This window comes from Nycticebus coucang, chromosome 18 (assembly GCF_027406575.1).
Source record: "Nycticebus coucang isolate mNycCou1 chromosome 18, mNycCou1.pri, whole genome shotgun sequence".
In the NCBI taxonomy this organism is placed as follows: Eukaryota; Metazoa; Chordata; class Mammalia; order Primates; family Lorisidae; genus Nycticebus; species Nycticebus coucang.
In genome coordinates this window covers 56173444-56244996 of record NC_069797.1, presented here as the reverse complement: position 1 = coordinate 56244996, position 71553 = coordinate 56173444, and the positions used below count along the sequence as shown (strand labels likewise).

Below are 71553 nucleotides of genomic sequence, written 5' to 3'. Positions count from 1 at the left end.
TATTAATAAAATTCACCAAGGATGGAAGAAGATGTTGTCATGAGCCGGGGGCTGACTTAGAAAGAGGAATCAAAAGGAAAGAATAAATACAGCAGATAGATATGATCCATCCTTCTGCACACTGAACATGCCAAGGACATCCCAGAGGGGACTCCAGTCTCATATCAAGTTCCTGACAGTCAACCAACAAGAAGACACCATAGTAAGACCTCCCAGGCAATGTAGCCAGCAACAAGTTCAGGAGACCCGGATTGTGCCAAGAACAAAAGAAGATGGACCCTGAGCCCTCAGTTAGGAACCAGAGAAAGATCTGAAATCCATGACCTTTCTTGGAAACTCTCCCAAGGATCCTCTCTGGTCAAAGAGACCCAGACTGGCCAGTGACCCCCTCCCTCCCTGTGCCCACCTTGCACAAAGACACAAGGGTCACACTGTTTCAGGGGTATAGTCTGGAGCTGAGAAGAGCGGGAAAAGAGGAAATAGAAGACCTAAAAAAATTAGAAACAAATATTGCAAGGACAGAGGCTGAGCTGGGATATGAACAAAGGCCCTACCCTTTTACCTGGGTAAGGCTGGAGGGATTGGAGGAACTCATTTGCCACAGCCCAGGACAATAACTATTGGGGTCACCCTTCCAAATGGCAAAGGCTTTGTTTTCTTTTAATAACCATAGTGGAAAGCACTACTTTCTAAGTGACTCTTGTTCCTCTTGGTAAATGGGAAGAATGTTCTTAGGTTTGAGGAATTTGAGGGGTAGGGAAGGGTCTCCTAAAGAAAGGGGCAGCCTCAAGGAGGTAGCGAGCTCCCTGCCCCAGAGGGATGGCCCTGTTACAGAGATAGAGTCCTCAAGAATCTAGACAAATGTGGAGTAGAAGCTTGACTACAGCTATGCTTTCCAGTGTTGAGTTCTAGGAGTTCAAGTTCACAAATAATTAACCCTTGGAGATATTTTTTTTTTTGTAGTCTCACTTTATCACCCTCGGTAGAGTGCCGTGGCATCACACAGCTCACAGCAACCTCCAACTCCTGGGCTTAGGCGATTCTCTTGCCTCAGCCTCCCAAGTAGCTGGGACTACAGGTGCCCGCCACAATGCCCAGCTATTTTTTTGGCAGTTGCAGTTTGGCTGGGGCCAAGTTTGAACCCGCCACCCTTGGTATATGGGGCCGGCGCCCTGCCCACTGAGCCACAGGCGCCGCCCACACTTGGAGATTATTAATGGCTATTTAGGATGTTTACTATGAAGGGGAACAACTGGGTATGCTCCCTGAAACCTGGGTCTGCATGGGGCACAGGGTGAGCCCAGAAGCCTGGCTTATGCTGTTGTGTTGGTGTGGCCTTGTGTCACATAGAAAAGCTTACCTAGAAAGAGCTCAGCTGTCAGCCCGCCTGGCCTCCCCCTGGTTGGCTTCCCCACTCATCACCAACTTATCCCTATTTCATGTCTAAGCTTAGAGTAGAACCTACCAGATAGGGAGAGAGGTCCTTACTTACTCTCATGGGGACACAGGTACTCAAGAGTAAATCCATACCTGCCCACTCACACACAGGCCAGAACTCAAGAATCACAAATGTATACAAACTAATCACAGGTCCAGACACACACATTCATCCTCACTTGCACACCCACATGCAGTTGGACACTCTGACCCTGCCTTGGTCAGAGACAAACTGGAACAGGGCATGCTGACTTCACCAGCTTCCCTGCACCATGGTCTATTGACTTTCTGTTTAATCTGTAACTTTTCTTTGCCCAGCCAACTGGCAGTAATGGGGCACTGGGCTTTGGGGGGTAAGGGTTGTGGCATTGGGTCTCTTGAAAATGTTAAACTTCCCATTACCAAAACTGGCTAAATACTTGCTACTTCCCTGCTCACACAGCAGTTCCAGTCACCTGGTGCTATTCATCCTAGAAGTGACCTCTGGAAAATCCCAATGCTTGTAGGTTCCCCACTGAACAGGAGCTGGCGTCATATTTACCCCCTATAACGTCTGACCTCCAAAAAGCTTGTTTGGGAGATGGGACTTCCAAGGTAGGCTAGGTCTCCTCCTCCATCCCCCTACTTGGAGCCAGACCAACTGACATCCAGCCACAGGGGAAACTTTGGTCTCTGCTCCAACAGCAGAGGAAGGGAAGGAGCCCAGAGAAAGAAGAGGTTGTACAGCTTTGGCACCAGCAGCTGCAGAGTTGATGGTGAAAGCTGGAGGATTTCCTCTTTTCCGCTGCCTGATTTCACCCCTATGATTTCTCTTCAACTCCAGTCCCCAATCCCTGCAAAACACCCAAGCTGTGAGCTAAGTGGGCCCAGCCATCCAGACACAGAAATTTTACCCATGATCTGGGGGGGGGGGGATCACTCACCTGCCCTGTCAGAAAGGTCTGTTCCTTCTTTCCCTGAACTCTGGCTAGAGAAGCTAAGACAACTGGTACTGGGTACCAGGCCCTTTCTCTGAGGTCTGTTTCATGGGGTGTCCTCCATGCTGCCAGTCTCAGACTAAAAGGTCAGATAAAGCAAGTTGACCAATCCTTCCCATGTTTACAACAGTAAAAGGCACCAAAGTCTGCCCTAGCTTTCTCATCCTCTCTGAGTGCCCCCAACTTTGTTCCCTTGTCCTACTATCCCTGAGAGTCCCAGCATCAGCTTCCTCTTCATCACCATCCCCATTACTGCTCTGAATTATTGACTACCTACTCCATGGCAGGCACCCTGCCCCAGAGAGAAAGGGCCTGTTGCCCTCCCATTTTACAGAGGAGGAATGTGAAGTAGATTGGGAGAAGGAGAGTGGGGGAGACCTATCTGTGCAGCACTCTGTCTCTAAGTGGAAAGGCTCCTGATACCCAAGGCACCAATAATTCTGGCTTTGCCAATGCTAAAGAAAAAATGGTAAGGAGCCATGCTCCTCCCTCCCCTCTCCCCCAAGGCACAGAATTTCTCGGAAGGCCCTTGTTCCCATGACATGACTGTATTCCCAGTACTGAAGTAGGGGGGACAATATTTGCTGCATTGACTAAAAATTAACTCAGGCTGCCTGTTCCCTAACCCTGTCCCCAAAAGACCCAGAGCCCTATTTAGGAACTCCTGTCCAAACACTGATCTCCTCACTGTCCACTCCCCCAGATTCCATGAGTCGAGGGCCAGTACCACGATGTAGGATTGTGGCCTTCTGATGCACACACTCCACCCCCACCTCTGGTGGCCTCAGTGGTATTAATCCACAACCTGGCCATCTGTCCTAGAAAGCTGAGACAAAAGGACAGGGTCACTAGACATGAAAGGGAGAAACCATCCCCTGGCAAACAGAAGGAGCTGGTCCATAGCCGGCCAAGAGAGGTCAGGTACCAAGAGACCAGCCTCCCCCAACCACCTGCTGAAGCTCAGCCCCAAAAGGAAAGGGAGAAAGTGGAGTCTGACACCCAATACCGAGTTATTCCCAGGCCGAAGGCCCAAGCCCTGAGACAGGGCCTGCTGATGGTGTAAGGCTAAGGAGGACAGTGAGGGCAGGCACTAAGTCTTGGTCATCTTATCTCACCACAGACCTGTGGGGCTGCCACACAACTCTAGGGGTGCCTTTTACACTGTGCAATGTGACCTGAGCCACGGAGGGGAGTTCTTCTGTGATGACTGAGAAGTGAGAAGACATGAGCACAGGTTGCCTAGTTTTCCTGGCATCCTCCAGGCTTCCCCTTCTCCCTCTCCATATATCTGCATCCACTGCATGGGTGGAAGAGGACGCAAGGAGGAAGGAGAGGCATCAGAGACCTGGGCTTTGTCATCCAAAGTGGATCCAAAGCCAACAAATTCCTAGATGCCTTTTAAGGCCAGTTTCCATTACGGCCACAGGACAATTATGTGCTGTTCATGCTACGCCCTCCCCAAACCCCTAAGGGATCAGATTTTCCCCAACGACAGGATGGAAACAGAGGAAAAGATTCCCTGAGGGCTCTTCTGTCTTGTGTTCAAGTTGGTGAGAGAGCAGGAGGCTACCGACCATTCTTAGGTGGTGCCAGATACCCTCTGGCCAGTGGAGGATGGAGAGTCAAAGGGAAAGTGGCCCTCTCAGTACCTCTCCTCTCCCACAGCCACTGGCACTTCTGCCCCATGATCAGCCACTTACTCCCCCAATACCCCCCCTCCCCAGACGTGCTGGGTGCCAGGCTGGCATTTCTCCTAGAATGTTTTCTGCTGACCCATCTCTCCCTGCCCAGGGGCAGGAAGGGCAGTGAGGCCTGAGGCCCAGACCCCTGGGGTCCACCTCCTTCCTGTTTTCCCTGCATCCTGCTCTCCTCCACTGACAAGCTGCAGAGGATTGAGGAAGTACAGGGTCTGGGACTCAGGGCAGGAAGCTTGGGGCTGGAGTCCCAGCATCCGGACTGCAACAATGGAAGCTTCAAGCACCAGGAAAAGAGACAGACACAGACAGTGGCACAGGGAGAGCAAAACAGAGTGAGAGAGGGAACAAGAAATAGAGACAGAGACAGGGATTCCAAAAGTGACCAGAGCAAGACAGAAATAAACAGTGACAGAGATGCAGAGAAAGAGCAACAGAAAGAGAGCGAGAGGAAAGTGAAAGAGGCAGGGTGGCAGAAACAGAAAAACAGAATAAGGTAGAGAAAAAAAAGAAACCGATCATGGGCAGAAGACATTGAGGAAAAGAACTCAAGAACGCTATTAGTGAAAGGAGAGGTTGAGAGACAAAGCAAGAAAGAACAAAAGAACAAGAGAAAGAAGGAAAAAGCTGAAAAAGAGTCTAAGGAGAAACAGAAATGGAAAAACAGATGTATAAGAACAAGGGCAGGGCAAAGGACTTCTAAGAATCTTTCTCTGTGTCTGTCCCCCTCATTTTCTCTATTCCTTATCCCACAATCATGAGGTTTCTGCAGCTCTGGACTGGGAGCCAAGACTTCTGCCAATTCAAATGGTACCTGCCAGGAGAAAGAAGCAGGGTGCCTGTATAGCAGGCCCGGCAGAGGTGCCCAGGCCTGGCATAGAGACCCGTCTTCCTACTTCCTCTCAAACGCAAGGTGAGCTAGCTCAGGGATTTAGGAAGGGAGCGCTAACACCTCTCACCACCAAAGTCTCCCTAAGGCATATGCCCCACTCCAACACTGGTCGATGGCCTCTCAGATCCCTGCGGTTTCGCCTGTGGCCATGGTGAGGGCAGGTCCTGGATGGCGAACAGAAAGCTGCCCCCAACACACAAACCCAACCCCACCCCCCATCCTCCAGTCTTCTAGTCCTAGACAGCCCACTGAACTGGACCAGGTCACTTAATTTGCCACTCTCGCACCAGCAGCCAGAACCGCTTCCCAGATAGGCAGCCCTGGTAGGTCTAAGGTGGAGGGATGGGAAAGAGACCCTCACGAAAGTGGCAACAGGCTAAGGACTCAGTAGCAGTTTCCTTGACTGAGCCCGTCCCATCCAGCCCGGCCCTGCCTTCTCCTCAACTCATAAGGGATTTGCAAGGGCCCTCCAGGGCAGCGGCAGTGGGGAAGAAGCCGCTGGTAGGGAAGCGCACTTGAAAGGGCATGGGCGGCCCAGGGTACCTTACCAGAAGGCTGCAGGCTGTCCTGGATGGCCTCGATCTCCGCCAGCTCCATGCACACGCCTTGCCCGTGCATGAGCGTGTGCAGGGGCTTCTCCACCCCCCGGGGCGGGTAGCAGCGCAGGCCCGAGCCGCAACGGGGGGTATACACCCCGCAAGGCATCCCTAAGCCCAGGGCGCAAGTGGCGCAACAGCCGCAGCCCGGCTCCCGCACCAGCTCCTCGCAGCCCACGGGGGGGCGGCAGCGCGCCAGCTTCTCCTCGGAGCAGGGCGGGCAGTGGATGGCTTCGTCGCCCAGGCTCGGCCGGGGCCCGGCGGCCAGCAGCAGAGCGGCCACGAGGCAGAGGGGCAGCATGACCGCGCGAGGATGGGGCGCGAGCGCGGGACGCAGGGCGCGGGCGGGCAGCTCTGGCGCGCTCGCGGGCAACAGAGGACACAGGCCGGCAGCGCCCGCCGCGCCTAGAGGACCCGACCCGGAGGGCGCGGGGAGACTAGCGGCCCCGCTGGCGGACAGGGACAGAACCGGGGAAGTTAGCAAGCGGGCTGGAGGGAAGCGAGCCTGGCCGCCGAGGCGCTGCGCCGCATCCTCGGCACGGCCCAGGCAAGCGGAGGGCGGCGGGGGGCTGAGCGGCTGCCCAGGACCGGCTCCCCCGGACTTTATACCGGCCCCTGGCCACACCCCCAGCGCCTTCCCAGAGGTGGGGGAGCCGGGGCGCCGAAGGGGAGAGGGAGAGGCGGCCGGTAGGGGGAGGGGGCTCTGTCCTGAGCTGCCGCCGCCGCTACATCTGAAAGTCCTTTTCTGCCGAAAAAGGAAGCGGCGCAGTTTGGAAGCGGTGGCAGGGGCCCAAAGCGCCTCTGAACCCGAGCCCGGGAGAGGGGAAGCGAAGGGGCTGCTGCTTGGCCCCTCCCCCGACCTTGCAGGATTCCTCCACAGGCCCTCGGTGGTGGCCCTCGATGCCCCACTGAGGACCCGTCTTCCTAGCCCGCACTCCCGGCTCCACGGATTCAGTCTCCCTAGTCAGAGCCCTTTCCACTTCACCCCGGTGCTCCTAGTCTCAACCGCTGGACACCAAACTGTATGAAGTGAGGCAAGAGCTGTAGGCGCTCAACCAGGAGCACGGAAAGGCCTGGTGGCCCTAAGACGTTAACAAGCCTCCTGGCAACCTCCCTCCACCTTGCAATGTGCCCAGGGCTCATGCAGAGCCTGCCTTCCCCAGCAGGTGCCGAGCCTCTTCCTCCTTCCTGGACGTTTGCTTCCGCTGTCCAGACCCACTCCTGGAATGAGACTGGCCTGGGAAATTGCTACATTCAATGTGCACGATGTGGGCTGAACAACTCCAGGGGGCACCATGCCATATAGTCATTGTAAATTTGTATGTGGCTGTTGTGACAGTTTCCCAGCAGGTGGCAGCCGAGGATTTTGAGGAAGGGGTGCTTTTCTAATTCTCCTGTGTTGCTATTTGGGCTAAGGTTGATCCTATTGGTTCTGGCATCCCCCACCCTTGCCCAAATCCTTGCTGTGACTGAGAGGAACCCTAGAGTAGTATCTTTGGGAGCAAAGCCCCATCTCCTAGGTTCTTTCTCAGATCCCCCTAATACTCATCCTCCCCTACAAAGGCTCTGCTATATTGAAGCTGGTTTCAGAGTAGGGTGCCTGCACAGGCATAGTTTGCAGTCAGTAACCAACTGATTTTCTCTCTCTCTCTCTCTCTCTCTCTCTCTCTCTAGAAAGCTGCAGGACAGCTAAACTGAAGTGCAGTTCAGCAATACCCTTTCTGCCTCTTCTCCCAGGAAAGGGGTCTTTCAGCATCACAGGGTTGGGCCACCTCCTACTTTCTGCAAGTGTAGACTGCAGACTGCTGGGGCTGCTGGAGTGATTGGAGGAAGCCGGACCTGTAGGACAGACAGAAAAGTTGCAAACTGACGGCATCTACTGGCAGCCACCAAGACTGCAGGAGGGCTGGAGGGTAATGGCCAGCCAAGGACAAGAATCTGGGGTCCTCTCATCACATCTCACAGGAAAAATGGGGACCCTTCTGCCCCCATCTGCCTTGGAGAAGAGCAAGCAGAGCCAAGTTCCTCAAGCCCCTGCAGGAAGCCCACCCTGTGCCTGACTCAGAAAACTGCCTCCAGCCTCCCCTCCACCCCCCGCCCCGAATCATCACTAGACCCAGTGTTGCCATTAATCTTTGTGAACTTGGAGCTTGACTGTCCCTAACTGGAAAATGGAGATAGATTATCTCCACCCATCCTACCTCTTAAAGCTCTTATGAGAATAAGATGGAACCAAGAAGGATAGTTCTGAGCACAATGCCACACTTGTGCCCTAGGCAGCAAACCGAGGAGGGGGAAAGGTGCTGGGACACAGAGGCAGAAGTGTAGGAGAGGCTGGACAAAGCCCAGAGATGGACAAAGCCCTGGGATGACACATGAATGCAGGTAAGTGTGGAAAATCTGGAGAAGTTGGCAGGTGAGACGGATGCCCCCACCTCAACCTCAGCCTCCCAGTCATCTTCTGGAGTCCTCCCCACCTCTCATCACCATCTGGGATAATTCCAAGGAGGCAGGAAACTGGAGGAAGGAGGAGCCCTTCCAAGCACTTCCCACCATCCATGAAATACACATTTACCGAACACCTAATTATACACAGGCGTTATGCTACGTACCAGGGATATGCAGATGCCAAGATCACTCTCTGCCCTCAAAAAACTCACTGCCTAGCAAGGGAGATGGTATATGAATAAGTAAATCTAAGAAGTGTACAAGTGGCCTGAGAGATGTCTATATGGGGCACTATGGAGACCCAGAGGCACAAGAAGTCAATTATACATCCAGGGCATGAAAAACCTTCATTAAAGAGGTGACCTTTGAGCCAACAGTCATCCATGCTGGAGGAAAAAATACAGGTGTTAGCATCAAGCTGACCTGGATTCTAGTCCCAGCTTTGTCACTGGACTCACTAGGGAACCTGAAAATGAGACTTTGTGGTAAGAGAAACAGAGAGAGAGACAGGGAGATAACTATGCAAAGTGCCTGGGACATAGTAGGCACCAAGTATTTGCTCCTCCTACTACTCTCCTGCTTGGAACGATAACTTTTCCATGTGGCTAGTAATCCCCTGGTGGCAGAATCTGTTTCCTCTGCAAACTCGAGGCTTTCAGAAGACTGGGTTTAGTGTTCCCCTCAGACTGTAAGTATCTGAGAGAGGATATATACAAAGGGTATGGGATTTGGAATTGGACCTGAGCTGAAGTAATAGCACAGCCACTTAAAAGCTATGTTACCTTGGAATGCCATTCAACATCTTGGAGGATCATTTTCAGCCTCTGTTTAAAAAACACATATATGGGCGGTGCCTGTGGCTCAGTCGGTAAGGCGCTGGCCCCATATACCAAGGGTGGCGGGTTCAAACCCGGCCCCGGCCAAACTGCAACCAAAAAATAGCCGGGTGTTGTGGTGGGCGCCTGTAGTCCCAGCTACTTGGGAGGCTGAGGCAACGGAATCGCTTAAGCCCAGGAGTTGGAGGTTGCTGTGAGCTGTGTGAGGCCACGGCACTCTACCGAGGGCCATAGAGTGAGACTCTGTCTCTACAAAGAAAAAAAAAACAAAAAAAAAAACATATATATATTTGAAATAATTGGGCTAACCCCCACAGAATGGTCAGAAGAAAAAATGAGATAATGAGGTTGGGCACGGGGGCTCACACCTGAATCCCAGTACTTGGGAGGCCGAGGCAGGTAGATTATCTGAGCTCACAGGTTTGAAACCAGCCTAAGCCACAGCAAGACCTTGTCTCTAAAACTAGCCAGGTGTTGTGGTGGGCGCCTGTAGTCCCAGCTACTTGGGAGGCTAAGGCAAGAGAATCACTTAAGACCAGGAGTTCGAGGTTGCTGTGAGCTACAATGCGACAGCACTCTACTGAGGGTGACAAAGTGAGACTCTGTCTCAAGAAAAAAAAAGAAAAAAATTGAGATAATGAATAGGAAAGGACTGTGGAACCCAAGGAGTGAGTGCAGGTGCTGGTTATTGATTCTCTCCTCCCAACTGCTGCCTCCCTGCAGACTGAAAGTTCCAGCAAAGAACTTCCCAAAGGCAGAAACCCAGCCCTCCTGCCCCACTGTCTTTCCCAGAAAATGAAACCTTCGTTTCCACAGCATCCTTGTCTGTCTCTGCCTCCCAGGCACCTGAGGCCTAGGAAGATGCTCCTCCTGATGGATGGGTGAAGAAAATCCCCATTCCCTCCCAGACACTTCCACACACACCCTCAATGACCTGTTGCTCCAAAAGTCTCACCAGCTCTCTTGTGGTACAATTTCATACCTCTCCTGGGCTCAGGCGAGGCCTCTTAAAGAATAGATAGGGCAAAAGCAAGCTTGATTCCCAGGGGAAAGACAAAGCCTTGCCCTCAAAGAACCCCCAATTTGATGGGCTTGTCCTTGGGATCATTTTGTCCAACAGAGTAGACAAAATATACACGATAATAAAAGTTAACACAAATATCACAGACCATATGTTGGGCAAGGTTCTAAGCACTTCATTCACAACACCTCATGAAGTAGGTGCTTTTTTCATCCCCGTTTTAAGACAGGGAAACTGAGGCACAGAGAGGCATGTAACTCACTCAAAGTCACACAGCAAGTACATGAAAGAATAAGGATGTGAACCCCAGCAGTCCAACTCCAGAATCTGTACAATTAACCCCTATGCTTTCCTGCCTTCCAAACAGCTGTCAGAAACCTTCTAAACAAATCCCAACATGGGCAAAAGACAAAGTTACCGAGTGCACACTGGGTGTGGGGGCCAGAGCAGAGGAGGCATTGGTAGAGGCTGGGCCCAGTCCCTCTCCTGCTGACCCTGAAACATCCACTGTGCCCACATCAAGCAGGGGAGCTCCTCCCCTCCATGTTGGCTGATATGTAGGCCTCAGGTAGAGCATTCTGCACAGTCTCCTCAGGCCTGGGCCGAGCAACGGTTTAGTACAGCTGCCTTCCTGCTAGCAGGGCACCATACTTGGAGAGACCAGATTAGGAGAGCCAGACTCTCCAGAGAGACCCCACAGTTCAGAGGGAAGTCTGGTCCTACCCAGCTCCAGAGTGTGGAACCTAGATCTTTCCTTCAGGACACACGGCTCCAGAGGTGAACACCCAGGCAGGAGAGGGGGAGGGCAGAGGAGAGCCATCCGCAGTTGGGCTGGCCAGGATCCGGTTTCATATCTCCAGACCAGCCAGCTTTGTGACGACTTCCCCTTCCTCAGCTTCAGTTTTAACATCTGTAAAATGGAGGAAGGGCTTCACTGACGTGTGAAGCCACTTTCAGCTTGGGCAACCTAGGAATCTAGGACCTCTGGAGTCTTTTTGTGTGGTCCAAGGCCCCATACAGTCATGGCTCCCAAACCTCCAGAGTCTGTAATGCTTCCAGGCTGATTGGCATCAATGAGATCACTTTTGCATTGGCCAAAGCCTGCACAGCAGACAAGCCAAGTGAATGATGTTGGGCCCTGTAAAGCTCAGTCACCCACAGAGAGGTGATGAGGCTCACCAAAGGGCACACAGCTAGCAAGTAATCTAGCGAAGACTATGCCAAATATGCCTGTGCCAAGCTGACTCAGGCATCTATGCCATGCTGACTCTGCTGCCAGAGGTATCGCCAGCACACAGTGGCTTTGAGACTCAAGAAAGGTGGGTGTGAGGGGAGAAGAAAAAAGTGAAGCCTAAAGAGAATTTCACAGGGGACACTTGCAAGAGCGGAGACACACAAGGAATTCTAGGCAGAACCAGAGGTTGGAATAGGAAATCCTTTTCCTTGCCTCCCCTGACACTTGTGGAGTCAAAGATCAGGTGGCCTCTTGGCCTGCCAGATCAGAAGCCCAAATCAAAGCACAGCCCTGTCCTTTCCCCCACCCTCCCTGGAGGGACTCCATGCCCTGCCTTCTGCTTCCCCAGCCATGGGGAACAAAGTGCCACCTACCTCTTAAGAAACCCCAAAGACGGCTCAGCACCATAGCCCAGTGGTTAGGGCCCTGACCACATACACTGGGGCTGGCGGGTTTGAGCCCAGCCTGGGTCAGCTAAACAACAATGACAACTACCACAAAAAAATAGCCGGGCGTTGTGGCCAGCACCTGTAGTCCCAGCTACTCGGGAGGCTGAGGCAAGAGAATCACTTAAGCCCCTGGAAAAGTGAGAGGATTTCAAGACAGGGGGGAAAAAGGGAGTAACTATGTGCCTCCATTTCCTCATCTTTAAGATTCGTAACACAGGAGCGTAGGTAGAAATTGCACAGAGTGGGTGTTAAGAGGGCTTACTTCCAGTTTTGCCTTATTTAATAAATACATATGAAAAAACCAGTATCTACCACCAGCAGATATCCACCAGATTGGTAGCTGACAATGCCAGGATGTGGAGTAAGGGGCTTTCATACAATGCCCGTAAGAAAACAAATTTGTACAACCACTTGGAAATAATCAATGATTCCATCCCTAGATATATACCCAACAGAAATGTGTGCGTGTGTATCCCAAAACATGTGCAGCACACTCTTCATTGATTCCAAAAATGGAATCAATAGAATAGTTAAGTCTCTATTTGAATAAGCTGATCTACATCCAACAATATAGATGTTAAGTGTCACTATATGACCCTCTTTATATAAAATTCAAAAATAGGAATGAACAGGCAGGGCATGATGAGCCACCATGCTTGTATCCTAGCACTCTGGGGGGCTGAGGCAAGAGGATCCCTTGAGCTCCGGCGTTCGAGACCAGCCTGAGCAAGAGCAAGATCCTGTCTTTACAAAAAATAGAAAAACTAGCTGGGCATCGTGGCAGACACCTATAGTCCTGGATACTCTGGAGGCTGAGGCAAGATTAGGGCTTGAACCCGAGATTTGGAGGTTGCTGTGAGCTATGGTGCCACAGCTCTCTACCCAGACTGACGAAGGGAGACTCTGTCTCAAATTAAAAAAAAAGAAAGAAAGAAAATGGGAATAAATAGTGTTCGTGGCGCCTATAGCTCAAGCGGTTAAGGTGCCACCCACATACACCAGGGCTGATGGGTTCGAATCTGGCCCGGGCCTGCCAAACAATGACAACTACACCCAAAAAATAGCCGGGCGTTGTGGCGGGCGCCTGTGGTTCCCACTACTTGGGAGGCTGAGGCAGGAGAATAGCTTAAGCCTAGGAGTTTGAGGTTGCTGTGAGCTGTGATGCAAAGCACTCTAGTGAGACTCTGTCTCAAAAAATAAAAATAAAAAGAGGTGGGACCTTTAAAAAATGATTAGATCATAAGGGCTCTGCTGTCATGAATGGATTAACCCTGTCATAGTGGAAGTGTGTTCCCGATAAAGGGATAAAGTTTGTCCCCTTCCATTTCCATCTTGAGAGCTCACATCCACCCTTCTGCCATGGCATGACCCTTGGCAGATGAAAGCACCATGCTCTTGGATTTTGCAGACTCCAAAAACATGTGCCAAATAAACTTTTAGTGTTTACAAATTATCCAGTTTGTGGTACTCTATTACATCAGTAGAAAGTGGACTAAGACAAGTAATATGTTTTGAAAAATCAGGATAAATGTTATCCTTGGGGAGTAAAGTGGAGGTGGTCCTTGTGGGTATGGGTAATATTAATTATTTAGTTACATGGCATATTCACTATATGAACATCTATTGAACTAACCATTTGTTATTTCTGCACTTTTTGTATGTATATTACACTGCAATCTTTTAAAGAATAAAACTTTCTTTTTTTTTTTTTTTTGCTTATTTTTTGAAAGAGTGCTGGCTCTTCAATCAGCCTGCCTGGGCTGTATTCCTAGCAGTAGATTCAGGATAAGTTAACCTGTGCTTCAATGTCCTCATCTATCGTAGTAAGAGAATGTTATATAGTGTGGCTATGACAGTTAAATGAATGAGGGCAGCACCTGTGGCTCAAAGGAGCAGGGCACCGGCCCCATATGCCGGAGGTGGTGGGTTCAAACCCAGCCCCAGCCAAAAACTTCAAAAAATTTTTAAAAATTAAAAAAAAAAAAAACAGACAGTTAAATGAATGAATCCATGTAAAACACTTAAAATGCTGCCTGCCACATATTAAGTGCCCAGTGAGTGTTAGTTATTAGCCATGACCAGGCAAGTAAGTGAGATTAAGAGCCTAGAGCCAAAACGCCTGCAATGAATCCTGGATTTGCCATTTACTAGCTCAATGACTTTGGCAAAGTAATACTCTCCCTCTTATCCTCAAATGCCCTTAGTCATAAAAGAGGAATAATGTCAGCCCAGCCTGAGAGGGCTATGCTAAAACCTGTTAAGTTAATGTGTGTAAATCACTTAACACAGTGCCTGGCATGGAGTAAATCTCAATACATGTTAGCCGTAATGACCACTGATCACCATGGTAACCCTATAAACCCATTTTATAGATGGGGCTCCAAGTAGCAAAAAGACTGGCTTTTACTGATCACACGCAACTAAATGTGATTTAAACCCATTAATGGGAAAGCAGAGCCTGTGCACCATTCACGCCCATCCTCCAACAGGCACCCCTACCCCACTTCCCTAGACAATACAGCCTGAGAAAGTTTTCCCCAAACCCAGACAGCACTTTTCCTCCTGCCAGGCAGTCCTACTACCACTGAAGCTCCAGTTGTCAGGTTCTGTGTGCCCAGAGGTGGTTGTGTCTTCCCTGCTCTAGTGTCAACCTGACAGTTCTGGTAACTTTAGTCAGGGTGTTGGGGATGCAGCCTGGACCCCAAATATCTAACCTCAGCTATGGGAAGAAAGGGTCTCAGAGAGAAGCCACAGTGTCCACCAGGCTTTCCACCTCTTCTGCTGTAGTCTCCTGTTGTCCTTGGTCTGAGAAAGGTAGGAGTCGTCCTAAAGATGGCTGGAAGTTGAGGGCAGAAGAACAGGAATAAGGCCCATCTTGCCTGGAGCTCTTAATCCGCAAAGCCCCCCGGGTGGCGCCTGTGGCTCAGTGAGCAGGGCGCCAGCCCCATATATGGAGGGTGGCGGGTTCAAACCCAGCCCCAGCCAAACTGCAACAAAAAATAGCCGGGCATTGTGGTGGGTGCCTGTAGTCCCAGCTACTTGGGAGGCTGAGGCAAGAGAATCACCTAAGCCCAAGAGCTGGAGGTTACTGTGAGCTGTGACGGCACTGCACTCTACAGAGGACAACAAAGTGAAACTCTGTCTCAAAAATAAAAAATAAAAAAATCCACACAGGAGCAGCACCTGTGGCTCAAGATGTAGGGCGCTGGCCCAATATACCAGAGGTGGAGGGTTCAAACCCAGCCCCGGCCAAAAAATAATAATAATAATAATAATCCACACAGCCCCCATCTTCTCTTTGAAGTCTGGATTCACTCTCTCAACCCTCAACATTTCCAGAGACTTGATGTTTGGAGCCAGCAATCCTCAAGATCTGTGCAGCCTGTTCCTTACCCCCACCCAGTCATGATGATCTAAAGAGTAGCACAAGTTGGGCCCCGAGCCAAGGGAAAGCCAGACAGTCTGAAATGGAGAGGAGCTTTTCTCCTGGGTTGAGATGCAGAAGCTGTAGGGCAGAGAGCACTGACTGATCTTGCAGTTAGAGGCATGGGTTCAAATCTAGCTCTGCCATTAATAGCCTTGCATTGTGCACTTGGCTCTTCACCTTCATAGACTTCAGTTTTCTCATCTGTAAAATGGGGATGCCTCTTGCTTCACTGCAGAGAGGTGTTAAGGGAAATCAATGAGGCTATTTTTTGTTTTGTTTTGTGTTTTTTAATGAGGCTGTTTATAACCCAGAAAGCAGATTATAAATTGGTGGCATCGTTCTTATGACCTGTTTAAGTCTCCTTTGATTCTCATATCCTATGACTCATTTAGGGCAGAAGGATAGAGAGAAGGGGAGGGAGGACTAGCACGGAGAAGGCCAAGAGAGGGAGGGACAGAAACATGCAATAGGACAGAGAGATGGAAAAGCAGAGAAGGATGAATAGATATGATTACATGAAAAATTTGGAGAGATGGGAGAGATTTTGAGACAGATACGAAACCAAAGATCCCAGTCTAGACTCCCCCTCTGTGTTCACTCATTCATTCATTCCTCAGAGGAAGGAATGAGGTGGTTTCAGTCAAGCCGAGCCAAGTCTCAGAGCCCACATCTACCCTCCAGGTCTGCTCCTAGCAACACCCAAGAACCCTCTGAGGGCGATGGACTGGAGGGTGGGTCTCTGCAGTTCTACCCTGTTTCCTCGAAAATAAGACATCTCCTGAAAATAAGACTTAGTACATCTTTGGGAGCACACCTTAAAATAAGACACTGTCTTATTTTCGGGGAAACAGGGTAGGTATCCTCTTCCTCAAATCAGACCCCTGGGTTTAGATTCCAAAGCCGGAGATGGAGACACAGCTACCCAGAATGCTGGTCCCCTGCCCCTACTCCCACATGGCTCCACTTACTAAATGGGAGTTGTCCCCTATGCTTTTAGGGCCACACTGATGTTCACCTCTCAGTAGCTGGCCCTTACCTGGGCAAATAAGGAAACAATCCAGAACAGGGGAGGGAGAGAAGGGTCTAGAGCCCGAAAAGATGAGATGGCCAGGGAAACAGAAGGATGCTAGGTAGAGATACATAGCATCCCACCCTGTCCTACCCCTCTCTTCCTACCCTAATGCCTCCCAAGGACCTCATCAGGGGCTTCTACCAATTTCAGAGCTGGGGAGAAAGTAACAGGTCCAGGTGGCCCCATCCCCCACTGTATTAAGAGGTATAACTGGCTTTCTCATCCCATCCTCCAGGCCAGCTTGCTGCCCCATTGCAGTCACCTACAGTTACTCTGGCCTCTGGGCCTTGATTTCCCCATTTGTACGATGAGGAGGTGGGACTAAGTGACCTAAGAGCCAGGCTAGTTCTCACCTCTTCTCTCTTTCATGTGTATCCAACCCTGCTCCCAACCTATCTTCTGGGTGTGTCTGCCCTGCTGGGCCTCCTGAGTGTCAGGCAAGTGCCAGCCTGGGTGAGAACTTTATCTAGAAACTTTGGGACCCGCTGGATGAGTTGAGGAAACAAAAGAAATGGAGAAAATGGAGTGAGACAGAAAACCCACTCATTCCCACTTCTATGTCTACTACTACTTCCAACAGGCAGAGCAAGGGAGAATATGCCTCAGGACAGAATGGGCCCCTGGCTTTCTTGATAAAAAAAGAAAAAAAGGGTTTGGAGAGCCCAGGACCCCCTTGTCCTCAGGGACACACACACACCCCACCCCACCATCCCTGGCCTTCCAGCACACCCTGTGCCTCGAATTAACACTACCTTTAGAGGGAGCAGTTAGGCCAGAGGTGAGGAGGAGGGTATGCAATGGGTGGGAGGTAGGTGGTGAGTAGATGGTGGGTGAATAAATGGGTGAGTGAGGGTGAAGGCTAAATGGTGGGTGGGAGTGAATGGATGGTTGGTGGGTAATGGGTAGGTGGAGGGTGGATGACAGGTACTGGCAATCTTTGGATGGAAGGGTGGTTGAGGGTCCTCTGAATGAAGGTCTCAAGTAAACATGGCATAGAAGTCTCAAACTAAGAACCCAGAACCCAGATTCCCCCTGAGAATTCTCTGTTTATATACCAAGTACTGGGATAGGTCCTGGAACCCAGTAGACAATACCTGATTCTATGAGTGATTCAATTAATCACCCACCCACAGGACCATCTTAGATTTCCCTAAGTGGTCTCAAGGCCATGGACACATTCTCATGTACACTTTCTACTTCCAAAAAAGCTCCTGGACTTGGACTCATTGCCTTCCCTATAAGAGGCTCCCACCTTCAAATATACATCCCCACCTCTGTGGTTCACCTCCAGCCCTCCTGCCTCTCCTTCCAGGAACAAGGTAGAACTGGGTCCCTGATCTCCTGGCTTCCCGGGATCTCTAGGACCCTCTGGACCTCAGATCTATTCCCAAAGAGGTCCCAGGACCAACCCCAATACCCAGGAGTTTATGAGTTCTCAGGAACCCTGGGGACACTAGGCCTTGCTGGACACCCGAGCTACTCTGAGCCCCTGGAATTGCTGGGCCCAGAAAAGCTCCCAAGAATCCATGGAGCTCTGGGACTAGTGAGACCCCTGGGCCAGAGTCTCTTCCAGGACAAGCAGTACAGCTGGGTCTACAGGTGAGAAGTAGCCACCTACACTACCAGCCCACTCCTCTGGGCCAGCCCTTACTTCTCTATCTCAAGCCCTCCTGAAAACTTCCCAAAATTCTCCTTGTCCCTTCTCTCCAGGGACTGCTCACTTATCTGACATTTGTAGCCTTTTCTCCAGTTGTCCTGCTGCTACAACTAGAATACCAGTTACTGGGCATCAACAACAGCGCCTTTCTTTCCTCCCCTTCCCTTTATTTCTTCAGTCTCTTTCTTCCTCCCCTTCTTTGGCACCCACTCCCCCATCCTTCCCTACATCTTTCCTACAGCAGATGCTGCTCACATTTAAGATGCCATGTTGTCAGAAACCAACCCATAATAGACGCTCAGTAAAGCCTGTTGGCTCACTAGCCCTATACCCCATCTCCCTGGGATATCCCCTTGGGGGTTCTCCCAGGCTGGAGAGCTCATTTCATCCTGTGTCCTACCCGCTTCCCAATACAGGGCCAAAAGGGAAAGTGAGGGTCCTGGGGTATCCCAGACTTGCATGTTGGGAGAGGCTTGGAGGGATCTCCTGGAGCCCCCAGTCTATCTGGAAAAGTAATCTATGCTCAGGTGGTTCTCCCTGAGAGAATAGAAGAGGCCCATGTCCTCAGGCCACAGCCTGCTTCCTTTATGGATCCCCTCCCCTCCTTCCCTCTCTACCTCCGTTTCCCTGAAGCAACATCCTCAGATATGCCTCTCTGATCGGACCCTCTCCACCATTAAAGATTAATTCTTGTGGCTTTGAGGAGGCCGTTGTACAGTAGGATTTCCAACAGACCAGGAATTGTGATCTTGGACACGTCACTACTTGAATATCAGTGAAGCCTATGAAAATGCCTATCTTTTCTCTTATATATAATTCCAGATGCCTCCCCAGCCCTCCCTTCTCTCATCTGTTTGCTTAAAATATAGGCCACTGGCAATACCCAGCCATTCCCTTCATTCCTCATCTGCTCCCCTCCTTTCAGAGTGCTCTAGCCTAAGTGTCAGACTCCATCTTCCCTACTTCCTCCAGGTCCACCATCACCACCCTTACACATTCTGCCTCAGGTAGCCCCAGGGAACAGAGAGACATCTTGTGATTGCTCTGTGACTGCCCTGTCTCTACTCCCAGAGGACAGACATCACCTGGTTCCCATCTCTCTGCAGAGCCCACCTCACTTCATCCTTTTTAAGTGATCTGGGAAGAGCAGAAAATCTAAGAGGAAAGTAGGAGGAAAAGAGCTTGTTGACTGGTCACATCTGTGATCTTAGCACTCGGAGGAGGCCAAGGCAGTGGATGGCTTGAGCTCAGGAGTTTGAGACCCCCTCTCTAGTAAAAATAGAAAAACTAGCCGGGTGCTGTAGTGGGCTCCTGTAGTCCCAGCTACTTGGGAGGCTGAGGCAAGAGGATCACTTGAGCCCAGGAGTTTGCTATGAGCTATGACATCAGGGCAGTCTATCCAGGGCGACAGAGTGAGACATTGTCTCAAAACAGAAAGAAAAAAAGGGGGGTGGGGACCTGCTAATGAGATTGCTTGAGCTGCTGATGCTTTATTGGCTTCCCAGTTAGGATCAGGTTAATTTGCCCTAGTGGAGAATTCTTCTCTTTCACCTTATGGGATGCAGCCTTACTTAGGAGAAGCCTCCCTGGGACCCCTTGCAGATGACCCCTTTTGTCTCTTCCTAGTTTTCCTTCCTGTAGTCCCTCACTGGTGTCTTAGTCTGTTTCATGCTTCCATAACAAAATATCTGATACTAGATAATTCATAAAGAAGAAAGATTTATTTCTTAAAAGTTCTGGAGGCTATAAAATCCAAGATAGAGAAGCCAGCATCTAATTAGGGTCTTAATGCTGTGTCATCTCATAGCAGAAGGGCAAATGAAGGACACAGAACAAGAGACCAAGTGATCAAACTTATAGCCTCAAGTCCTTTTATAATTGGCATTATTCTATTCATGAGTGTGGAGCCTCCATAATCTAAACATCTCACCTCTGGACACTGTTGCACTTGGGATTAAGTTTCCAACACATGTGTTTTGGGGAACACATTCAAACCAGAGCACTGAATCTTTGAATCCAAGGTGCTTGGGAATAGCCCGTGTCCCTGAGGACTGCCCAGCCATGTCAGTGATGGGTACTGTGCCTTCCACTGAACCCCAGGGGATGCACCAAACTGCTGGTATGGTGTGGTCCCCAGCTTCCACAGGGGTGTGAGCAGAGGCACATGTGGACCTTTCCCTACACATAGGGGCTTTACTTTGCCCAGCCACTCTGCCAGAGTCCAGGCACTCCTGCACAAGGACTCTGTAGCTGGGTAGGTTGCCCCCAGGTGGACAATAATAGTACTAATAATTCCATTCACAGAAGGCCTCCAGCAGGGTGGGCACTGTACTAGGTGCTGAGGATACACAACAAAGAAGCAGGCAAATTCCCACCTCCAAAAGAGCTTGTGGTCTGAAAGGGGAGACCTGCAGGTAAACACACACCATGAGCAATGCTGTGTAATAGAAATGTATGAGATGCCAAGAAAACAGAAAGAAGCTCAGGGTGGTTAGGGCGAGCTTCAAAGGGAAGTGACATTGAGCCTAGTGCAGTGGTGGACACCTGTAATCTCACCATTTGGGAACCTGAGGTGAAAAGATCCTTGAGCCTAGGAGTTCAAGACCAGCTTGAGCAACATAGGAGACCCCATCTCATAAAATAAAAAATTAAATTAAAAAATTTTTAAAGGGAGGTCACATTGGATCTGAGTCTTGAAAGATAAGTAGAAATTCACAATCTTGGGGACATTCCTAACCCCTCCAAGGCTCATTTGCCTCAGTTTTAAGGGTTATTGTAAAGATTGGGGGAAAATTATGTGAAGTACTTGTAATTGGCACTTGACAAACTATAATTAACAAAATTATTGTTGGAAATAGAGGGTGTATTAGTCAGGGTTCTAAGAAAAACAGAACATAGGCTCAGCGCCTGTAGTACAGTGGTTATGGCACCAGCCACATACACTGAGGCTGCCAGGTTCAAACCCGGCCCAGGGCAGCTAAGCAACAATGACAACTGCTACAAGAAAATAGCTGGGGGTGGTGCCTGTGGCTGAAGGAGTAGGGCACCGGCCCCATATGCCGGGGGTGGTAGGTTCAAACCCAGCCCCGGCCAAAAAAAAAAAAAGAAAATAGGTGGGTATTGTGGCGGGTGCCTGTAGTCCCAGCTACTTGGGAGGCTGGTATGGTATGGTCCCCAGCTTCCACAGGAGGTGAGCAGAGGCACATGTGGACCTTTCCCTACACATAGGGGCTTTACTTTGCCCAGCCACTCTGCCAGAGTCCAGGCACTCCTGCACAAGGACTCTGTAGCTGGATAGGTTGGGCTTAAATCACTTAAGCCCAAGAGTTTGAGGTTGCTGTGAGCTGTTATACTACAGCACTCTATGGAGGGCAACATAGTGAGACTCTCAAAAAAAGAAAAACAGAACTATATATGATATATATAACATATATATAATAGACTTATATAAAACACACACAGAGAAGGGTGCCAAAAATTTATACACATTTTAAGATATGTTATCTATATATTAATTTACAAAGTTGAATTGAAGATGGTATTCACCATTACTGGTCAAGGGTACTCAGACATGTTATGGACTCTTAGGCTCAATTCATATACTTTTTGGGAACGATGAATCTCACTTTTTTTTTTTTTGCGGTTTTTGGCTGGGGCTGGGTTTGAACCTGCCACCTCCAGCATATGGGGCCAGTGCCCTACCCCTTTGAGCCACAGGCACCGCCCTGAATCTCACTTCTAACAAAATCTCTTAAAATGTGTACACACTTTTGTTTTTGAGACGGAGTCTCACTATCTCATCCTCAGTAGAGCGCTGTGATATCACAGCTCACAGCAACCTCAAACTCTTGGATTCAAGTGATTGTCTTGCCTCAGCCTCCACAATGCCCGGCTATTTTGTTGTTATTATTGTTGTTGTTGTTGCAGTTGTCATTGTTGTTTAGCTGGCCTGGGCAGGTTTGAATCCACCAGCCTCGGTGCATGTGGCGGGCGCTGTAACCACTGTACTACAGGCGCTGAGCCCATGTACACACTTTTTCAGTTTAAGGAATTGGCTCACATGATTGTAGGGGTTAACAAGCCCAAAATCTGCAGAGCAGAGCAGCAGGCTAGGAACTTGATGCAGAATTCCTTTTGTTTTTTTCTGAGAAACCTTGGGATTTCTTTGCTTTTATGGTCTTCAAGTGATTGAATGAGTCCCACTTTCATTACCGAGGATAATCTCCTTTATTTAAACTCAGGAGTTTGAGACCAGCCTGAGCAAAAGGGAGACCCCACCTCTACTAAAAATAGAAAAACTGAGGCAAGAGGATCACTTGAGCCCAAGTTGGAGGTTGCTATGAGCTAGACACCAGGGCACGCCCACCCTAATGCCCGGCTATTTTTTTTTTTTTTTTGGTTGTAGTTGTCATTGTTGTTTGGCAGGCCCCCGGCCTAGATTCCAACCTACCAGCTCCAGTGTATGTGGCTGGCGCCCCAGCCACTGAGCTACAGGTGCCAAGCCTTGAGTATGCTTTTTGAAAAATCACTGTTAAGCTAGTAAAACGTAAGTGTTAAACAGAACTGTGTTTGAATACAATAAACAAGTTATAGCAAGAGTTATAGAAATATAAACTCCTAGGTGAAATCACTGGAACATCAAAAAGTCAGAGAAGACCTCGTAGTTCTTTGAGTCCAATCTTCACCCTGGAGAGATACTTCTTGCAAGACGTGGAAAATGGTCATCTAGACTCTTCTTGAACATTCCAGTATTGGGAGAAGTCCCTGTCCCTTAAGAATGTTCACTCTTCTTGGTCAGCTCTATTTGGAAACTTTCTTTCTATGGTACTTACATTAGCACCTCTCTCATTAATTATTTATTTTTATCGATGAAAGACTAATCTTATCCTAGTTTTATCCCCAACTTTGAATGGAATATTTCCTTAAACTTGCCCTAAATCCTAATCTGTTGGGTCAAAATTCCTTTCTTGGATATCCACAGGGCTTTCAGACTGCTTGATTTCTTTTTTTTTTTTTTTTTTTGCAGTTTTTTTTTTTGGCCGGGGCTGGGTTTGAACCCACCACCTCCGGCGTATGGGGCTGGCGCCCTACTCCTTTGAGCCGCAGGTGCCGCCCAGACTTCCTGATTTCAAAAACCCATGCTGCTCGGTGCCCATAGCTCAGTGAGTAGGGCACTGGCCACATACACTGAGGCTGGTGGGTTCGAGCCTGGCCCACACCTGCTAAACAACAATGACAACTGCAACCAAAAATAGCTGGGCATTGTGGCGGGTGCCTGTAGTCTCAGCTACTAGGGAGGATGAGGCAAGAGAATCACTTAAGTCCAAGAGTTTGAGGTTGCTGTGAGCTGTGATGCCATGCACTCTACCCACAGTGACACAGTGACACTCTGTCTCAAAAAAAAAAACTCTCTATTCCTACTTCAGCTCTGTGCCCGTAGCACAGTGGTTAGGGCGCCGGCCACATGCACTGAGGCTGGTGGGTTTGAACCCAGCCCAGGCCAGCTAAACAACAATGACAACTGCAACAAAAAAATAGCCAGGCGTTGTGGCAGGCGCTTGTAGTCCCAGCTGCTTGGGAGGTTGATGCAAGAGAATTGCTTAAGCTCAAGAGTCTGAAGTTGCTACAAGCTGTGACACCATGGCACTCACCCAAGGGCAACATAGTGAGGCTGTCTAAAAACAAAAAAAAAAAGAAAGAAGGAAAAAGAGAGAAACAGTTAAACAACATTTCACTAAAGGCCTTAGTAAAAACTGAACACTTTTTAAAAGTCCATTCATTACCAGCCAATCCCTTGAGCTCAGGAATTCAAGGCCACTCAAGACCAGCCTGAGCCAGAATGAGACCTGTCTCTACTAAAAATAGAAAAATTAGCTGGGCATTGTGGTGGGCACCTGTAGTTGTCCCAGCTACTTGAGAGACCGAGGCAGGAGGATCACTTGAGCCTAGGAATTTGAGGCTGCAATGAACAATGATCACACCAGTACCCTCATGGCCACACAGCAAAGCAAGACCCTGTTTCCAGAAAAAAAGAGAAGGTATTCAATCCAGCTGGGTATATGTCACATGCTTGTAGTCCCAGCTACTCAGCCCAAACCCTTGAGGCCAGGAGATCCAATCTAGCCTGGGCAACATAGCAAAAACCTGTCTCTAAATAAATAAATAGATACTCAATCCAGTTCTGCCTCCTCTCCTTGGTATGAGAAGCTGAAAGAGCAGAGAGGCCTCTGCTGTAAGACGGGAGAGCCGTAGCCTCTCTGTCTTATTCCTTTTTACCACTTAGACTGGGGGGGGACGTATAAAGCAAGGATGTAGGGACCTTGAGAGTATAGGGGTGAGAGAACAGTGAGGACCTCATTGTTATATTGGCCCAGATCAATAGGAAAAACTGAACAAATTTTAAAAGTCTGACCAAGCCTCTAGCCTCTAATTTCTAGTCATGGAAATTAAAGCCCACCTCCAGTTCCAGCACCTGCCATTAGCAGCCACTGGTGCTAGAGAGAGGCATTAGGGAGCTTGGGAACCTGGCCAAGACCTGAAGACAGATCAGTCACACTGCTAGGCCAGGAGGTGAGGGGTCGGGTGTCATATAAGGAGCAAAAAGACTGAGAGGCCATAGTGCACCTCCCTACACACCATGGGAGTCCTAGGCTGGGCTCCATGGGGAAAGGAAAGACAAATGTAGGGTATACCCTGATTTAGACCAACTCAGAGCACAAAAAATCATATTTGGAATTACAGTGTTAACAATCATTTGTCCACAGGGAGAGCCCTTAGCAATCATTTGTCCATGGGATTTTTTTTTTTTTTTTTTTTTTGTAGAGACAGAGTCTCACTGTACCGCCCTCGGGTTGAGTGCCGTGGCGTCACACGGCTCACAGCAACCTCTAACTCTTGGGCTTACGCGATTCTCTTGCCTCAGCCTCCCGAGCAGCTGGGACTACAGGCGCCCGCCACAACGCCCGGCTATTTTTTTGTTGCAGTTTGGCAGGGGCTGGGTTTGAACCTGCCACCCTTGGCATATGGGGCTGGCGCCCTACTCACTGAGCCACAGGCGCCGCCCCTGTCCATGGGATTTTTAAAGCGCTATGCAGTTTGCCTGTTTTCAATGAAGTCTTACACAAAACCCAAGCCGTGAAAGGATGAAAGCAGGAGCTGCTCTGAAATGGACAACCTGGGCCTCCCTTCCTTGAACTGCTCCCTCCATCACCTCTCCAAGACTCCCTGGAAGGCATTTTGCAACCCACTCTTCTAGTTGGGCTACCTAGATTTCAGTTCACACAGGGGGAAACTGAGAACTAGAGAGAGGAGGGGATTTACCCAAGTTCATGCAACCAATGGCAGCAGAGAGAGGCTAGGACTTCTCACCACAACATACTGTCTCTCATCGTGGTCCAGAGATTTAGTTTTTTAGAGTTCTGACCACTGAGTTCCCTAAATCTATTGAGAATCTCTATCTACAAAAATTACATTCTCATACAAACTTGTAAAGACAAGTATGACTGCCTTCAGTGAGGTGGGGACTAAGTGACAGGGTGAGGAGGGTGCAGGACGTGGATAAAAATGAACAATTAGAAAGTCTCGTGTTAAAAAAAAAAAAGAAAGGGCGGCACCTGTGGCTCAAGGAGTAGGGTGCCGGTCCCATATGCTGGAGGTGGCGGGTTCAAACCCAGCCCCGGCCAAAAAAAAAAAAAAAAAAGAAAGTCTCGTGTTGACAGTAGGTAATGAACACAGTGAACTAACAAGGTCCATAATTAGGTTTTTTTTTTTTTTTTTTTGCAGTTTTTGGCTGGGGCTGGGTTTGAACCTGCCACCTCTGGTATATGGGGCCGGTACCCTACTCCTTCAGCCACAGGCCCATAACTACTGAGAAAACTCTTTTAAATTGTTTAAGCTAATTTTTTACTTTACAAAAATAATACATGTCCATAGTTTTAAGCTTTTCAAATGGAAGGAAAAATATAAAATGTGTCCCTCCCCTACCACTTATTTACAATCCTTTCAGATACTTTCGATGTATATATAAACATATATATAATTTTATTTATTCAAATGGAACTATGCTTTACATAGTATTCTTCACCTCACCTTTTTTTTAACTTAACAATGTATCATAGTGATACTTCCATATCAGTACACCTTCCTTGCCTTAATAGCTATATACCATTCAATTCCATTAGATTGCAGCCAGGTGTTTTTCCATTAAAAATAATAATATTGGGCGGCGCCTGTGGCTCAGTGGTAAGGCACCGGCCCCATATACCGAGGGTGGCGGGTTCAAACCCGGCCCCGGCCGAACTGCAACCAAAAAATAGCCGGGCGTTGTGGCGGGTGCCTGTAGTCCCAGCTACTCGGGAGGCTGAGGCAAGAGAATCGCTTAAGCCCAGGAGTTGGAGGTTGCTGTGAGCTGTGTGAGGCCACGGCACTCTACCGAGGGCCATAAAGTGAGACTCTGTCTCTACAAAAAAAAAAAATAATAATAATAATATTGTTCTTCCCCTAAGATACCTTTGGTGATCTGTGAAAATATTCTCTATTCACTTGACCTAAAAAACACCACAAAGGGGTGGCGCCTGTGGCTCAAGGAGTAGGGCGCTGGTCCCATATGCCAGAGGTGGTGGGTTCAAACCCAGCCCCGGCCAAAAAAAAAAAAAAAAAAAACACCACAAAGTCATGCAAGTTAAGAGGTTCAAATCTTCGTGTTCACTTTAAGAACACATGTGAAACTGCCCAGGCCATCAAGTGTACGCATATATGAAAAGCTACCAAGTACCTGAAGGATATCACTTTAAAGAAGCAGTGTGGGCTCAGCGCCTGTAGCTCAAGCACCTAAGGCACCAGCTACATACACCAGAGCTGGCAGGTTCAAATCCAGCCCAGGCCTGCCAAACAACAATGACAACTACAACCAAAAAATAGCCGGGTGTTGTGGCAGGTGCCTGTATTCCCAGCTACCTGGGAGGCTAAGACAAGAGAATTGCTTAAGCCCAGGAGTTGGAGGTTGCTGTGAGCACTCTACCCTCTACGAGGGCAACAGCTTGAGGTTCTGTCTCAAAAAAAAAAAAAAAAAAAAGGGGGCGGCACCTATGGCCCAGTCAGTAAGTTGCCAGCCCCATATACCGAGGGTGGTGGGTTCAAACCCAGCCCCGGCCAAACTACAAGAAAAAAATAGCTGGGTATTGTGGCAGGTGCCTGTAGTCCCAGCTACTTGGGAGGCTGAGGCTAGAGAATCACCTAAGCCCAGAAGTTGGAGGTTGCTGTGAGCTGTGGGATGCCACGGCACTCTACCGAGGGCCATAAAGTAAGACTCTGTCTCTAAAAAAAAAAAAAAAAAAAAAATTAGCAGTATGTAGGGTAGTGCCCATAGCTCAGTGGGTAGGGCGCTGGCCACATACACCGAGGCTGGCGGGTTCAAACCTGGCCTGGGCCAGCTAAAACAACAATGACAATTGCAACAACAACAACAAAATAGCCGGGCTTTGTGGTGGGTGCCTGTAGTTCCAGCTACTTGGGAGGCTGAAGCAAAAAAATCGCTTAAGCCCAAGAGTTTGAGGTTGCTGTGAGCTGTGCACAGCACTCTACTAAGGGCAACATAGTGACTCTGTCTCAAAAAAAGAAAAAGAAGCAGTGTGTGGAGTTGGTAGGTATGCCCAGGCCAAACAATGGGGCTGGACACAGGGTCGGTGGCCCAAAAAGAATGCTGAATTTTTGCTGCACATGCTTAAAAATGCAGAGTAATGCTGAACTTCAGGGTTTAGCTGTAGATTCTCTGGTTAGTGAGCATATCCAAGTGACAAAGCATCCAAGATGAGCTCATGGTCACATTAACCCATACATGAACTCCCCCTGCCACATCAAGAGGATCCTTACCGAAAAGGAACAAATTGTTCCCAAACCAGAAGAGGAGGTAACACAGAAGAAAAAGATATCCCAGAAGAAACAGAAGAAACAAAAACTTATGGCACGGGAATAGATGCAACTAACAGTAAAAGGAAAAAAAACAAAACACAATAATATACAAAATTGCAATAAATGACCCTGTACACTTATCTTTGCACAATTGTGGGGTTGAATTCAATATTCCTAGAAGTTAAATTTCGGGGTTAAAATGTGTGTACATTTTCAAAATTTAGATGGATACAGAACTACTAGATTGCTGTAGGAAATTTCTGAGTAGACTTGGGCATTAATTTCTGGTCCTGAGCTGCACTCCTCTGGAACTTCCCTTGCTCTCCTCCCACTTCTGGTTGGTGGCCCTCCACTTTTGTCAGGGGCTACCTAGAGGTTCTGATCTATGGGACATTTGGGGTTTTTCTGTCCTCCTCCAACCCAAAACTGGTATCCCTGGTAAAAAGGATTGGCCAGACCCTGCCAGTGGTAAACCTCAAAGGAAACAGAGCCTCTTAGCCCAGGCTTAACCACCTAAGAAGTTTGGCACTGGCCCAGCTTCATCCAGGAATTCCCAGTGGGCTCCAGCCTAGCCAATTCCAACCCCCAAATCCAGAGCCACACTTTCAGTCCAGCCCCCTTCAGCTAGGTCAGCCACAAGAGAGAAGAGACACTGCACTTTCTCTGAAGCTCCCCATAAAGGAAGAGACATTGTGCCTTCCAGGCCTCTCCCACGCTTAGCCCAAAGAACGGAAATAGTCTCACACACCCCCAAAAAACTACCAAAGAATACTTATAAAAGGAGCTCATACGCATATGCAAATATATTCTAAAAGACTTGTAGGAAGTTCCATGGAAAAAGAAACTGTCGGAGAAGACTCCCTGGAGAGGGGAATTTTAAACTAGTTTTGGAAGAAAAGATTTATGAGACTGACAGGGAAGGAATGTCCTAGAAAGGAGCAGAGGTAATAATCGCTAACACGTTCTGAGCTCTGGTTAGTTTTGCCAGGCAATGTACTAAGCATTTTATCTGTGTTATATCATCCTATGAGGAGGGAGTACTCTCATTATCTCCATTTTAGATTGTTAAAGAAAAATTATGAAAGTCCATTGCTGGGCGGCGCCTGTGGCTCAGTCGGTAAGGCGCCGGCCCCACATATCGAGGGTGGCGGGTTCAAACCCGGCCCCGGCTGAACTGCAAACCAAAAAAAAAAAATAGCCGGGCGTTGTGGCAGGCGCCTGTAGTCCCAGCTACTCAGGAGGCTGAGGCAAGAGCATCGCTTCAGCCCAGGAGTTGGAGGTTGCTGTGAGCTGTGTGATGCCATGGCACTCTACCGAGGGCGATAAAGTGAGACTCTGTCTCTACAAAAAAAAAAAAAAAAGAAAGTCCATTGCTAGGGACTGAGCTCCTGCACTAGGCCCCACCAGATCAGACCAAACCAAAATGGAGTCACTCATGCTAAATGCCACATATCAAACTGAAACTTGAAGAAAATACATAGATCCTGAAACAGATCACTTTTTCCTGAAAACAGGAGGTTCCAGTCTACTTGAGTCAGCATAAGAAGGAAGTGATGTTAGCAATCGGATTGGGTTTTGGTTTTTTTCCTGTTGTTCTATTTTCTTGTTCCCACCTTACAAAGCCCACTGTTCTGCTATTGCCCAGTGGTGAACTCGCATTCTATGTTGTAGAATGGAGACTGCTTGTAATTTTGTATTTTGACAAGAAAAAAATGGGACACAGGGATACTGAGCTGACTTGCCCAAAGTCATATGCCCAGCAGGTATCCTAGTCAGAGGTCCCACTCAAGTACTCAAGTACAGCTGCTAATAGGGATAGGAGTAAGGTGCAGCTTGCTAGTTCAGGCCTCTGCAGAGTGGGGGCATGGGAATAATGAAGATGATTTCCCCTTCCCCCACTACCGCCCCCTGGAACTAACTCCCAGCCCCTTTTTGCCTCCCAGGACTAGAATCTGGCTGGCACCTAGAATTCCCTCTTTGTGTACAATGCCTCCCAGGCCCACTCATCCCAGACCCCTACCTACTTCTTCCTTCAATGGTCCTCACAAGTCATGCTGGCCACCCTGTGATAGACTCTGAAAAGAGGAAAGGGCTGGTAGAGAAACAGCTTGTGCCCAGAAAAGAAGATAGGTGGGCCAGAGCTAGACCATCCTGCCCTACAGAGCTTGAGCTGGAGGATTATCCCAGGAGCTTCCATATCTCATTTAGCCCTCTGTACCTTTACTAAAGGATAAAGACATAGGGAAAGAAACTCAGGCTCAGGTAAAATTCTAACTCAGGTGTGTGTGACCCCAAAGTCCTTTTGACTCCTCAGTTCCTGCTTCTGGGTTTTCAGAACAAAGACTCAACACAATCAAGATCAGACTGAACTGCAGGGAAGATCTGAAGCTGGGTCCCAGGGCCCAGGACAGTGGCTCACGCCTGTAATCCTAGCACTCTGGGAAACTGAGGTGGAAGGATCCCTCGAGCTCAGGAATTTGCACCAGCCTGAGCAAGAGTGAGACCCTATCTCTACTAAAAATAGAAAAACTTGCCAGGGGCGGCGCCTGTAGCTCAGTTAGTAAGGCACCGGCCCCATATACCGAGGGTGGTGGGTTCAAGCCCGGCCCCGGCTGAACTGCAACCAAAAAATAGCCGGGCGTTGTGGCAGGCACCTGTAGTCCCAGCTGCTTGGGAGGCTGAGGCAAGAGAATCGCTTAAGCCCAGGAGTTGGAGGTTGCTGTGAGCTGTGTGAGGCCACGGCACTCTACCGAGGGTGATAAAGTGAGACTCTGTCTCTACAAAAAAAAAAAAAAAAAAGAAAAACTTGCCAGGCATGGTGGTAGGCATCTATAGTCCCAGCTACTTGGGAGGCGGAGACAGGAAGATACCTTGAGCCCAGGAGTTTGAGGTTGCTGTGAGCTGGGCTGAGGCCATGGCACTCTAGCCCCACTGACAGAGTGAGACTCTGTCTCAAAATAAATAAATAAATAAATAAATAAAGCTGGGTCCCAGGAAGTAGGGCTGGAGCTGCTGGTTAATATTTTGTTGCCTCAAGCCTGGCACGGTGGCTCATACCTGTAATCCTAGCACTCTGGGAGGCTGAGGCAAGTAGATTGCCTGAATGCATGAGTTTGAGACCACCCTGAGCAAGAGAGAGAACCCCGTCTCTAAAAATAGCTGGGCGATGTGGCGGGTACCTGCAGTTCCAGCTACTCGGGATACTGAAGCAAAAGAATTGCTTGAGCCCAAGAGTTTGAAGTTGGTGTGAGCTATGACACCATGGCAATCTTCCGAGGGCAACAAATTGAGACTCTGTCTCAAAGAAAAAAAAAAAAAAAAGAAAAATTCTGTTGCCTCATCTCCGGGTGGGTCTTGCAAGGTACCACAGGCTGGGATGAGCTACAGGGTGGAGAACAGGAGTTGCCAAAGCTGGACTGTGGACCTTGGGGAAGCCTGGCCACCACTTCTACCTGGGGGGCTCTGTGTTTCAGGAGGTAGAAGGCAGCAAGGCTGGTTTCTGACTGGATGGGACATCTTGTGTCCTGGGGAAACACACAGAGAGTGACATGCTGGCCCTGTATGTAGCCCAGGGCCTGGTCAGGCTTCTGCCTGGATAGAAGCTATTGGACAGGGTTCCCCACAGCTGTTCTGGGGGTCCTGTGCATTGAGGCTGCCTTCCTTAACCAACACATGCAGTGAACAGAGTGGAGCTGAGAACACTTAAGGACTGCTGGTGGCCGGGGACCAGAACAATGAATGCCAAAGCTCCAGGCTTTCCTGAGCTAGTTCCATCCTTGGCTTTCTGTCACATCACACCCCCTCCTCATTGGCCCTCCCTGGGACATGCTGGGTTTATGTAGCAACGGTTGACCTCTTCTTTTAGAAGAAAAAGAAAATTAACCTGCAAATTGACATAACACCTGAAGGAAAATTCCAGCTATCTATCTGATCCTGATATTGTAACATAGCCTACAAGTCTAAACACCTTATGCTTGTCTTCATGCAATCCTCACCATCTCTGAGATAATAGCATTATAATTCCCTGTTTTTAGCAGAGGAAATCCAAGCATTGAGAAAGCTTCCCCATCAACGTCACAAGAATGGCCAGTTGCACAGCTGGGATTAAAACCCAGGCAAACTCAGGGAGCCATTGCAGAGGTATTGCAGACGGAGGAGCAGTCATTCCTATTGTGTGGCTATTTTCTTCTAGCGTCTTGCATGGACAATTAACTTTCTGTTTGTTTAACCCATTCAAAAATTTATATGTCAGAGTAAAAGAAAAAAAACTCTCTGGCCTTTGGCATTTCCTTGTCACGTGAACCACTGTTCGGAACTGCAGAGTAGGGCAGCTCAGTACCTGGGCAAAGGGAGGCTGTAACCCACCTCCGGCTCTGGAGCCCATAACCATAAATTATCCCTGTTTTTTATTTACTAGTTGCAGTCCCAATGCTGCTCTGCTGGGACTTGAACGCTGCCCTCTTATTTTGCAAAACTTCTCTATATCTTTGCATGGTATGGAAACCGTACACCCCGACTGGTAGCACTTTGTCTCGGAAAAACAGATTCTGTGGTGGGGAAGGGGGCCGAGGCAGAACCTGTTCGCGGATCAGCGAGACTGCGGGTCCAGAAAGCCCGAGCTTTCCGGAAAACGGAGATAAGACTCCCATTCTTCTCGCTAACAACCTCAGCGGGAGGGCGATTTCTAGACTCCAGGTTAGCAGCGCTAGGGGAAGAAATAGCCTTTTTTTTTTGTAGAGACAGAGTCTCACTTTATGGCCCTCGGTAGAGCACCGTGGCGTCACACGGCTCACAGCAACCTCCAGCTCTTGGGCTTCCACGATTCTCTTGCCTCAGCCTCCCAAGCAGCTGGGACTACAAGCGCCCGCCACAACGCCCGGCTATTTTTTGGTTGCAGTTTGGCCGGGGCCGGGTTTGAACCCGCCACCCTCGGTATATGGGGCCGGCGCCTTACCGACTGAGCCACAGGCGCCGCCCCCCTTTCTTTTTTTTTTTCTTTTTTTTTTTTTTTAACTCGGACCAACACCTCACAGAACCCCTTGGCGCTCCCACCGCTTGTCTCCAGAGAGAGAAGGAAGGAGGGAGGGAGAGAACTAATGAACCCTCCCCATTGGCCAGATTACCCTGTCACTCTCCACTAAGACCTGCCCGACAGGTTCTTTTTGAAAAATCCTCTAGTCCCGCCTCCCTCGTCTAATTGGTTCGTTCGAACGGGCCGGGCCAACTCAGCCGTTCATTCGTCGATATAAAAGATCAGATACGATTGGACGGAGCCGGTGAGAGCGAGTCAAGGATTGGTTTGTCTGGTTTGGGCGGGCTATCGAGGCAGGCTCGAAAAGGTACGAGAGCCGCTTTTCTAACCGACGCTGGTCTGTGGAGAAGCGGCTTGGTTCGGACTTGTCTCGTGGGTCCTGCCGGTTTAGTTGCTTTCAGGGTTCTCGAGCCCCTTCCCGACTGTCACCATGGAGGTGTCCCCGCTACAGGTACAGCTCGCGGAAGGGGCCGGGTGGTGGAGCCTCGGCGGGGCCCAGCATCTCTCTCTGGCGGTCGGTGAAGGGGGTGACTCTGCAGGGCCGCGGGCCGGCCGGTGACGTGTTGGGCGCCCATATTGCCCGGGCCCTGGGTGATCGCCAGGAGGGGGAAGCCCTTTGTGGTGCTGGGAGTGAAGTGTGATCGGTAAACTGGCTTCTAGGCTGTCGCGTGTTGTCTGACTGTTTCGAGGGCGCAGGGTTCGTCCGTCCAGGGTCGGGCTGTGTCCCGCTGGGACGTGCGCGAGTAACTTTCAAGTCGCACACACAGAATGCCTTGCTCTCCCTCCCGCGGGGGGAAAGCTGGATGGAATGTCGCCGATCTCCGCCGAGGACCCGACCGGCTTCAAAAAATGTCCTTCCTGGGCGGCGCCTGCGACTCCCGGGGGTAGTCGTATGCCGAGGGTGGCGGGTTCGAACCCGGCCCCGGCTGAACTGCAACAAACAAATAGCCGGGCTTTACGGCGGGCGCCTGTGCTCCCAGCTGCTCGGAGGCTGAGGCGACAGAATCGCCTAAGGCCAAGAGCTGGAGGTTACCGTGAGCTGTGACGCCACGGCACTCTACCGAGGGCGACAAAGTGAGACTCTGTCTCTAAAAAAAAATATGTCCTTCCTGTTCCCAAATCTTTAGCTTCCCGCAACCTCCGCTGGAGCACTAGCATCTCTATGTCCCTGAGTGTCGCAGGCACAGACCTGTGTCCAGCAGTTGACGGGAGTGGGTGTGTTGTACCGATGACATCTAAAACGTGTTCACAGAGGAGGGACTCCTCCTAACAAATCCAACTACTGGTTAACCTGAAATACAAACAGATAAATAAAACAGGTTCCAAGAAAAAGGTTTCCCCAACAGACACACCTTAAAGGGACAATAGATCTGTTTATTTATTTTTATTTTATTTATTTTTTTTTTTTGAGACACAATCTCACTGTGTCACCCTCGGTAGAGTGCCGTGGCGTCACAGTTCACAGCAACCTCAAACTCTGGGCTTAAGCGATTCTCCTGCCTCAGCCTCCCAAGTAGCTGGGACTACAGGCGCCTGCCACAACACCCGGCTATTTTTTGTTGCAGTTGTCATGGTTGTTTAGCTGGCCCAGGCTGGATTCAAACCCAACTTCGGTGTAGGTGGCTGGCGCTATTGTGCTAAGGGCGCCAAACTCAAGTCTCTCTAAACGGACACTTGGAGACCCGACCCAACTCCAGCGAATTTAAATTGTGTTTGCACAAAAACTATGTCGGATCCCAGCACCGCCTGCTAACAGGCTGCCATTAGTGATAGACTGGGTTGTGTTCTCATGGTAGACAAGTTGCTCATCATCTCTGATAAACCATTGATTAAAAATCTCTTCTTCTAATTTAAAAAATTGCTAGCCTGTAAATGAAAACATGCAAATCGACAAAATAAAGAAGAATGATGCTAAGAAAAGACTGTCTATTGAAAGGATCTATCAAAAGAAAACACAATTGGAACATATTTTGCTCCGCCCAGACACCTACATTGGCTCTGTGGAGTTAGTGACGCAGGTAAAACCAAGCTAACTAAATGCACTTACTTAGCAGTTGAAATGTATACTTTTCTAGGTTAATTTTCTAACTATCACACATATATGTATGCCACATATATTGTAGTATTTAATCTAGAAGACTTAGCAGCAAATCATGACAAAACAATAAACAGAGTAAAAATCACAATTTCTTTCCCTTATTTCTAGCAAATGTGGGTTTATGATGAAGATGTTGGCATTAACTACAGGGAAGTCACTTTTGTTCCTGGTTTGTACAAAATCTTTGATGAGATTCTAGGTGAGTACATTCTTTCATGTAATGATCTACTTCATTTGAAGTATTCTTACCAAACCCTGGATAGCCAGGGCTCCTGTCATTTCATCTCACCTGACAGAGGTAAGACAGTCTATTGGAGCACAGCAAGTTTTTTCCCAGGCAACAGTAATAAGAACAAAAATTACTGAATTAATACCTTATTGATGCTACTCCTGTGCTATTCGAGATACTTTTCCCCTATATCTTAGAGTTAAGAATTTTTGTAAAACACTTTAATTTCTTACAAATGTGTTTTATTTTATTTTAGTAAATGCCGCGGACAACAAACAAAGGGACCCCAAAATGTCTTGTATTAGAGTCACAATTGACTCGTAAGTCTTCTGCTTAATTTTTTGTTTGTTACATAGCTCATTGTTATTGTTAGTTGCATTTACTTTGATTACTGGTGAAATTGGCTGCTGTTTTTTAAATGAAGGTTTATAAAAATAATGAAAGGCAGAATGTTAAAGTGAACAACTTTTGGATACCGACCACCTAGATCCAAGAGCTATCCACGTAATCCATATTGTCTCCATCCGTATTTTTTTCTGAACCATTTCAAAGTAAATTGCAGACATCACGACACATAATCTATAAATACTTCAGCAAGCATCTCCAATAATTTCTTTAAATATTCTGATTGTTGGAGTTGTAACTTTTTCTCATGATGCTATTTGAACAGTGAACTAGTAGGTGGTGATATATAGTAATTTGATCAAACATTTCTGGTTATAAATGCTGGGTATTCCTTTGTGGGTAGTCAAGGTGCTTGTTTCACCTTTTTATTAGCCTGGTTAGTTATGACAAAAACTATACTTGAATCCTTCTAAGGAGGTAATAACCATAATCTTCCAAAAACTGTTGAGCTAGTTTTTATTAGTCCTTTTTATAGACAATATTTAAGTGTTATCTGGAATAAGAACCATAGCATATATCCAGTTATAATTAAAATGATCTTTTAAGAACTAACCTAAAATAATTAGGAGACAAATCCAAACACATTTTCCGCATTTTATTGGTGAGTGGGCAGTTTATGTTTGATAATATTTTTCCCTTTTATATTTGTTTTGCAATGTGCTTTGTTGGGTGGGAAAACTATGGGAAGTAGAGATACAGACGATACTCTTAAAAGTGGTATAATAGCCGGGTGTGGTGGCTTGTGCTTGTAATCCTAGCACTCTGGGAGGCCGAGGCATGTGGATTGAGTTCACAGGTTTGAGGAAGAGTGAGACCCCCGTCTCTAAAAATAACCTGGCATTGTGGTAGGCGCCTCTAGTCCTAGCTATTCTGGAGGCTGAGGCAAGAGAATTGCTTGAGCCCAAGAGTTTGAGGTTGCTGTGAGCTATGACACCATAGCATTCTACCAAAGGTGACAAAGTCACTCAAAAAAAAGGTGGTATAATAATGTTTCCAAATTTTGTCTTTTCTTTCCATTGGGTGTAAATCATTTCCCTTTGTTTATCCTAACATTTTTATTTTTAAATTTCATATTTTTTCAACATTATCAGTGTCCACCCAGGTGTTGGAAAAAGTTTTTTTTTTTTTTTTTTTTTTTTTTTTTTTTTGTAGAGACAGAGTCTCACTTTACGGCCCTCGGTAGAGTGCCGTGGCCTCACACAGCTCACAGCAACCTCCAACTCCTGGGCTTAAGCGATTCTCCTGCCTCAGCCTCCCGAGCAGCTGGGACTACAGGCGCCCACCACAACGCCCAGCTATTTTTTGGTTGCAGTTTGGCCGGGGCCGGGTTTGAACCCGCCACCCTCGGTATATGGGGCCGGCGCCTTACTGACTGAGCCACAGGCGCCGCCCGGAAAAAGTTTTTTTAATTTTTTCTTCTTGGCTCCTATATCAGGAGTGTTAGGAACAAAGTATGCTGGGAAAGGTTGTTCTTACTGACTTTTATATAGTATATACAAAAAGAGTCATAAAGAAATTGAGAAAAAAATAAAGTAAAAAGAAATTAAGGATTATGATTTACATACTTTAGAAATAATAGTATTAAAAAAAATTTTTTTTTTTAGGAGACAGAGTCTCACTTTATCACCCACGGTAGAGTGCCATGGCATCACAGCTTACAGCAACCTTCAACTCCTGGGCATAAGTGATTCTCTTGCCTCAGCCTCCCGAGTAGCTGGGACTATAGGCGCCCGCCAGAACACCTGGCTATTTTTTTGTTGCAGTTTGGCCAGGGCCAGGTTCGAACCCACCACCCTAGGTATATGGGGCTGGTGTCCTATCCACTGAGCCACAGGTGCCACCCAGTATTTAAATATTTTTAAATGTTAAGCATTAGTTTGACACTAGTTGTTCAATAAATTACCCAATCTTTTCTTAGGGAAAACAATTTAATCAGTATATGGAATAATGGAAAAGGTATTCCTGTTGTTGAACACAAAGTTGAGAAGATGTATGTCCCGGCTCTCATATTTGGACAGCTCCTAACTTCCAGTAACTATGATGATGATGAAAAGAAAGTAACAGGTACAGTATGGAGGGAATTAAAGAACATATTTGTTGCTACAAAAATACATCTTTTAAATGACTATCTGTGGGATAAAGGTAAAAATATGAAAATAAATCTCTATAATTGAATAGCTTTGCCAGTGATTAAGAAATAAAACTGTCAATGAGATAATAACAATAAAATAATGTTTCATGTTTATTCACCAGGTGGTCGAAATGGCTATGGAGCCAAATTGTGTAATATATTCAGTACCAAATTTACTGTGGAAACAGCCAGTAGAGAATACAAGAAAATGTTCAAGCAGGCAAGTAAATAGATATATTGTGCCTTGATGATAAATTGTAGTACAGCCATTTATAATGACATTAACAGTTGGTTTAATTTGACATAATTTTTCTATTTTGAGACACAGTACTGTGGCATCACAGCTCACAGTAATCTCAAACTCTTGGGGTTAAGCGATTCTCTTGTTCCAGCCTCCCAAGTAGCTGAGAGGACTACAAGTGCCACCACAATGCCTGGCTATTTTTTGATGGATTTGTCATTGTTTAGCTGGCACGGGCTGGGTTCAAACCTTGGTGTATGTGGCTGGTACAGTAACCACTGTGCTATAGTGCCAAACTTAATTTGACATAATTTATGAGCTACTGAATTATGGAAAACTAATCATGAGCATATATATTGAGTTAGTAGGACTCATAAATTTGTGATATTTAGTTTTTGTTTGTGATATGATTTGGATTTTCATGTTTATTCTTTACTTCCATAGACATGGAGGGATAACATGGGGAGAAGTGGTGAAATGGAACTCAAGCCCTTTAATGGAGAAGATTATACATGTATCACTTTCCAGCCTGACTTGTCTAAGTTTAAAATGCAGAGCCTGGACAAAGACATTGTAGCACTGATGGTTAGACGAGCATATGATATTGCTGGATCCACCAAAGATGTGAAAGTCTTTCTTAATGGAAATAAGTTGCCAGTGAGTATTTTCTTGGACATTAAGGATAACAAAGTGACCACTGTCAAGAAGAAAATTGATTGTTTTCCCTTCCATATGTGTTTCTTGGCATTTCTCAGTTATGTGTTTCTGAAAAAAGAATGGTATACTACATTTTTTTAATCAGCTCATTTTAAACTTACTGAAGGAATGTCTTTCTTAAAGAAATACCTAAAATAATACTTTGTGTCCTTTAATGGTCATTCTCATATATGCCAGTTAGTGAACATCATTGCATTTCTTTTGAAATTTACTTCATAACTTTTAAAAAATACCATTGCCTTTATTAATTCCTATACAGGTAAAAGGGTTTCGTAGTTATGTGGATATGTATTTGAAAGATAAAGTAGATGAAACTGGCAACCCATTGAAAGTAATACATGAACAAGTAAACCAGCGATGGGAAGTGTGTTTAACAATGAGTGAAAAAGGCTTTCAGCAAATTAGCTTTGTCAACAGCATTGCTACTTCCAAGGTAATTTTATTCTTGAATTATTAGTCATGATTTATCTTTTTTTTTTTTTTTTTTAATTTGGCCGGGGCTGGGTTTGAACCCACCACCTCCGGCATATGAGACTGGCGCCCTACCCGCTGAGCCACAGGCGCCGCCCATGATTTATCTTTACATATATTGTTCTTACTGTTTTTTAACATATTGTATAAAATGGACTTGAATGTTGGGCTACCGTGGTATAAAAGAAGATACATTAGGGTTTTTTTATGTTTGATTATTGTTACTAATATAATTTTGAGGAAGCAAGAGTTTTATAGTTTGATATTTTTCTTCATTAGGGTGGCAGACATGTTGATTATGTAGCTGATCAGATTGTGACTAAACTTGTTGATGTTGTGAAGAAGAAGAACAAGGGTGGTGTTGCAGTAAAAGCACATCAGGTACTGATTTTAGCATAGTTTTCTTTTTCTAAAGTCAGGAAAGAAGAGAAAGCATATAAATAAAACATGAGTACATTTTTAGTGACTTAATAAATCAACTCTTATTGCAGGTGAAAAATCACATGTGGATTTTTGTGAATGCCTTAATTGAAAACCCAACCTTTGACTCTCAGACAAAAGAAAACATGACTTTACAAGCCAAGAGCTTTGGATCAACATGCCAATTAAGTGAAAAATTTATCAAAGCTGTGAGTACTTAGAGGGAAATAAAAATAGAAGCACCTGACTTTACTTTCCATTGCCCTTGTCTGCAGAAACAGAGATTCCTCCCACTTTTCTAAGTCTTCCAATCTGAAAAGGTTTTTCCTTTACTGGTTTTAGCAAGGGCTTAATCACCATCTTCATATCAATATTTTTCAATTAGGTATCACTATTCAGATCACTTCTGAATTCATCTAACTGCTTAACAAACACCCTCACTTAAATGCCTACAATTGTTCTTAATCAACATATGCAAAACTGAATTAGTTATTTCTATACTGACTGACCTTCCTGCAAGGGAACTCCTCACCCCTGCAATAATTTTCTAAATTATTTTTTTTTTTTTTTTTTTTTTTTAATTTGGCCGGGGCTGGGTTTGAACCCACCACCTCCGGCATATGGGACCGGCACCCTACCCGCTGAGCCACAGGCGCCGCCCCAATTTTCTAAATTATTTAAAACCCCTAACAAAGTCCAGGCACAGTGGCTCATGCCTGTAATCCTAGCACTCTGGGAGGCCGAGGCAGGTGCATTGTCAGACCTCATAGTTTCAAAACCAGCCTAAGCAAGATCCCGTCTCTAAAAATAGCTTGGCGTTGTGGCAGGTGCCTGTAGTCCCAACTTCTTGGGAGGCTGAGGCAACAGAATCACTTGAGCCTAAGACTTTGAGGTTGCTGTGGGCTATGAAGCCACGCACTCTACAGAGTTTGACAAAAGTGAGACTGTCTCCAAAAAAAACCCCAACCAACCACTAGGTTGCATAAACAAAAAAGCTGGGAGCCTTCTCTTTATTTCCCCTCCTCTCTAATCCAATTAATAAGAACATCTCTTGGATGCCTCCATAGCCTCCCATCATTATTTCCTTTTTGGATTACTATAATAAGGACTTAACTTTTGTGCTAGTTCAGGCCTTTCTTTGCAATGCTTTGCAGGGGTCCTCAAACTGCAGCCCGCGAGCCACATGAGGCGGTGTGATTGTATTTGTTCACGTTTTGTTTTTTTACTTCAAAATAAGATATTTGCAGTGTGCATAAGAATTTGTTCATAGTTTGTTTGTTTTTAAAATATAGTCCAGCTCTCCAGTGGTCTGAGGAACAGTGAACTGGCCCCCTGTTTCAAAAGTTTGAGGACCCCTGCTCTTGAGTGATAGACCTTTTTATATTAAAGCATATATTTTTATCTTCACTCTGTCTTTTTTTTATTTTTATTTTTTTGAGACATCTCACTCTGTCATCCTGGGTAGAGTTACTATGGCATCATAGCTCACAGCATCCTTAATCTCTTAAGCTTGACTAATTCTCTTGCCTCAGCCTCCCAAGAAGCTGGGACTACATGTGCCCACTGCCACCGTGCCCTGGCTAGTTTCTCAATTTTTAGTAGAGACGGGGGTCTCGTTCTTGCTCAGGCTAGTCTTGAACTCCTGAGCTCAAGCAGTCCACCCACCTCAGCTTCCCTGTGTGCTATAATTACAGGCATGAGCCACCGTGCCTGGCCTATCTTCACTCCCTTTTGATGTCTTTCAATGACTTTGGTTCAGGAAAAGTCCAAATTCCTTAATTTGGCCAACAAGAAAGATCTGCTATAATCTAATCCCATCTACCCCTCCAACCTCAATCTCTTTATTTATTTATTTATTTTTTAAGAGATAAGAGTCTCACTTTATCACCCTCAGCAGAGTGCTATGGCGTCACAGCTCACAGCAACCTCCAACTCCCAGGCTTAGGTGATTCTCTTGCCTCAGCCTCCCGAGTAGCTGGGATACAGGCGCCTATCACAAAGTCTGGCTACTTTTTGTTGCAGTTTTGCTGGGGCCAGGTTCCAACCTGCCACTCTCAGTATATGGGGCCAGTGCCCTACTCCCTGAGCAATAGGCACCACCCTTTTTTTTTTTTTGAGGCAGTCTCACTTTGTTGCCCCATTAGAGTACTGTCGCATCATAGCTTACAGCAACCTTAGACTCTTGGGCTCCAGCAGTCTTTTGTGTGTGTGTGGTTTTTGGCCAGGGCTAGCTTTGAACCCGCCACCTCTAGCATATGGGATCAGTGCCCTACCCCTTTGAGCCACAGGCGCTACCCAGGGCTCAAGCAATCCCCTTGCCTCAGCCTCCTGAGTAGCTGGGATTACAGACACCCCTTGCAATGCCTGGCTATTTTTAGAGACGGGGCAGATGAAAAATCACATGTGGATTTTTGTGAATGCCTTAATTGAAAACCCAACCTTTGACTCTCAGACAAAAGAAAACATGACTTTACAAGTCAAGAGCTTGGATCAACATGCCAATTATGTTGAGGCTCTGAGGCTCTTGCTCTAACTCAGGCTGGTCTCAAACTCGTGAGTTTAGGCAATCTACCTGCCTCGGCCTCCCAGAGTGCTGGGATTACAGGTGTGAGTCAGCACACCCAGCCCTCCATGCCACTTTTTCCGGTGTTGTCTAAGTTTCAGTCCTACTGGTTTTATTTTGTATTTATTTTTTGAGACAGAGTTTCACTGTGTTGCCCTCGATAGAGTGCAGTGGTGTCATAGCTCACAGCAACCTCCAACTCTTGGGCTTAAGCCATTCTCTTGCCTCTGCCTCCCAAGTAGCTGAGACTACAGGCACCTGAGACAATGCCTAGCTATTTTTTGGTTGCAGTTGTCATTGTTTAGCAGGCCCGGATCAGGCTCGAACCCACCAGCCTCAGTTTATGTGGCTGGTGCTCTACTCACTGAGCTATGGGTGCAAAGCCCCTGCTGGTTTTAAATTACTCAAAATTACAGAACTCTTCTCCTTAGATCTTGTTCACATGCTAATCCCTCTGCCTAAATATATGTAGCAGACTTTTCACTTATATATAACATTTATCACCCTTGTGATTTGTTTTCTTTCTGTCTTCTCTGTTGTGACTTAAACTCTGTGAGGACAAGGGCCATGTCTAATTTAACCTCTATGTCTCCAATAGGTAGCTTAGTATCTAGCACAATATGACTAAGTAGTAAATTTTTATTTATTTATTTTTTGAGACAGAGTCTCACTTTTTCATTGTTGGTAGAGTTCCATGGCATCATATCTCATAGCAACCTCAAACTCTTGGGCTCAAGGAATTCTCTCGCCTCAGCCCCAAGTAGCTGGGACTACAGGCACCTGTCAAAACGCTCAGCTATTTTTTTTAGAGATTGGGGTCTCAGTCTAGCTCAGGCTAGTCGCGAACCTGTGAGCTCAGGCGATCCACCTGCCTTGGCCTCCCAGAGTGCTGGGATTATAAGCTTAAGCCACCATGCCCAGCCAGTAAATTTTTTTTTTTTTTTTTTTTTTGAGACAATCTTGCTCTGTTACCTGGGCTAGAGTATAGTGGCATCATCATAACTCACTAAAACCTCAAACTGGGGTGAAGTAATCCTCCTGCCTGTATCTGGGACCGTAAACTTACACAACTGTACCTAGCTAATTTTTCTATTTTTTTTTATATAGAGAGTGTCACTTGCTCAGGCTGGTCTCAAACTTCTAAGCACAAGTTATCCTCCAATCTTGGCCTCCCAGAGTGCTAGGTTTACAGGCATAAGCCACCACACCCAGCCCATAATAAATCTTTATTGAGTGAATGAACCAAAATGAAATTATCCCTCAGTGATGATAACCTGATATAGGAAGATGTGCCACTCCTTACTCAGAAATTTCTATTCTATCTCTTTTTATATCTTTAAAATATTTTTATGGAGGCTAATTTGTATTCTCGATTTCTGACAGAATGCTTCTTTCCTATTTTGAATCTTCTCATTTTCAGGCAATTGGGTGTGGTATTGTAGAAAGCATACTAAACTGGGTGAAGTTTAAGGCCCAAGTCCAGTTAAATAAGAAGTGTTCAGCTGTAAAACATAACAGAATCAAAGGAATTCCCAAACTTGATGATGCCAATGATGCAGGTATTTATGTTTCCACCAGACCTTACGTTGTAGCTTAGTTACTTGTTTTATCCGTTAACAGCAGATTGTTTCCTTGACATTTCATATTCAATAGAATAATTTTGTTAAAAATTAATTCCCTAGCCGGGCGTTGTGGTGGGCGCCTGTAGTCCCAGCTACTTGGGAGGCTGAGGCAAGAGAATTGCTTAAACCCAAGAGTTGGAGGTTGCTGTGAGCTGTGTGATGCCATGGCACTCTACCAAGGGCGATAAAGTGAGACTCTGTCTCTACAAAAAAAAAAAAAAAAATTAATTCCTTATTAATGAACATTTAGGTCATTTCCAATTTTAGGCTGTTATAAATAATGTTGAGATGATTGGGTACCTAAAGTGAAAAGGTTTATATAGTGATCTATTTCCTAACAAATAATATAATCAAGCCAATGTTTAACAGCAATATGAGTATCATGATAAATTAAAGAGCTAAGATTTTTTCATTTACTATGAACTTTAGTTAAAATATATATCTAGGGCGGCGCCTGTGGCTCAGTCAGTAAGGCGCCTGCCCCATATACCAGGGGTGGCGGGTTCAAACCCGGCCCCGGCCAAACTGCAACCAAAAAATAGCTGGGCGTTGTGGCGGGCACCTGTAGTCCCAGCTACTCGGGAGGCTGAGGCAAGAGAATCGCTTAAGCCCAGGAGTTGGAGGTTGCTGTGAGCTGTATGATGCCATGGCACTCTACCAAGGGCCATAAAGTGAAACTCTGTCTCTACAAAAAAAAAAAAAATATATATATATATATAAATATAATTATTTTACTCTTAAGCCAATTTGTTATAAATTTTGAATTATTTGTTTTATCACAATACTATTAATAGTAGTACATCCAAGTTAGAATATTTGTGTATATAAATTTGTATATTTTTATTTTAGGGGGCCGAAACTCCACTGACTGTACACTTATCCTGACTGAAGGAGACTCAGCCAAAACTTTGGCTGTTTCAGGCCTTGGTGTGGTTGGGAGAGATAAATATGGGATTTTCCCTCTTAGAGGAAAATTACTCAATGTTCGAGAAGCTTCTCATAAGCAGGTAGATATAAACTATCTTTAGAATCTAAATTTAGTTTATAATATAGGACTTTGTCTTTATTTCATGCTTTCATTGGGCAGTTACACTTGTAGATAATTTGATTATTTTAAAAAATTGGGTACATTGTAGCATATCTTCTCTGACTTACTTATAGGCTTATTAACTAATACTAAGGCTCAAGAAAGCCCAAGCAACATTCTGTTCATTGTTCCTTTCAAATTCAAAATTAAAAAAAAAATTTTTTTTTGATATGTCCATTTCAGATCATGGAAAATGCTGAAATAAACAATATCATCAAGATTGTAGGTCTTCAGTACAAGAAAAACTATGAAGATGAAGATTCATTGAAGACTCTTCGTTATGGGAAAATAATGATTATGACAGATCAGGTCAGATTTGTTAATCAGAAATTCTAGATTGTTAAACTAAATAAAGCATATCTTATTGTTGCATTGCTTTCCTGCCATGCAAAAAAATACTTAGCCAGCTTATTCATTATCTCTAATAGACATCAAGTCATATGTATATTACATATGACAGGTTTAAGTGAATCTGTATTTGAACAGATTCACTTGTTTCTAAACAGTTCGTTTTGAGGTTTGACTTTTTAAATATTTCTAGGACCAAGATGGTTCCCATATCAAAGGCTTGCTGATTAATTTTATCCATCACAACTGGCCCTCTCTTCTGCGACATCGTTTCCTGGAGGAATTTATCACTCCCATTGTAAAGGTATTTATTTTACCTTTATAGGATAACCATAATGGATATTTTAAGACCCACTCCTCAAACCTGGTTACACATACAAACTCAGTGATGGGTGGTGATATACAGAAGGCCTCATAGTGTACAAAACTGCAACTGTGTGTTCTTTACCATAGGTGTCTAAAAACAAGCAAGAAATAGCATTCTATAGTATTCCTGAATTTGAAGAATGGAAGAACTCTACACCAAATTATAAAAAATGGAAAGTCAAATATTACAAAGGTTTGTAATGAAACCCATATACAACTTTTATTATATACCTTTATACAAGATTATGTGGGGTAAGTCGGTTTTCTTGGTTTTGTAGGTTTAGGCACTAGCACATCAAAGGAAGCTAAAGAATACTTTGCAGATATGAAAAGACATCGTATCCAATTCAAATATGCAGGTCCTGAAGATGATGCTGCAATCAGCCTAGTGAGTTTGAGTAGTATTTCATATATATAGTCTAATTTCTTTCTTTCTTTTTTTTTTTTTTTTTTTGTAGAGGCAGTCTCACTTTATCGCCCTCGGTAGAATGCTGTGATGCCACTCACAGCAACCTCCAACTTCTGGGCTTAGGCGATTCTCTTTACTCTGCCTCCCAAGTAACTGGGACTACAGGTGCCCGCCACTTTTTTTTTTTTTTGACAGAGTTTCACTATATTACCCTTGGTAGAGGGCTATGGTGTCACAGCTCACAGCAATCTCAAACTTGCTGAGTAGCTGGGACTACAGGCACCTGACAAATGCCTGTTTTATTTATTGATTTATTTTTTGTTGTTGTTGCAGTTGTCATTGTTGTTTAGCAAGTCTGGGCTGGACTCGAACCTGCCAGCCTCAGTGTATATGGCAGTCACCCTACTCACTGAGCTATGGGCGCCAAGCCATATATAGTCTAATTTCAAAAATCACTACTTAAGCTAGTCAATTGAAATGTAACTTTTTTTTTTTTTTTTTTGACACAGTCTCAAGCTGTCATCCTAGGTAGAATGCCATGGCATCATTATAGCTCACAGCAACCTCCAACTCTTGGGCTCAAGCAATCCTCTTGCCTCAGTTTTTTGTAGTTTTAGTAGAGACATGGTCTCACTCTTGCTTAAGCTGGTCTCGAACCTGTGAGCTCAACCAATCCAGCCTCCCAGAGTGCTAGGATTACAGGCATGAGCCACCGCGCCCTGCTGAAACATGTAACTTTTTATATGAGTGTTTTATAAATGAGAATGTGTTCAGTAAGCATATCTCAGAAAAGAAATCAGATATTTTAGAAAACATGATTTTTGTTGTTTGCTTGGTTTTTTTTTTTTTTTTTTTCTTTTTTTTGAGATAGAGTCTCACTTTGCCACCCTCAGTAGAGTGCTGTGGTGTCATAACTCAAAGCAACCTCACATTCTGGGGCTCAAGCAATTCTCTTTCCTCAGCAACCCAAGTAGCTGGGACAACAGGCACCTGCCATAACACCTGGCTATTTTTAGAGGCGGGGTCTCATTCTTGCTTGGGCTGGTTTCAAGGCAATCCACCCACTTTTGCCTCCCAGAGTGCTAGGATTACAGGTGTGAGCCACTGTGCCCAGGCCCTGTTTGCTTATTTTTTAAGATATTTTGAAACCTGTTAGTACCAGTGACATCTTGTCTTATCTTCTAATTTGTAGGCCTTTAGCAAAAAACAGGTAGATGATCGAAAGGAATGGTTAACGCATTTCATGGAGGATAGAAGACAACGCAAATTACTTGGCCTTCCTGAGGTAACAATTTTAAATAGATCCCTCAAAATGAATTATTTGGGTGACCTTTTAGGATTAATATTTTAGCAAGTTAAACTTGCTTAATAGTTACTTCCGTAAAAAATTTATTATAATAGAAAATATATAAATATGTGGACTATATTCTTATTTGGACTGCTGCATAAATATATTAAGTTTGAAAGACATTACAAAGGCAATGTACTTTTTCTCTGAGACTCTGTCTCACTCTTGCCCCACGCTAGAGTTTAGTGGCATCAACCTAGCTCACAGCAATTTCAAACTTCTGGGCTCAGACAATCCTTCTGCCTCAGTCTCCCAAATAGCTAGGACCATAGGCACCCACCACAATGCCCAATTGATTTTTTTTTCTACTTTTAGTAAGAGATGGGGGTTTAACTCCTGCTCAGGCTGGTCTTGAACTCCTGAGCTGAAGGGCTCCTCCTGCCCGGCCTCCCAGAGGCATAAATCACCTTGCCTGGCTAGGAATACACTTTTTTAAATTGTACAGCAGTTAAATTTGCTATACCTTTTAAAACATAAAGTACTTCTGTATAATTATGTATTTTTGAAGGACTGAAGGATCGTCACAGGAATGATAGTTTTGAGAGGTTTCTTTGTTTTATTTTTATATTAAGCATTGTTAAGGCAATGATACTCTCTTACATGATTCTCTCTTTGGTTCCCTCAGGATTACTTGTATGGGCAAACTACCACATATCTGACATATAATGACTTCATAAACAAGGAACTTATCTTGTTCTCAAATTCTGATAATGAGAGATCTATCCCATCTATGGTGGATGGTGAGTTATAATTTGTTAGTCTGTTTTTATGGTAAGTTGGAAATCAATGTCCAGAAATGGTTAAATTGAAGATTTATATTTGTTCTTTCATTTTAAAGGTTTGAAACCAGGTCAGAGAAAGGTTTTGTTTACTTGTTTCAAACGGAATGACAAGCGAGAGGTAAAGGTTGCCCAGTTAGCTGGGTCAGTGGCTGAAATGTCTTCTTATCATCATGGTGAGGTAAATACATAATCCATAATGTTTCCAGAAACCATTATATCAAAAAAACCTGCAATGTTATCCTCAAAACATTTGATTCAAAGTATAAGCTTGCATATTTGTAGAAGAGAACCATTTGATAGGGTCTATCAGACTATAAAGTGTGCTTGCCCTTTCACTTCTAGAAATAATATTCCTATAAGAATACTTATAAGTCTGCGAAGATCTATGCTCAGAGGTACTTGGTGATATTTATTATTATAACTTTGTGATGTCAAATTTGAGACATCCAAAATGTCTACTGATTGTAAAATTGTTATAAATTATGACAGATGTATGCTTACAACCAGTGCTTATAACTTAAGTAAAACTATACTACTGCGTCAGCCACATACACTGGAGCTGCTGGGTTCGAACCCACCCCGGGCCTGCCAAACAACGACAACTACAACCAAAAAATTAGCTGGGCATTGTGGCGGGTGCCTGTCATCCCAGATACTTGGGTGGCTGAGGCAAGAGAATCTCTTTTTTTTTTTTTTTGTAGAGACAGTCTCACTGTACCACCCTTGGTAGTGTGCCGTGGCGTTACACAGCTCACAGCAACCTCTAACTCTTGGGCTTACGCGATTCTCTTGCCTCAGCCTCCCGAGTAGCTGGGACTACAGGCGCCCGCCACAATGCCCGGCTATTTTTTTGTTGCAGTTTGGCCGGGGCTGGGTTTGAACCTGCCACCCTCGGCATATGGGGCCGGCGCCCTACTCACTGAGCCACAGGCGCCGCCCAAGAGAATCTCTTAAGCCCAAGAGTTTGAGGTTGCTGTGAGCTGTGATGTCACAGCGCTTTACTGGGGCAACATAGTGAAACTCTGTCTCAAAAAAAACTGGGGTGACGCCTATGGCTCAACAGAGTAGGGCACCAGCCCCATATGCCAGAGGTGGCGGGTTCAAACCCAGCTCCGGCCAAAAAAAAAAAAAAATGCGGGGGGAAAAAACTGTACTACTACCAAAGAATGTTCATGGTCTTCTGTGAGACCAGGAAGAAAAAAGAATAATATTTAAATAATACTTAAATCTAGAAGGATATGCTCCAAATTGTTCACATTAGTTATTTCTGAGAATTAGAAAGGGCAACTTTTCATTTTTTACATATTTCTGAATTGTTTAACTTTATATCAACATGAAATTCCTTTTTTATTTTGTGATTTAGTTGCTTTTTTGCATTCATTATGTAAAAGTTTTTAAAGAATTAGATTGTGTTAAGTTTCTAGACTATGTAAAGAGTTGTCTTACTTGTTGCTTTAAATCAAAATATAGTGGGGACTCAGTAAATGTTCACCCAACAAACATATTTTTTTTTTTTTGGCCGGGGCTGGGTTTGAACCCGCCACCTCCGGCATATGGGACTGGCGCCCTACCCGCTGAGCCACAGGCGCCACCCCACCCAACAAACATTAACAAATGCCTATCATGTACGGGCATACAAAGATAAAATATGTTCCCTACCTTCAAGGTATAATAACAGTTTAGCCAGAGGGTCAATACACTCACCACTGTAGAATAAAATGATGCTAGAAGAGAAATGAACTACGTATTAAGAGGAAATATTCCATTTTGCCAAGGGTAAGGAGAGGATCTAGGATTTAATAGATACATGTTGTTGGAGGACAAGAGCCCTGAACTTGGAGCCAGAAGTCTTAGGTTTAGCTACAACTTCTGCCATCTATTTATTTGGAAAAAGTCACCAAACAATTAAACCTTATAAGATCTTACAGGATATCGTGAGGCTTGGTCTTAATACTGTATGTGTATTATTAAAAACCTACAGGTCAGATTAATAGATCTTTTTTTCCCCCAGATGTCACTGATGATGACCATTATCAATTTGGCTCAGAATTTTGTGGGTAGTAATAATTTAAACCTCTTGCGGCCTATTGGTCAGTTTGGTACCAGGCTACATGGTGGCAAGGATTCTGCTAGTCCTCGATACATTTTCACAATGCTTAGGTAGGTATGCTTTCAATTTCTAGTGAATTGCCATTTCTAGTTTTAAAGCAATGTGCGGTTTAGTTGACAAATACAAAAATTCCATTAATCTGAAAATTTTGTCATCTAGTGGGCAGAGATTAAGGGTTCTGCTATAAATACCCAATAATACACAGGACAGCCCCCCACAACAAAGAATTATCCAGGCCAAAATGTCAATAGTGCTGAGTTAGAGAAACCCTGATACAGAGTTTGGGTCTGAGTAAACAAGACTTTGATTCTTCCTAAGTATAACAAGTGAAATTGTACTCCTTTACAACTCTATGGAAAGTAGATTATAAACGATCAGTTTCAACTATCATCTTATTCAGCCCTTTAGTGGCGTTCAACACATTTGTTGATTTCTCTATCCTTCTTGACACTTTATTTAGTGTCTATGACAATAGACTTTGTTGATTTTTTTTTTTTTTTTTTTTTTTTTTTTAGAGATAGTCTTACTTTATCACCCTCAGTAGAGTGCTGTGGCATACAGCTCACAGCAACCTCCAACATCTGGGCTTAGGCGATTCTCTTGCCTCAGCCTCAAGTAGCTGGGACTACAGGCACCCACCAGAACTCCTGGCTATTTTTTTGTTACAGTTTGGCCGGGGCCGGGTTCAAACCTGCCACCCTCGGTATATGGGGCCGGCGCCCTACCCACTGAGCCACAGGCGCCGCCCTTTGTTGATTTTCTTATAGGCTTTCTTTGCTGGATTCTTCTCATCTTCTCATCTTCCTTATCTCTAAATATTGTCCTATCCCAGGGTTCCTTCATTAGATGTCTTTCTACACTCACTTCCCAAATAATGTCCCATCCATCCAATCTTGTAGCTTTTTAAATCTCCAGTTCTGACCTTCCCCTTGAACTCTAAATTTTTATGTCTGACTGCCCTCTCAACATTTCCCACTTGGATGTTTAATAAGTATCTCAAACATAAGTCCAAAACCAAACCCTTAAGTTTTCCTGTCTCAGTAAATGGAATGCCATCCTAATTGCTCAAGCCAAATGCCTTAGAGTCACCCTTGATTCCTTTTCTCAACACTTCCATTCAATCCATCAGCAAATCCTATGGGCTGTCCATTAGAAAAATATTAAACCACTCCCATCTTAATCTAAATTATTATAATTTACCATATTTTCCTTCCATCAGACAGTCTTACTCTGTTGCCCAGGCTGGAGTGCAATGGCATCATCATAGCTCAGTATAATAAACTTGAATTCTTGGGCTCAAGCGGTATTCCTGCCTCAACCTCCTGAGTAGCTGAGACCACAGGCTCCCGCCACCTGACAAAGTATATGTTCATTGTCAATCTCCCTGAACAGGAATGTAAGCTCCTTGAGGGCTGAGACTTTGTTGACATGTCCCTCTTCCTGACACATAGAAAGTACTCAGTAAATACTGCTAAATGAACTGGACCCCAAGTAAAGACAAGGTAACATTCATGTATAGATATGAGATAGCACATGTCCTTTCCATGAAAGTTAAAGTATCAAAGTAAATTTTTTTGTAAAATAATATTCTTTGATTATTTTCTTTAGCTCTTTGGCTCGGTTGTTATTTCCACCAAAAGATGATCATACATTAAAGTTCTTATATGATGATAACCAACGAGTTGAGCCTGAGTGGTACATTCCTATAATACCTATGGTACTGATAAATGGTGCTGAAGGAATAGGTACTGGGTGGTCCTGCAAAATCCCCAACTTTGATGTTCGTGAAGTTGTCAATAACATCAGGCGTTTGATGGATGGAGAAGAACCTCTGCCAATGGTTAGTATTCTGTGCATGTTAAGAACTTTTACTTCTCAAATTTCAATGAGTAGTCTATATGATTAAAGAAGATCTAGGCTCGGCACCTGTAGCTCAAGCAGCTAATGTGCCAGCCACATAGAGCCACACAGAGCTGGCGGGTTTGAATCCAGCCCAGGCCTGCCAAACAACAATAACAACTAAAACCAAAAAATAGCAGGGCATTGTGGCAGGTTCCTGTACTCCTAGCTACATAGGAGACTGAGGCAAGAGAATCGCTTAAGCCCAGGAGTTGGAGGTTGCTGTGATCTGTGATGCTACAGCACTCTACCCAGGGTGACAGCTTGAGGTTCTGTCTCAAAAACAAGAAGATTCAAATAGGGTGGCACTTATGGCTTAGTGAGTAGGGTACCGCCCCATATACCAAGGGTGGCAGGTTCAAACCTGGCCCCAGCCAAACTGCAACAAAAAAGTAGCTGGGCATTGTGGTGGGCGCCTGTAGTCCCAGTTACTCAGGAGGCTGAGGCAAGAGAATCGCCTAAGCCCAAGAGTTGGACGTTGCTCTGAGCTGTGATGCCACAGTACTCTACTAAGGGTGACAAAGTGAGACTCTGTCTCAAAAAAAAAAAGATCCAAATATAAAATTATTTTATACTTTATAGTTAGATTTATTGTCAAATGCCGTTATGATTTCTGTCTTTAGTATCAATCACATTTAGAAAACATACTGTTTTTGAAACTGCCCATTTAGCTTCCAAGTTATAAGAACTTCAAGGGTACTATTGAAGAGCTGGCTCCAAATCAATACGTGATTAGTGGTGAAGTAGCTATTCTTAATTCCACAACCATTGAAATCTCAGAGCTTCCCATCAGAACATGGACCCAAGTAAGTAATTGTGGATTTCTTTTTTGGTTTTATGATAGTACTATTGCTGTTAACTATTCAGGAGCAGCCTGTGTTTTAGAAACTTATAAAAGGATTATTTCTTTCTTTAGACTTATAAGGAGCAGGTTCTGGAACCCATGTTGAATGGCACTGAGAAGACACCCCCTCTCATAACAGACTATAAGGAATACCATACAGATACCACTGTGAAATTCATTGTAAAGATGACTGAAGAAAAACTGGCAGAAGCAGAGAGAGTTGGACTACACAAAGTCTTCAAACTCCAAACTAGTCTCACATGCAACTCAATGGTACGTCTTGTTTTGTGAGATATAACTATGTTTCAATTTATGTTAAAGATTTAAAAAGGAAATCATTTCTTAGGCTATCTTTAAGTTTAGCCAATTTATTTATTCTTGGGCCTAATTTTGTTTTCATTTTCCAGGTACTTTTTGACTACGTGGGCTGTTTAAAGAAATATGACACAGTGTTGGATATTCTAAGAGACTTCTATGAACTCAGGCTTAAATATTATGGGCTAAGAAAAGAATGGCTTTTAGGAATGCTTGGTGCTGAATCTGCTAAACTGAACAATCAGGCTCGCTTTATATTAGAGAAAATAGATGGCAAAATAATCATTGGTATGTTTTTATAGTAATACCCGACTGTACTAAAATGACAATGATGCCAAACTTTCTTTCTTTAAGCATTTTTGGGGAAAGTAACGGTGAGGAGGGAGAGCAAAATCCATTTAGTTTATCTGGTGACTTACATAAGTGTGGTTTTCTTTGTTTGTTTGGGGTTTTTTGCTGTTTTTATTTATAGAGATGGGATCTTGCCTTGCTATGTTGCCCAGGCTGGTTTTGAAGCATCTGCCTCAGCCTCTCAAAGTGCTGAGATAGGCATGAGCCACCACACCTGGCCAGTATTCTTTTAAATATCTGATAAGGTATTTGTAGTTTGAAAGAAATAATGTTTCCTAGATAAAGCATTTGAGAGAAATCAAGATTGAGTTGACATTTAGACAGGAAGAAAAACAGAGAACTCCAGGACTTGATATAAACTGATTGATCAAGAGACGAGATAATGAATCTGACACACACACCCCTAAAAAAAGGAGGTAGGAATATTACAAATGGCTTGTTAGTAAATAGTGTATCTAAGACTGGATCATATTTTAGGGGTCTTTCCTTTCTTTCTTCTTTTCTTGTTCCTTCCTTTCAATTCTAGAGGTAACTAAGTCAAGGGTTTTTGTTTTTGTTTTGAGACAGAACCTCAAGCCGTCATCCTGGGTAGAGTGCTATGGCATCACAGCTCACAGTAGCCTCCAACTCCTGGGCTCAAGTGATCTCCTGCCTCCGTCTCCCAAGAACCTGGGACTACAGGCGCCTGCCCCAACACCTGGCTATTTTTTGGCTGCAGCCGTCATTGTTGTTTGGCCGGCCCGGGTTGGATTCGAACCCGCCAGCTCAGGTGTATGTGACTGGCGCCGTAACTGCTTGAGCCACAGGCACCGAGCCTAAGTCAAGGTTTAAGTTATCAGCAAGAAAATAGTTTTGACTAGTGCTAGAGTATAAAGAAGTTTAAAGGGAATAGCTCAACTCTGGCCAGGACTAGGAAAGCCATGTAACGTTAATGAGTTATAGTGGCAAACATGAGTTTCTGATGATCACAAGATAGTATTCTGATGATACACAAAAACATTTAACTTAATAGTTACATGTTTGTTTTCATGTATATTTAAAGAAATAACACTAGTAAGTCATCCCCCTTAGTTCACAGATAATTATTTAATGCAAGGCTAAGTAACTGATATGACTGAAGAAAAATAAAAAGTAAAAGTGATTGAAATTCAGGAAATAGTAAATACTATTCCGTCTCCTTGAGAAATAAATATAGAGGGCCTAACTGTAATCTATGTCAAGTTAATCTCTTAGATTATAAAGTACTTTAGGCAGGGTACAGTGGCTCATGCCTATAATCCTAGCACTCTGAGAGGCCGGGGTGGGTGGCTTGAGCTCAGGAGTTCGAGACCAGCCTGCACAATAGCTAGACTCGCCTCTAAAAATAGCGAGGCAATGTGAGGTGCCTGTAGTCCCAGCTGCTTGGGAGGCTGAGGCAAGAGGAATTCTTGAACCAAAAATTTTGAGGTTGCTGTGAGCTATGATGCCACAGCACTCTACTGGGGGTGACAAAATGAGGCTCTGTCTCAAAAAAAAAATAAAGGCCGGTATGGTAGCTCACTCCTGTAATCCTAGCACTCTGGGAGGCCGAGGCAGGTGTATTGCTTGAGTTCACGAGTTTGAGACCAGCCTGAGCAAAGCGAGACCCCATCTCTACTAAAAGTAGAAAAACTGAGGCAAGAGGATCACTTGAGCCCAAGAGTTGGAGGTTGTTGTGAGTTATGACTCCATGGCACTGTACCCACGGTGACAGCTTGAGACTCTGTCTCAAAAATAAATAAAAATGAAAAAATAAAAAGTTTTTAAAAAAATAAAAAGAAAGGTAGTGTACTTTGAAACTTATTATCTGTATAGCTAGTGAATATGTCCCTCAAAGCATAATAAATTGACTGCCACAGACATTGAAAGAGAGCTACGGTACTACAGAAAAAGGGAAAGAATACAGCATGGAGGACCATGGTTAGGAAAAGTCAGTCTTTGAATAGGTGGCTCTGAAAATTTGCCCAGGACACTGGCTCACATCTGTAGTGTACTACCACTTTAGGAGGCTAAGGAGGGAGTTTTCTTTGAGGCTAGCCTGGGCAACAGAGCAAGACAAAAAAAAATTTTTTTAATTAGCAGGATGTGGTGGCATATACACCTGTAATCTTAACTACTCAGGAGGCTGAGGCAGGGGGATCACTTAAGTGTAAGAGTTCTAGCCTACAAGTGAGCTGTGATCTTATCATTGCATTCCAGACTAGGTGACAGAACGAGACTCTGTCTCTTAAAAATGTAAAAACAAAAATTGGCCAAAACAAATCTTGAAATGTTTTTAAAAGGGAGTATGTAATTGAGATAGAGGTTTATCAGTAAGTTTTGATTGACTTGTTCTTTTCAGAATTAGTTAGATCACAACCTCATATGTGATTTGAATGCCCCCTTGTGGTAATTTACATTTGTCAGTGGTTTGGGGAAGATTTATATATCAGAATGTTCAAGTTTGTGCAGGACAAAGGCAGTTTAATTTCTAGTTTTAGTTTTCTGACATAATATGGTAAAACCGTATTCCTATTCCTAAAATACTGCTCAAAACTGGCTGGGCACAGTGGCTTACACCTGTAATTTGGGAGGCTAAGGTAGGAGGATCACTTGAGGCCAGAAAATTTGAGACAAGCCTGGGCAACATAGTGATATCTGTATCTACAAAATATGAAAAAAAATAGCCAGTAGTCCTAGCTGCTTGGCACACTGTAACAGGAGAATCACTTGAACCAAGCCAGGTGTTTGAAGGTATGGTATAAAATAGTATAGCTATGATAGCACCACAGCTCTGTAGTCTAGCAACACATTGTGACCCTGTCTGAAAACCATTACCTCTGTTTATATCTTCTTAATAGAAAATAAGCCTAAGAAAGAATTAATTAAAGTTCTGATTCAGAGGGGGTATGATTCGGATCCTGTGAAGGCCTGGAAAGAAGCCCAGCAAAAGGTAATTTCTTGGTTTGCACTATTCTATATTGCTGAAGACTATGTACTATATAATGTTTATGTCCCACATATCCTATTAAAAGTTTCATTTTAATTTGTTCCTTAGGTTCCAGATGAAGAAGAAAATGAAGAGAGTGACAATGAAAAGGACACTGAAAAAAGTGACTCTGCAACAGATTCTGGACCAACTTTCAACTACCTACTTGATATGCCCCTTTGGTATCTAACCAAAGAAAAGAAAGATGAACTATGCAAACTAAGAAATGAAAAAGTAAGTTGATAATAGGATATAGTGCATATTGCTTAGCTTTGTTCTAATGGTAAACATAAATATTTAACTGGGCAGCGCCTGTGGCTCAGTGGGTAAGGTGCCGGCCCCATATACCAAGGATGGCGGGTTCAAACTCAGCCCCGGCCAAACTGCAACAAAAAATAGCCAGGCGTTGTGGCAGGCACCAGTAGTCCCAGCTACTTGGGAGGCTGAGGCAAGAGAATCGCCTAAGCCCAGGAGTTGGAGGTTGCTGTGAGCTGTGATACAACAGCACTCTACTGAGGGTGATAAAACAAGACTCTCTTAAAAAAAAAATTAATTAATTGTGTGTTGCATGGAAATGCTGTTTGTGCACATATATTAGCTCAACTTTCTAATTATCTTATAAAGGAGCAAGAGCTGGACACGTTGAAGGAAAAAACTCCCGCAGATTTGTGGAAAGAAGACTTGGCTGTTTTTATTGAAGAACTAGAGGTATGTAGTTTATAATATCCATGTTAGAATTATTATTATTATTATTTTTTTTTTTTGCAAAAGCAAAAAAAGCCATTTTATTGCAAGTTCGAACTTGGACTCCTGGGGTCTCCGTTACAATGGATCCAAGCCAGGAGCCGTTAGAATTATTAATTAACATATTCTAGCAATATACCTCTTTGTCAAGAAATTTCACAATTGTCCAAAAAATATAATAATAAAATGAAAAATGCACGGCACCTGTGGCTCAGTGAGTAGGGCACCGGCCCCATATACCAAGGGTGGTGGGTTCAAACCCGGCCCTGGCCAAACTGCAACAACAAAATAATAATAATAATAATAAAATAAAAAATATAGCCGGGCGTTGTGGTGGGCGCCTGTAATCCCAGCTACTCGGGAGGCTGAGGCAAGAGAATCGCTTGAGCCCAGGAGTTGGAGGTTGCTGTGAGCTGTGTGAGGCCATGGCACTCTACCGAGGGCCATAAAGTGAGACTCTGTCTCTACCAAAGAAAAAATAAAAAATAAATAAATAAATAAAAAATAGCCGGGCGTTGGGTGGCACCTGTGGCTCAAAGGAGTAGGGCGCTGGCCCCATATGCCAGAGGTGGCAGGTACAAACCCAGCCCCGGCCAAAAACAGCAAAAAAAAAAAATAGCCGGGCGTTGTGGCTGGCACCTATAGTCCCAGCTACTTGGGAGGCTGAGGCAAGAGAATCACCTAAGCCCAAGAGCTGGAGGTTGCTGTGAGCTGTGATGCCACAGCACTCTACCAACAGCAATAAAAGTGAGACTCCGTCTCTAAAAGAAAAAAAAAAAATTTCACAGTTGTCAGTAGGAAGGATATAGGAGGCATAAAGATACATTCCAAAATAACATATAAAGAAATAGACTATTAAGTACTAGTCGGAATAATGTAAAATGATAACAGGGAACGTGCTACCCAGAAGTTGGTGGACAAAGAGAGGAAAGGTCAGGAGTTGATTTTTTATAAAAGATGGAACTTATTAGGACTGAGAAGATAAAAAGAGCTTACATGTGGAAGAAGATCAACCTAGTCCCCCAAGTCAACCTGAAAACCAATTTATCTTCAGAGCTAGCCAGTCAGACAATTTCAGAAGATCCTTTGATACATAAATCTCTCTAATAATGCTTGTTTCCCAACATTTTAAAAAGTCACATTTTATAAATTAAACTTAATATACAAAATTTTATTATTGTACTTCAGTATGGTGTCCAGCTCATTGTAATCAGTTAATTAAATAATTGTACATTACTTATATCACATCTTATGTGAGTTTACAAATATATATGTATGTATATATTTTATCCTTAACTCAGTTCCCCTTGTTATCCTCACAAAAGTTAAGTAGTAGAATCAGGAATAGAGGAATCCAATCATCTGTCTTCACACCTACCATTTCAAAGTGTGCCTTAATTATATGTTAACTATTGTTGATACTGTATGTGGTACAGAACAGTTTGTCATAAATTTTTTAGATTACAAACTTGCTTTTTTATATTCCTTTTGTAGGCTGTAGAAGCCAAGGAAAAACAAGATGAACAAGTTGGACTTTCTGGGAAAGGGGGAAAAACAAAGGGGAAAAAAACACAAATGGCTGAAGTTTTGCCTTCTCCACATGGAAAAAGAGTCATTCCCCAAGTAACCACAGAAATGAAAGCAGAGGCAGAAAAGAAAAATAAAAAGAAAATAAAGGTAATACTGTGGAAATGTATACATAAAATATTTAAAGCATTTTTCCACTTAAAATTGAATAATTTATATCAAACTATTTCTAATTCCATAGTTTGGAATTTCTTTTATCTAACCATAACTTTCCTTTCTTATGTGCCTACTTTTTTAATGTTTATTTGACTGTATATTTATTCCAAATAATACGTTGTCAGAACTTGACTTTTTTTTTTATTATTTTTATTTTTTTATTTTTTTATTGTTGGGGATTCATTGAGGGTACAATAAGCCAGGTTACACTGATTGCATTTGGTAGGTAAAGTCCCTCTTGCAATCATGTCTTGCCCCCAGAAGGTGTGGCATGCACCAAGGCCCCGCCCCTCCTCCTTCCTTCCCCCCCATAACCTTAATTGTCATTAATTGTCCTCATATCAAAATTGAGTACATAGGATTCATGCTTCTCCATTCTTGTGATGCTTTACTAAGAATAATGTGTTCCACTTCCATCCAGAGAACTTGACATTTTTGTCTTGCTGTCTTTTAGAGTGAAAATACTGAAGGAAAGCCTCAAGAGGATGGTGTAGAACTAGAAAGCCTAAAACAAAGATTAGAGAAGAAACTGAAAAGAGAACCAGGTATTATAACATTTTAAGGAAAATGGCATACAGTTAACATTAAATTATGTTTGTTACCTAGTATATTACACAGAGAGGTTTAAAACATTTTTGTTAAGTTGAATTGAATTGAGTAACATGAAGAACAGCATGTGAATTTTACTTGGACCTCCCTAATAGTGCCCTTAGGATTTGATTCATTTTAGAAAATATAGTTTTGTGGCTCAGCACCTGTAGCTCAAGCAGCTTAAACTTAAGGTGCCAGCCACATATACCAAAGCTGGCGAGTTCGAATCCAGCCCGGGCCTGCCAAACAACAATGACAACTACAACCAAAAAATAGCCAGGGTTGTGGCAGGCACCTGTAGTTCCAACTACTTGGGAGGCTGAAGAGAATCGCTTAAGCCCAGGATTTGGAGGTTGCTGTGAGCTGTGACGCCACAGCACTCTACCCAGGGTGACAGCTTGAGGCTCTTTCCCCAAAAAAAAAAAGAAAAGATCATTTTGTAATGAAATGGCTAATTTGAATTCCTTAGGTGGAATATAAGAAAACATCCAGTTAATTAGATTTCACTTTCTAACCAATTACAAAGTTCTAATATCTGAAGCTTCTTGAGGGCAGTGATCACATCTTAGTCATGTCTGTGTAGTCTCTAGAGTTCAATATCATGCCTAAGATATAGGTAATCACTAAGTAAACAAATAGAATTAACAATTCTATTAACCATTCGATTTTGCCTTTACTGAGTTTCTTCCTTTTTTTCCTTTTTTGGTGACAGAGTCTTACTATGTTGCCCTCCTTAAAGTGCCATTGAGTCACAGCTCACAGCACCCTCATACTTTTGGGCTTAAGCAATTCTCTTGCCTCAGCCTCCTGAGTAGCTGGAACTACAGGCACCTGCCACAACGCCCAGCTATTTTTTGTTGCAGTTGTCATTGTTATTTAGCTGTCCCAGGCCGGGTTCAAACCCACCAGCCTCAGCGTATGTAGCTGGCACTGTAACCACTAAGCTACTGGAGCTGAGCCTGAGTTTCTACCTTTTTAAAAACAAACTTATTGGCTCAGCTTCTGTAGCTCAGCGGCTAGGGCGCTGGCCACATACACCAGGGCTGGCAGGTTCGAGCCTAGGCCTGCCAAACAACAATGACAACTACAACAACAACAACAAAAAAAAAATAGCTGAGCATTGTGGCAGGCACCTGTAGTCCCAGCTACTTGGGAGGCTGAGGCAAGCTAATTGCTTAAGCCCAAGAGTTGAAGGTAGCTATGAGCTGTGACGCCAAAGCACTCTATTGAGAGTAACATAGTGAGACTCTGTCCACCACCACCACCCCAAAAAAAAACACCAAACTTAATGAGATACTCACATACTAAATTTACCCATTTACCATTTAGTATGTATTTCGTATTTACCATGAATGTATGTAGTCACAGAGTATTAGAACAATTTATCACCCCTAAAAGAAAAACTGAACCCATTAGGCCTGCTACCATGGCTTATTCCTATAATCCCTTACTTTGGGATGCCACAAATGGAGATCACTTGAAGCCAGGAGTTCAAGACCAGCCCAGGCAAGAGCAAGACCCCATCTCTACTAAAAACAGAAAAATTAGCAGGACACTGTGGCAGGCACCTATATAGTCCCAGTTACTTGGGAGGATGAAGCAGGAGGATCGCTTGAACCCAAGAGTTTGAGGTTGCTATGAGCCTTTGTTCATTACTTAATTGGGTTGTCTTTTTATTATGGAGCTACAAGAGTTATTTATATATTCTAGACGCTAGTCCCTTATCAGATAATTTGCGGATATTTTCTTGATAGTTTTTTGAAGCATGAAGTTTTAATTTTTTAATTAAAAATTTTAATTTAGGTATATATGTATGTATGTACACCCTATCCACATAAACATATATATTTATGAAATTAAATGACTAAGCTATATGCACCACAAAAACAGGAACTAGGTTCACTGTTGTATTCCTAGTACTATTACAGTGTTCAGTAAACATTGGAAGGATAGATGGATGATAGTTGGAGAAAAGTGAGTCTAAGAATATTTAAAGGCCAGCTGGGCATGGTGGCTCATGCCTATAATCCTAGCACTCTGGGAGGCTGAATTGGGCTGATTGCTTGAGCTCAGGAGTTCAAGACCAGTTTGAGCAAGAGCGAGAACCTGTCTCTTACTAAAAATAGAAAAATTAGCAGGCATTGTGGCAGACACCTATAGTTGCAGCTACTTGGGAGACTGAGGCATTGAGGATCTCTTGAGCCCAAGAGTGTGAGGTTTCTGTGAGCTGTGATGATGCCAAGGCACTCAACCCCAGAATGACAGAGTGAGACTTTGTCTCCAATAATTTATAAATAAAAGAATTTCTCACTTCTAGGTACCAAGACAAAGAAACAAACTACATTGCCATTTAAACCAATCTCAAAAGGAAAGAAGAGAAATCCCTGGTCTGATTCAGAATCAGATATGAGCAGTAATGAAAGTAATTTTGATGTCCCGGCACGAGAAAAAAAGCCCCGGGCAGTATCAAGTAAGGAAAACAAAAGAACATTCTAGATATGCTATAAGATTTAAATATACTTCAAAGGCAGCACCCATAGCTCAGTGGGTAGGGTATCAGCTACATACACGGAGCCTGGCGGGTTCGAATCTGGCCTGGACCAGCTAAAGCAACAATGACAACTGCTACAGAAAAATAGCTGGGCGTTGTGGCAGGCGCCTGTAGTCCCAGCTACTTGGGAGGCTGAGACAAGAGAATCGCTTAAGCCCAAGAGTTGAAAGTTGCTGTGAGCTGTGACACCACAGCACTCTACCCAGGGTGACTACTCTGTCTCAAAAAATAAATAAATAAAATAAATAAACTTCAGAGTACTTAATCCCAGAAATTTACTACCTTGTAGAGTATTATAGGCAGTCCCTGGATTACAATCAAGGTTTCATAGGTTTGTTCTTCAGTAGAATTTGGTATGTAAGTTGCGACAGTTAACATTTACCTATTACCTGTAATAGCTTCTGTTCATACATGCAAGTTGTATGTAAGTTGGACTTTCATAACTCAAGGACTGCCTGTAAATTTTATTAAATTTTTGGAAAATGGAAGCATCTTTTAAAAGATTAAACTGAAGCTAAAATATTCATGAAATGTTACATCGATCTATGAATTATATGTTTCTCCTAAATGGGTATGGTGACTCAAACCTCTAATCTTACCACTTTGATAGGCAGAGGCAGGAGGATTGCTTTAGATAAAGAGTTTTGAGATCAACCTTAGCAACAAACAAGACCCTGACTATATTAAATAATAGAAAAATTAACCAGGTGTGGTGGCACACACATGTAACCCCAGCTACTTGGGAGGCTGAGGTGGGAGGATTGCTTTAGCCCAAGAGTAGTTTTGAGGCAGCAGTGAGCTATGGTGATGCCATTGCACTTTAGCCCAAGGCAACAAACAGAGGGACTTATCTCAAAACAAAAATATTCTCTCCTATTGCTCTCTGATTCCTTGTATATGTATGTTTTTAATAGCAAAAGCCAAATTCACAATGGATTTGGACTCAGATGAAGATTTCTCAGATTTTGATAAAGAAACAAATCAAGACGAAGATTTTGTCCTGTCAGATGCTAGTCCACCAAAAACCAAAACTTCCCCAAAGTAAGTATGTTATGTGGACTATTTCCTGATTGTTTTTTAATAGTAGATGATATATTGTTTGTTATTCAACACATTATTTTATTTTAACATAACAAAGAGAAAGTTTAGAGCACTTACAAAGAGAGTTGAAAATATGTCCCTCTCACGAAGAAGAAAAGATGAGAGAGACCTATTTGATGTATTTAGAATTGATTGTCACGTTTTTTTTTTATTCTAGACATACTGACAAAGAACAGAAGCCACAGAAGAGTGCCATGTCAGGTATGTATTTAAATAAAAGTAGTGAGACATCTACCCTATTGGGACACTTTGATCCAACTGGGTTCTAATCCTGGCTATGTTATACAAATGCTTTCATTGAAAATAATTTTGATATTTTGTTAGTATTATGTTGATGTCGTTCATTAGGTTTAGTTTTGTACATAAACACATTCTATATTCGATACATTAAAACTAATCCTATTGCTTGTCAGATACTGTACTAGGTCCTAGAGATAAAAAAGAAATTAAAACTGTTCTCACAAGGCCAGATGTGGTGGCTCACTCACACCTGTATTCCTAGCACTGTAGGAGGCTGAGGTGGGTTGATCACCTGAACTCAGGAGCTCAAGACCAGCCTGAGCAAAAGTGAGACCCCATCTCTACTAGAAAAGTAGCTTGGTGTTGTAGAGGGAGCCTGTAGTCCTAGCTAGTCAGGAGGCAAGAGGATCATTTGATCCCAAGATTTGAGGTTGCTCTGAACTATGACACCACAGCATTCTACCCAGAGCAACAAAGTGAGACTGTCTCAAAAAAAAAAGAAAAAAACTGTTCTTGCTGACAAGGAATTCAGAAATTAAAACAAAGTTGTAAGATTGTATTTTAAATATTCCAGAAAAGTCACAGGTGTAGTTTATTTGTTGGTTTGGTTTCTTTTTTCTTTTTTCTTTTTTGAGACATAGTCTTACTTTGTCAACCTCAATAGAGTGCAATGGTGTCATAGCTCACAGCAACCTCCAACTTTTGGGTTCAAGTGATCCTTTTGCCTCATTTTTTTTTTTTGTAGAGACAGAGTCTCACTTTATGGCCCTCGGTAGAGTGCCGTGGCCTCACACAGCTCACAGCAACCTCCAACTCCTGGGCTTAAGCGATTCTCTTGCCTCAGCCTCCCGAGTAGCTGGGACTACAGGCACCCGCCACAGCACCCGGCTATTTTTTGGTTGCAGTTTGGCCGGGGGCCGGGTTTGAACCCGGTATATGGGGCTGGTGCCTTACCCACTGAGCCACAGGCGCCGCCCCTTTTGCCTCATTTTTTTATTTTTACTAGAGACCAGTTCTCCCTCTTGCTCATGCTGGTCTCAAACTCATGACCTCAAGCAATCCACCCACTTTGGCCTCCCAAAGTGCTCGGATTATAGGCATGAGCCACCACACCCAGCCTTACAAGCATAGTTTTTAGATAGTAATTCATAGCAGAGACAAAGCAGTACATAGATTTTCATGCATTGCTTATAAGTGTTGTCTACCTTTGCATCTGAAGAAAAGAACCTTGAGGCTGATGATAAAGACAATGTACAACTTTCTTCAAGCCCTTCTGCTTCTGATTTCTCAGCTGAAACTGAAAGTATAAACCCAGATTCTAAAAAGAAGGTGACAGTGAAGAAGACAGCAGCAAAAAGTAAGCCTATATCTTTGAGATGGTTTAATATTGGAATTAACTGGTTTCTACAACTCAATTTCAATTTTAATTTCCAAAACTTACTATTGATGTTGAAATGAAACCTTTTCCAAATGGAAGCAGTTTCTCTTAGTATTTTATAATTAAAATTGGTAGTCAAAAGGTTTCAAATCATGTTTCTCAGAATACTACTTTTTTTTTTTTTTTTTTTTGAGACAGTCTCACTATGTCACCCACGGTAGAGTGTTGTGGCGTCACAGCTCACAGCAACCTCAAACTCTTGGGCCTGAGCGATTCTCTTGTCTCAGGCTTCCTAGTAGCTGGAACTACAGGCGCCAGCCACAATGCCTGGCTAATTTTGTTGTTGTTGCAGTTGTCATTGTTGTTTAGCTGACCCAGGCCAGGTTCCAACCTGCTAACCTCGGTGTATGTGGCTGGTGCCACAACCATTGTGCTAAGGGGGCTGAGCCTCATAATACTACATTTTATCTACCTCATTTCTGTGACAGGGATAGTATTTATAAGCAGTTGCAAATAGTTAAAATGAAACATTTTTTGAAAAATGAATGCTTAACAATACTTTGCACAATAGCTAATACCAGCATATTGGGGAGGCCAGGAGTTTAAAACCAGCCTAGGCAACATAGTGAGATGTTCCCATCTTTACAAAAAATAATTTTTAAAAAAATTAGCCAGGCAAGGCCAGACAAGGTGGCTCATGCCAGTAATCTAGCACTTTGGGAGGCCAAGGCAGGTGGATTCCTTGAGCTCGGGAGTTTGAAACCAGCCTGAGCCAGAGTGAGACTCCATCTCTACTAATAATAGAAAAACTAGCTGGGCAGGTACTTGGGAGGTCAAGGCAAGAGAATCACTTGAGCCCAAAAGTTTGAGGTTGCTGTGACCTATGACACCATGGCACTCTACCAAGGGTGACAAAGTGAGACTGTTTCAAAAAAACGAAAAAAAAAAAAAATTAGCCAGGCTTACCCCTGTAATCCCAACTATTCAGGTGCCTGAGATGAAAGGATCACTTGAGCCCAGGAATTTAAGGCTACAGTGAGCTATGATCATACAACTGCACTCCAGCTTAGGCAAAAAAATAAAAACTTTGGCTTGGTGCCCATAGCTTAGTTGGTAGGACACTGGCAACATATACCCAGGCTGGTGGGTTCGAACCCAACCCAGGCCAGCTAAACAACAGTGACAACTGCAATAAAAAAAAATAGCCGGGCATTGTGGGGGCACTGGTAGTTCCAGCTACTTGGGAAGCTGAGGCAAGAGAATCACTTGAGCCCAAGAGTTTGAGGTTGCTGTGAGCTGTGACGCTACAGTACTCTACCAAGAGCGACATAATGAGACTCTGTCTCAAAAAAAAAATAAAAACTTTGATTCTCCAATGTTTTTTCAGCTCTTTTTAGATTGTCTTCTCCTGTGTCAAATTTATGGACATCAGGTTGCTAAAAAATGTTCACTATGAAAAATTCATCCATGGGCCGTGCCTGTGGCTCAGTGAGTAGGGCGCCAGCCCCATATACCGAGGGTGGAGGGTTCAAACCCAGCCCCGGCCAAACTGCAACAACAACAAAAAAATAACCGGGCATTGTGGCAGGCACCTGTAGTCCCACCTACTTGGGAGGCTGAGGCAAGAGAATTATCTAAACCCAGGAGTTGGAGGTTGCTGTGAGCTGTGATGTCATAGCACTCTACTGAGGGTGATAAAGTGAAACTCTGTCTCAAAAAAAGATTTTTTTTTTCATCCAAGAGTGCCAATGATAAATTACCTGTGTTGATTTGCAGGTCAGTCTTCTACCTCTACCACTGGTGCCCAAAAAAGGGCTGCTCCAAAAGGAACCAAAAGGAATCCAGCCTTGAATTCTGGTGTCTCTGAAAAGCCTGATCTTGCCAAAACCAAGAATCAACGCAAAAGAAAGCCATCTACTTCTGATGATTCTGACTCTAGTTTTAAGAAAATTATTTCTAAAGCAGTCACAAGCAAAGTGAGTATTCTAGTTAGTCCTTTTGCTATAGATGTTCTGAAACAGAGCTCAGCCTTTGTTCTTAATAACTTGGCATATTTTTAAGAAATTCAATTTAAATCTCATAACCCATTAGCTTTTATTGTATGTAGTTTAGTTGTAACAAAGTTAAATATCCCACTTAATTAGTCAGTTGGGAGAGTTGGCCTTATATCTGCTCCTTACTTCTTGGTAGAAGGTAGAAAACTTGAATTGTAGTCTGATAAATTTTTTTACACTGGAATGATGCTGTCAGGTTTACATTGCACAAATTACCTGGACTTTTTTTCTTGTAGAAACCCAAGGGGGAGAGTGATGACTTCCACCTGGATTTTGACTCAGCAGTGTCTCCTCGGGGAAAATCCAGACGGGCAAAGAAACCTATAAAGTATATCGAAGAGTCAGATGAAGATGATCTATTTTAAAATGTGAGATGATTATTTTAAGTAACTGTTTTACTGAGCCCAAGACTGGTTTTAAAGTCATCTGAAGCTCTTAATTTCCTCCCCTCTGAATTTAGTTTGGAGAAGGCATTTTCAATAAAAGACCATCAAAGTAGAGTTAAGTGGAGCCCCAGTATCCGTTAGCTTTCGGTAATACTGTTGAAATAGTGACCATCTCAAAGGCATTGTTTTCTTTTCTGCTTTGTCAATGTTTTGAGTCTGTTTTGTCTTTAAAGCCTGATGTTAAGCTTTTCTGGGCAGCATAAATTGTTTATTGACCCATTCAATTAAGTTCAAACTATATAGCACTTTGGTTTAAAAGTGTCAGTCTGCCTTAATTTTCAGTAAATATGAGATAGACTATAATTAATTGTTTTATCTTAGTTTTACAAGTAATTATCAGATAGAACTTTATAGTTCTAGTACAAATACTCTATGCTCAAACTTTTATGTGCTGAATTTTGTTGAAGCAATGAGAAATTGCTCATATCCTTCTGAATGTCAACAGAGGCTAAAAAGCAAAATAACTTTGGCTGTTTCTGTATAACCTCAACACAGTCAGCAGGATGAAGATAATTAGACCACTTATGTGACTATTCAACTCTTGGCTTATCCCTCTGCCTCTGAGTCTGAATCTCCCAAAGAGAGAAACAAGTTTCTAGGCGAGACTGGATTCCATAAGACTGAAGACAACGTTTGCTCCAAGATCTAACGTATTGTATCAATTCTAAGCAGTAACCTGTTAGCTCCATTTGGGGAATTTTCATGATTTTAATATGTAAACTGTTCAAGACATTTCTACATTTTTACATGTGTGTGCCCTGAGTGATGTTATCAATGTTTTTGTAAATATTTTCTCTTGTTTTTCTATGTAGCTTAATTCCAACAATTTTGTAGTTTAATAAAATATTCTAAATATTGCAAGCCACTGAATGCCTTTTTTTTAATCCACATATATACCCTTTTCCTTACATTAAAACATAGCCTTCGTTTCTTTCTTTTTTTTGAGACAGAGTTGTGTTGAGACAGAGTTATGTTGCCCTTGGTAGAGTACTATGGCGTCACAGCTCACAGCAACTTCAAACTCTTGGGCTCAAGCGATTCTCTTGCCTCAGCCTCCCAAGTAGCTGGGACTACAGGTGCCTACCACAACACCTGGTTATTTTAGAGATGAGGTCTCACTCTGGCTCAGGCTGGTCTTGAACCTGTGAGCTCAGGTAATCCACCAGCCTCAGCCTCCCAGAGTGTTGGGATCAATCACAGGCGTAAGCCATTGCTCCTGGCCATTTCCTTTTTTTAAAAGATTCCTTACTTTAACAATTATTTTGATAACCTAAGTCAACTACTTGATAGTGTCAGTAAATTGCTGATCCATTTAGAAAAAATGATTTTAGAAAATCCAATTACTACCTCACATGTTACATCAAAATTAAATTCAAATACGCTAAATATTTAAATATCAAAGACAAAACTATTGAGTGACTCCTGGGCTCAAGGAGTAGGACGCCAGCCCCATATACTGGAAGTGGTGGGTTCAAGCCTGGCCCCAGCCAAAAACTACAAAAAAAAAAAAACAGTTACAAAAAAAGAAATCTTAAGTTATAAAGGAATGAACTAAACATATCCCCAAGAGTAGTGTTGACAAAGATATGGAGAAATTAATCCTTTCAAAGAAATCTGGACAAAAAGGCTGAGCTTTTGGCCTAAAATTCTCACTTTAAGGAATTTAGTTCAAGAGAAGAATAGAAAAAAAAAAGAGAAAAATAGAAAACTAAGTATGAGCTAACAAATTAGAAAAATTAGCCAGGCTTGGTGGTACATACCTATAGTCCCACCTACTGGGGAGGCTGGGGCAGGAGGATCCTGTGAGTCCAGGAGTTTGAGGTTGCAGTGGGCTATGATGATGCACTACATTCTAGCCTGGACAACAAAGTGAGACCCTGTCTCAAAAAAAAAAAAACCAACTATGTAAACACAAACATGGATACATGTAGAAGGAAATCTAAAAAAGATTAGTGGGTTTCATCAGTATCAATGCCCTAGTTTTGATATAATTTTGCAAGATTGGGGGAAAGTGGGCAAAGTGTACAAGAGCTGTCCTAAAATTGCTTATGAATCAACAGTTATCTCAAAACCACATACCAAGATGTTTATTGAAGTATTTGTAATAAAATGGAAATCAACCTAAAGGACCACACACAACAATAGGACATTGGCCGGGCATAGTGGCTCACGCCTGTAATCCTAACATTCTGGGAGGCTGAGGCAAGTGAACCACCTGAGCAAGAGTGAGACCCGGTCTCTACTAAAAATAGAAAAACTAGCTAGGCATTGTGGCAGGTGCCTAAGTCCCAGTTATTCAGGAGGCTAAGGCAAGAGGATTGCATGAGACCAAGAGTTTGAGGTTGCTGTGAGCTGTGACACCAGAGCACTCTACCAAGGATGACAAAGTGAGACTGTTAAAAAAAAATTCCTTAGCTTATAAAATTATAGATTCTCAGTAGGTCTTGGGTGGGGCCTGAGGTTCTGCATTACTAACAAGTTCCCAAAAGATGCTTGGCTTTTCCAAGTAGGATCCACTGCATCCTGGTAAACCACAGTGCAAACTACATACCAGTGCTTCTCATTGTGGATCAGCACTAAGTCAGCATCACCTGGAAGCTTGTTAGAAATTGAAATGACCTGAGCCCACCCCAGAACCACTGAACACTGATTTAACAAGTTAAATCTGATGTACACTAAAGTTTGAGAACCACTGCTATGCACTTCAAAAGGTATATTGCAAGTTGCCCCAAAATGTCACCTGCTTTCTACTGGGTCAATGAGATTTGGGGATAGTTTTTGTTTTCTTTGTACTTTACTATAATTTATAAACATAGCAAATTAACATTTTCTTTCAAAATGAAAATAACTCATTTATTTTCTGGTTATAAAAGTAACATGGATTATAGTTCTAATATGATGCTGGACTGTACAATGCCAGGAATTGACTGCAAGTGTTTTTTTTTCTTTCACCCATATGCCATACCACTGCAAGACTAAGCAGGATGTCTGTGGCCTATGTCAAAAAACCTCAGAACCTTCTGGTATCTAAAGAACCCAGGATGACTGACTTAGGAGAGTAGATATGTCAGTCTCAGTTCCAAGTGCTGCTGATAGTCACATAGAGGGTGGCGCCTATGCCTCAAAGGGGTAGGGCGCCAGCCAAAAACTGCAAAAACAAACAAAAAAGTGATAATAAAGTCACATAGAGTTCCTCTTCTTAACTTAGGAATTGTTCACTTGATCCTCTTCCATTAGAAAGGCTGACTTTTCCAATCTGGTCCTAAAACTATTAATAGAAGACAGTCGTGGGCCGTGCCTGTGGCTCAGTGAGTAGGGCCCCGGCCCCATATGCCGAGGGTGGCGGGTTCAAACCCAGCCCCGGCCAAACTGCAACAAAAAAAATAGCCAGGCATTGTGGCGGGCACCTGTAGTCCCAGCTGCTCGGGAGGCTGAGGCAAGAGAATCGCGTAAGCCCAAGAGTTAGAGGTTGCTGTGAGCTGTGTGACACCACGGGCACTCTACCAAGGGCGGTACAGTGAGACTCTGTCTCTACAAAAAAAAAAAAAGACAGTCGTGTCCATCACAAGAAGCAGCTTAATCCCAAATCTGCTGCTCTAGAAATGTTCGAATTTAAATAGCAGTTCCTTGCTGATACAGTGTTTACTCGAAGGCATTGGACTGCCTTGTCATACAATTGTTCTTATAATGTGTACTTTTTATTTCAGGCAATGTTCATGAGTGAACTATTGATAAAAGACACAAATCTAGGGAAAGTTAGTGTCACTGCCTTGCAAATAAAAATAATTTATCCCTGGGTGGCGCCTGTGGCTCAGTGAGTAAGGCACCAGCCCCATATACCAATGGTGGCAGGTTCAAACCTGGCCCCGGCCAAACTGCAACAAAAAATAGCTGGGCGTTGTGGCGGGCGCCTATAGTCCCAGCTACTTGTGAGGATGAGGCAAGAGAATCGCCTAGGCCCAAGAGCTGGAGGTTGCTGTGAGCTGTGACACCACGGCACTACCGAGGGCGACAAAGGGAGACTGTCTCTAAAAAAAAAAATGATAATTTATCCACACATGGCAACTTAGCAATAAATAACAGCACTGTAGAACAGATTCATGAAACAACTTGCCTACAAGTAAAGATATGTTGCAACATTTGAAATATTTAATTAGAAAATACAGAAAATTGTTGAATTTTGCTAATCTCTTCAGTTGTGAGGAATTAAAATGCTCCAAGTTGGATGGGCACAAGTTCACTTGTGGGTACCACCAGGAAGCTTTCACCACTTAATTTTTTT

General features: G+C 44.1%; 2 protein-coding genes across 2 annotated transcripts in view; one reads left to right on the top strand and one right to left on the bottom strand.

Moving 5' to 3' along the window:
* The window catches only part of IGFBP4 (insulin like growth factor binding protein 4), a 13698-nt gene extending 7151 nt beyond the window's left edge, over positions 1-6547 (bottom strand). Inside the window, exon 1 of the mRNA XM_053568161.1 lies at positions 5549-6547. Coding sequence (XP_053424136.1) covers positions 5549-5897 — 349 coding nt within the window. The 5' untranslated portion in view covers positions 5898-6547. The remainder of the gene's footprint in view (positions 1-5548) is intronic.
* A 26409-nt stretch (positions 6548-32956) lies between these two features.
* On the top strand, positions 32957-68124 carry TOP2A (DNA topoisomerase II alpha). Its single transcript, XM_053570852.1, has 35 exons — positions 32957-33132; positions 34547-34699; positions 34888-34978; positions 35265-35328; positions 37332-37477; positions 37667-37764; positions 38230-38442; positions 38762-38935; positions 39253-39354; positions 39465-39602; positions 43377-43515; positions 44428-44585; positions 44849-44974; positions 45207-45317; positions 45467-45572; positions 45658-45767; positions 46981-47073; positions 47762-47876; positions 47975-48096; positions 49930-50078; positions 51637-51868; positions 52599-52733; positions 52844-53044; positions 53179-53374; positions 56296-56387; positions 56493-56657; positions 57048-57131; positions 58662-58844; positions 59365-59455; positions 61819-61971; positions 62967-63093; positions 63311-63354; positions 64613-64750; positions 66548-66747; positions 67062-68124. The coding sequence occupies exons 1-35, from the start codon at positions 33112-33114 to the stop codon at positions 67188-67190; spliced, it is 4599 nt and encodes a 1532-aa protein (XP_053426827.1). The 5' UTR covers positions 32957-33111; the 3' UTR covers positions 67191-68124.
* Positions 68125-71553: the final 3429 nt, after the last annotated feature.

Bases quoted from the DNA above. Each gene is read 5' to 3' on its own strand.
- TOP2A (XM_053570852.1), top strand. From the start codon at position 33,112: ATGGAGGTGTCCCCGCTACAG. The intron at 51,869-52,598 runs GTTAGTATTCTG...CTGCCCATTTAG, and splicing joins GAGAAGAACCTCTGCCAATG to CTTCCAAGTTATAAGAACTT. The intron at 53,375-56,295 runs GTATGTTTTTAT...TCTTCTTAATAG, and splicing joins AGATGGCAAAATAATCATTG to AAAATAAGCCTAAGAAAGAA.